Consider the following 72,089-nt stretch of genomic DNA (forward strand, 5'->3'; position numbering starts at 1 on the left):
GCCATCCGGGAGGGGGTTGTGTGGAAGCCATCTGGGAGAGGGTTGTGTGAGGAAGCCATTAGTGAGAGGGTTGTGTGTGGAAGCCATTCGGGAGGGGGTTGTGTGAGGGAAGCCATCCGGGAGAGGGTTGTGTGTGGAAGCCATCCGGGAGAGTGTTGTGTGAGGGAAGCCATCCGGGAGAGGGTTGTGTGAGGGAAGCCATCCGGGAGAGGGTTGTGTGTGGAAGCCACCCGGGAGGGGGTTGTGTGAGGAAGCCATCCGGGAGAGTGTTGTGTGTGTAAGCCACCCGGGAGGGGGTTGTGTGAGGGAAGCCATTAGTGAGAGGGTTGTGTGGAAGCCATTAGTGAGAGGGTTGTGTGAGGAAGCCATCCGGGAGGGGGTTGTGTGGAAGCCATCTGGGAGAGGGTTGTGTGAGGAAGCCATTAGTGAGAGGGTTGTGTGTGGAAGCCATTCGGGAGGGGGTTGTGTGAGTGAAGCCATCCGAGAGAGGGTTGTGTGTGGAAGCCATCCGAGAGAGGGTTGTGTGAGGAAGCCATTCGGGAGGGGGTTGTGTGAGGGAAGCCATCCGGGAGAGGGTTGTGTGAGGGAAGCCATCCGGGAGAGGGTTGTGTGAGGGAAGCCATCCGAGAGAGGGTTGTGTGAGGGAAGCCATCCGGGAGAGGGTTGTGTGAGGGAAGCCATCCGGGAGAGGGTTGTGTGAGGGAAGCCATCCGGGAGAGGGTTGTGTGAGGGAAGCCATCCGGGAGAGGGTTGTGTGAGGGAAGCCATCCGGGAGAGGGTTGTGTGAGGGAAGCCATCCGGGAGAGGGTTGTGTATGGAAGCCATCCGGGAGAGGGTTGTGTGAGGGAAGCCATCCGGGAGAGGGTTGTGTGAGGGAAGCCATCCGGGAGAGGGTTGTGTGAGGGAAGCCATCCGGGAGAGGGTTGTGTATGGAAGCCATCCGGGAGAGGGTTGTGTATGGAAGCCATTAGTGATTGTATTTATATAAGTTGTATAATTCTTCTTGGAATAAACTGCTTTGACATTGTTTTTCTGTTTTATTATTTTTATTTGAGAAACACAGGATCATTTTGTCACGTCAAACCCAGTTGATTAGCTTTTTAAATGGTTAACCTTTTCTCAATAGGGGGTGCTGTTGGCACTTTGTAATAATTTCGTTCCCAAATTAAACTGCCTCGTACTCAATTCTTGCTCGTACAATATGCATATTATTATTACTATTGGATAGAAAACACTCTCTAGTTTCTAAAACCGTTTGAATTATATCTGTGAGTAAAACAGAACTGGAGTTAGAGCAATTTTCCTATGAGGATGTGAGAATGCTGAATTCTGCTGGCTGTTCTGAGGTCGGTTTATTAATTTGCCTGTCTTCTATTGGTTGAGATGCACTGCATACGCCTTCCCCTGGATGTCAGCGAATAGTGAGAATTGAAATGGAGTTGCTGGGCAGATCTGAGAGCTTATAAATGGGCTGGCAACGTGGGGTTCCCCCGTTCTTCTCCTCGCCCTGACGCAAAAAGGACCTCTTGGTGTCGTTCTAGAAAGCTCCCGTTATAGCCCTTAGATATATCCGGCTCTGTTTTTATTCGATATAGGTGTTAAAGACATCATAATGTTGTTATTTTAAACCGAGTTATATCAGTTTATATCAGCATATTGCGATTTTTGGATATTTATTAGTACTGCGTTTTAGTGAGTTGGACACGTCTTTGCCACATGGCTAATGTTTACTGCTAATTCCAACGTTGAAGACGACAATCTACAACCGAGCAACGATTCTTTTGGAAAAAGGACAACTTGCCCAAGATTCTGATGGGAGCTCATCAAATAGTAAGAACTATATATGATGTTAATTCGTTGTTCTGTTGAAAAATGTTAAACTCATATTCCGCCATTAATCTCGGTGCGGTCTCGCTTTAACGCACGCTGTATGTCGTAGTAACGTTAATTTTAAAAATCTAACACAGCGATTGCATTAAGAACTAATGTATCTTTCATTTGCTGTCCAACCTGTATTTTTTAGTCAAGTTTAGGATTAGTTACTGATTAGATTAGGTGCCTCTCCCAAGATTTCTCCCGACATATTGTTGGCAGCTTGGCTACTTTTCTCATTGTATAACCACGATTTGTGCCGCTAAATATGCACATTTTCGAACAAACTCTATATGTATTGTGTAATATGATGTTATAGGACTGTCATCTGAAGAAGTTTGAGAAGGTTAGTGAAAAAATTAATATCTTTTGCTGGTTTATTCGTTATCGCTATTGTTGGCCTGAATCAATGCTGTTGTGTGGTTGGCTATTGTAGTAAGCTAATATAATGCTATATTGTGTTTTCGCTGTAAAACACTTAAAAAATCTGAAATATTGGCTGGATTCACAAGATCTTTGTCTTTCATTTGCTGTACGCTGTGTATTTTTCAGAAATGTTTTATGATGAGTATTTAGGTAATACACGATGGTCTCTGTAGTTATTCTAGTTGCTTTGGTGAGAGTTGTGATGGTGGCTGCAATGGTAAACTATGATTTATACCTGAAATATGCACATTTTTCTAACAAAACATATGCTATACAATAAATATGTTATCAGACTGTCATCTGATGAAGTTGTTTCTTGGTTGGTGGCTATTTATATCTTTATTTGGTCGAAATTGTGATAGTTACCTATGCAGGAAAAAAATGGTGGGAAAAAAAAGTTGTGTCTTTTGCTATCGTGGTTAGCTAATAGATTTACATATTGTGTCTTCCCTGTAAAACATTTTAAAAATCAGAAATGATGGCTGGATTCACAAGATGTGTATCTTTCATCTGGTGTCTTGGACTTGTGATTTAATGATATTTAGATGCTAGTATTTACTTGTGACGCTATGCTAGGCTATGCTAGTCAGCTTTTTTACTGATGGGGGTGCTCCCGGATCCGGGATTGTGATGAAGTAGAAGTTTTAAGTACACTTTAACATTGGGCACCATTTTAGAGTGTCTTTGGATAGATGTCAAAGATAGTCTCTGCAAACCTTCATATTATAAACACATAGAAAAAGACAGCTCATCTTCCTATCGGCTTACACCTGCATCGTCTTTCAACAGACACTCTCAAACCCCTGGACAAAGAGAGCCAGAGATCCTATAAACCCTAGTGTAAGATCCCTTCCCCTGTAGCCATTGACAAAAGACATGTTGGCAGCGGTAGTGAACATGAAGCCCTCCCAGGCATCCATTGCAGTGCACACTGTCAGTCAGACAGAGGGTGAGGGGCAACAGAAAGTATTTTTCAAGTCAAAATATGCTGCCCTGGGGGCACCTGTATAGATGGATGGGAAAATTAACCTATGTAACCCACTTAGTTAGCATGGGCTAGCTTTCGCTACCTTAAGTTAGCTTAGCATATAATGGCTAAACCAAGCTTAAGTTAGCATAGACTAACCTAGCCTCAGACAAACTCCTCCTCGCAGTGGGCCTCCCTCACCAACAATGAGTATTTGTCGGGTTCGCTGAGGGCCATGCAGTTGAGGGAGTGCTTTGATTGGAAGTTGGCGACGCGGTCAAATAAGCTCAACTTGGGGGAGGGGCGGCGCAGCTCGCTCATGCCGATGTGGACGCTGACATCTGATAGGCTTGCAGCATGTCTCTTCTGACTGCCCAGACGAGACTTCAGTAGCTCAGCGCTGGGCTTAGTGTAACTACAAACAGAGAGAGAGAGGAGAGTTAGTGAAACTACAAACAGAGAGAGGAGAGAGTTAGTGTAACTACAAACAGAGAGAGAGAGGAGAGTTAGTGTAGCTACAAACAGAGAGAGAGAGGAGAGTTAGTGAAACTACAAACAGAAAGAGAGAGGAGAGTTAGTGTAGCTACAAACAGAGAGAGGGAGGAGAGTTAGTGAAACTACAAACAGAAAGAGAGAGGAGAGTTAGTGTAGCTACAAACAGAGAGAGGAGAGAGTTAGTGTAGCTACAAACAGAGAGAGGAGAGTTAGTGAAACTACAAACCGAGAGAGAGAGGAGAGTTAGTGAAACTACAAACCGAGAGAGAGAGGAGAGTTAGTGAAACTACAAACAGAGAGAGAGAGGAGAGTTAGTTAAACTACAAACAGAGAGAGAGAGGAGAGTTAGTGAAACTACAAACAGAAAGAGAGGAGAGTTAGTGAAACTACAAACAGAGAGAGGGAGGAGAGTTAGTGTAGCTACAAACAGAGAGAGAGAGGAGAGTTAGTGTAACTACAAACAGAGAGAGGTTAGTTAGTGTAACTACAAACAGAGAGAGGAGAGTTAGTGTAACTACAAACAGAGAGAGAGAGGAGAGTTAGTGTAACTACAAACAGAAAGAGAGAGGAGAGTTAGTGTAGCTACAAACAGAGAGAGGAGAGTTAGTGAAACTACAAACCGAGAGAGAGAGGAGAGTTAGTGAAACTACAAACCGAGAGAGAGAGGAGAGTTAGTGAAACTACAAACCGAGAGAGAGAGGAGAGTTAGTGAAACTACAAACCGAGAGAGAGAGGAGAGTTAGTGAAACTACAAACAGAGAGAGAGAGGAGAGTTAGTGAAACTACAAACAGAGAGAGAGAGGAGAGTTAGTGAAACTACAAACCGAGAGAGAGAGGAGAGTTAGTGTAGCTACAAACAGAGAGAGGGAGGAGAGTTAGTGTAGCTACAAACAGAGAGAGAGAGGAGAGTTAGTGTAGCTACAAACAGAGAGAGAGAGGAGAGTTAGTGTAGCTACAAACAGAGAGAGAGAGAGAGGAGAGTTAGTGAAACTACAAACAGAGAGAGCGAGAGGAGAGTTAGTGTAGCTACAAACAGAGAGAGAGAGAGAGGAGAGTTAGTGAAACTACAAACAGAGAGAGCGAGAGGAGAGTTAGTGAAACTACAAACAGAGAGAGAGGGAGAGTTAGTGAAACTACAAACAGAGAGAGAGGGAGAGTTAGTGAAACTACAAACAGAGAGAGAGAGGAGAGTTAGTGTAGCTACAAACAGAGAGAGAGAGGAGAGTTAGTGTAGCTACAAACAGAGAGAGAGAGGAGAGTTAGTGTAGCTACAAACAGAGAGAGAGAGGAGAGTTAGTGTAGCTACAAACAGAGAGAGAGAGGAGAGTTAGTGAAACTACAAACAGAGAGAGAGAGGAGAGTTAGTGTAGCTACAAACAGAGAGAGAGAGGAGAGTTAGTGTAACTACAAACAGAGAGAGAGAGGAGAGTTAGTGTAACTACAAACAGAGAGAGAGAGGAGAGTTAGTGTAACTACAAACAGAAAGAGAGAGGAGAGTTAGTGTAGCTACAAACAGAGAGAGGAGAGTTAGTGAAACTACAAACCGAGAGAGAGAGGAGAGTTAGTGAAACTACAAACCGAGAGAGAGAGGAGAGTTAGTGAAACTACAAACCGAGAGAGAGAGGAGAGTTAGTGAAACTACAAACAGAGAGAGAGAGGAGAGTTAGTGAAACTACAAACAGAGAGAGAGAGGAGAGTTAGTGAAACTACAAACAGAAAGAGAGAGGAGAGTTAGTGAAACTACAAACAGAGAGAGGGAGGAGAGTTAGTGTAGCTACAAACAGAGAGAGAGAGGAGAGTTAGTGTAGCTACAAACAGAGAGAGAGAGGAGAGTTAGTGTAGCTACAAACAGAGAGAGAGAGAGAGGAGAGTTAGTGAAACTACAAACAGAGAGAGCGAGAGGAGAGTTAGTGAAACTACAAACAGAGAGAGAGGGAGAGTTAGTGAAACTACAAACAGAGAGAGAGGGAGAGTTAGTGAAACTACAAACAGAGAGAGAGAGGAGAGTTAGTGTAGCTACAAACAGAGAGAGAGAGGAGAGTTAGTGTAGCTACAAACAGAGAGAGAGAGGAGAGTTAGTGTAGCTACAAACAGAGAGAGAGAGGAGAGTTAGTGTAGCTACAAACAGAGAGAGAGAGGAGAGTTAGTGAAACTACAAACAGAGAGAGAGAGGAGAGTTAGTGTAGCTACAAACAGAGAGAGAGAGGAGAGTTAGTGTAACTACAAACAGAGAGAGAGAGGAGAGTTAGTGTAACTACAAACAGAGAGAGAGAGGAGAGTTAGTGTAACTACAAACAGAGAGAGAGAGGAGAGTTAGTGTAACTACAAACAGAGAGAGAGAGGAGAGTTAGTGTAACTACAAACAGAGAGAGAGAGGAGAGTTAGTGTAACTACAAACAGAGAGAGAGAGGAGAGTTAGTGTAACTACAAACAGAGAGAGAGAGGAGAGTTAGTGTAACTACAAACAGAGAGAGGAGAGTTAGTGTAACTACAAACAGAGAGAGGAGAGTTAGTGTAACTACAAACAGCGAGAGAGAGGAGAGTTAGTGTAACTACAAACAGAGAGAGAGAGGAGAGTTAGTGTAACTACAAACAGAGAGAGGAGAGTTAGTGTAACTACAAACAGAGAGAGAGAGGAGAGTTAGTGTAACTACAAACAGAGAGAGAGGAGAGTTAGTGTAACTACAAACAGAGAGAGGAGAGTTAGTGTAACTACAAACAGAGAGAGGAGAGTTAGATACAAACAGAGAGAGAGGAGAGTTAGTGTAACTACAAACAGAGACAGGAGAGTTGGTGTAACTACAAACAGAGAGAGGAGAGTTAGATACACACAGAAACAGAAACCATAACACACTAAGACACTACAAGTTGTAGTTCAGTTCTGGATTTAGAGTAACTGCAAGAAGAGGGTGGTTAGGAGAGCCACTCCCCCCACCACCACACACACTACTCAAATACCACAGCTTGATGGGAAACTGGCACCTGGTCTGGTAACTCACCATCTGAGTAGTAGAGAGGACAGCACCACCGAGACAGAGGACAGGGCCATGGCAGCAGAACCCATCCATGGCTGGAGAACCAGACCAACAGGCATGAACACCCCTGCAGCGATAGGGATCCCCACCAGGTTATAGACCAGAGCAAACACAAAGTTGATCCTGATTCTCTTGACGGTCTTCTTGGAAAGGTCAATACTCCCCACCACATCCAGCAGGTCATTCTGTGGACAGTGGAGAGAGAGGTAGAGAGAGTGATGGGGGTAGAGAGACAGTGGGAAAGAGAGAGAGATGGGGAGGGAGAGAAAGAAAGAGAAAGAGCGAGAAAGAGAGAGATGGGGGAGATGAAAAAAAACTTTGTATATGATAGAGTGAGCTTTACCATTACTATAACATCTTGCAATTGATAAAAACTAATTTTGGAGGCAGACAGAGGACAGGGAGGCAGACAAAGGACAGGAAGGCAGACAGACATATTAACATGTAGAGATTAACAGACATAAACTTCACAGATCTTCATTGTAAAGGGTTTAAACACTGTTTCCCATGCTTGTTCAATGAACCATAAACAATTAATGAACATGCACCTGTGGAACGGTCGTTAAGACACTAACAGCTTACAGACGGTAGGCAATTAAGGTCACAGTTATGAAAACTTAGGACACTAGAGGCCTTTCTACGGACTGTGAAAAACACCAAAAGAAAGATGCCCAGGGTCCCTGCTCATCTGCGTGAACGTGCCTTAGGCATGCTGCAAGGAGAATGAGGACTGCAGATGTGGCCAGGGCAATACATTGCAATGTCGGTACTGTGAGACGCCTAAGACAGCCCTACAGGGAGACAGGACGGACAGCTGATCGTCCTCGCAGTGGCAGACCATGTGTAACAACACCTGCACAGGATCGGTACATCCGAACATCACACCTGCAGGACAGGTACAGGATGGCAACAACAACTGCCTGAGTTACACCAGGAATGCATAATCCCTCCATCAGTGCTCAGACTGTCCGCAATAGGCTGCGAGAGGCTGGACTGAGGGCTTGTCGGCCTGTTGTAAGGCAGGTCCTCACCAGACATCACCGGCAACAACGTCGCCTATGGGCACAAACCCACCATCGCTGGACCAGACAGGACTGGCAAAAAGTGTTCTTCTCTGACGAGTCACGGTTTAGTCTCACCAGGGGTGCTGGTCGGATTTGCGTTTATCGTTGAAGGAATGAGCGTTACACCGAGGCCTGTACTCTGGAGCGGGATCGATTTGGAGGTGGAGGGTCCGTCATGGTCTGGGGCGGTGTGTCACAGCATCATCGGACTGAGCTTGTTGTCATTGCAGGCAATCTCAACGCTGTGCGTTGCAGGGAAGACATCCTCCTCCCTCATGTGGTATCCTTCCTGTAGGCTCATCCTGACACGACCCTCCAGCATGACAATGCCACCAGCCATACTGCTCATTCTGTGCATGATTTCCTGCAAGACAGGAATGTCAGTGTCCTGCCATGGCCAGCAAAGAGCCCGGATCTCAATCCCAATGAGCACGTCTGGGACGTGTTGGATCGGAGGGTGAAGGCTAGGGCCATTCCCCCCAGAAATGTCCAGGAACTTGCAGGTGCCTTGGTGGAAGAGTGGGGTAACATCTCAAAGCAATAACTGGCAAATCTGGTGCAGTCCTTGAGGAGGAGATGCACTGCAGTACTTAATGCAGCTGGTGGCCACACCAGATACTGACTGTTACTTTTGATTTTGACCCTCCCTTTGTTCAGGGACACATTATTCAATTTCTGTTAGTTACATGTCTGTGGAACTTGTTCAGTTTATGTCTCAATTGTTGAATCTTGTTATGTTCATACAAATATTTACACATGTTAAGTTAAGTTTGCTGAAAATAAACGCAGTTGACAGTGAGAGGACGTTTCTTTTTTTGCTGAGTTTATTAACACGTAGAGATGAAACAGACATGTTAACACGTAGAGATGAAACAGACATGTTAACACGTAGAGATGAAACAGACATGTTAACACGTAGAGATGAAACAGACATGTTAACACGTAGAGATGAAACAGACATGTTAACACGTAGAGATGAAACAGACATGTTAACACGTAGAGATGAAACAGACATGTTGACACGTAGAGATGAAACAGACATGTTGACATGTAGAGATGAAACAGACATGTTAACACGTAGAGATGAAACAGACATGTTAACACGTAGAGATGAATCAGACATGTTAACATGTAGAGATGTAGAGATGAAACAGACATGTTAACACGTAGAGATGAATCAGACATGTTGACATGTAGAGATGAAGAGATGAAACAGACATGTTAACACGTAGAGATGAAACAGACATGTTAACATGTAGAGATGAAACAGACATGTTAACATGTAGAGATGAATCAGACATGTTGACATGTAGAGATGTAGAGATGAAACAGACATGTTAACATGTAGAGACTATCAGACAGACATACCACGGTTTCCGTTAGGAAAATAAAACTTTTTTATTCACCGGACATTTGAGAAATGTACCTGACCCTGATTAGGGCGTCCACCCACGGTGCTCAGAATAATTAACCTGATTTGGGCGTCCACCCACGGCGCTCAGAATAATTAACCTGATTTGGGCGTCCACCCACGGTGCTCAGAATAATTAACCTGATTAGGGCGTCCACCCACAGTGCTCAGAATAATTAACCTGATTTGGGCGTCCACCCACGGTGTTCAGAATAATTAACCTGATTTGGGCGTCCACCCACGGTGCTCAGAATAATTAACCTGATTAGGGCGTCCACCCACGGTGCTCAGAATGACAGAAATCACATTTACATTATGGTAATTCATTTTAACAGAACAATTTGGAGGATTGTATTTGAGGATGCAACAGGACGCGTTCCTTCTTACTGAATTCCAACAGGATGCGTTCCTTCTTACTGAATTCCAACAGGATGCGTTCCTTCTTACTGAATTCCAACAGGATGCGTTCCCTCTTACTGAATTCCAACAGGATGCGTCCCTTCTTACTGAATTCCAACAGGATGCGTCCCTTCTTACTGAATTCCAACAGGATGCGTTCCTTCTTACTGAATTCCAACAGGATGCGTTCCTTCTTACTGAATTCCAACAGGATGCGTTCCTTCTTACTGAATTCCAACAGGATGCGTTCCTTCTTACTGAATTCCAACAGGATGCGTTCCTTCTTACTGAATTCCAACAGGATGCGTTCCTTCTTACTGAATTCCAACAGGATGCGTTCCTTCTTACTGAATTCCAACAGGATGCGTTCCCTCTTACTGAATTCCAACAGGATGCGTTCCTTCTTACTGAATTCCAACAGGATGCGTTCCCTCTTACTGAATTCTAACAGGATGCGTTCCTTCTTACTGAATTCCAACAGGATGCGTTCCCTCTTACTGAATTCCAACAGGATGCGTTCCTTCTTACTGAATTCCAACAGGATGCGTTCCCTCTTACTGAATTCCAACAGGATGCGTTCCCTCTTACTGAATTCCAACAGGATGCGTTCCCTCTTACTGAATTCCAACAGGATGCGTTCCTTCTTACTGAATTCCAACAGGATGCGTTCCTTCTTACTGAATTCCAACAGGATGCGTTCCCTCTTACTGAATTCCAACAGGATGCGTTCCTTCTTACTGAATTCCAACAGGATGCGTTCCTTCTTACTGAATTCCAACAGGATGCGTTCCTTCTTACCGAATTCCAACAGGACGCGTTCCTTCTTACCGAATTCCAACAGGACGCGTTCCTTCTTACCGAATTCCAACAGGACGCGTTCCTTCTTACCGAATTCCAACAGGACGCGTTCCTTCTTACCGAATTCCAACAGGACGCGTTCCTTCTTACCGAATTCCAACAGGACGCGTTCCTTCTTACCGAATTCCAACAGGACGCGTTCCTTCTTACCGAATTCCAACAGGATGCGTTCCTTCTTACCGAATTCCAACAGGATGCGTTCCCTCTTACTGAATTCCAACAGGATGCGTTCCCTCTTACTGAATTCCAACAGGATGCGTTCCTTCTTACCGAATTCCAACAGGACGCGTTCCTTCTTACCGAATTCCAACAGGACGCGTTCCTTCTTACCGAATTCCAACAGGACGCGTTCCTTCTTACCGAATTCCAACAGGACGCGTTCCTTCTTACCGAATTCCAACAGGACGCGTTCCTTCTTACCGAATTCCAACAGGACGCGTTCCTTCTTACCGAATTCCAACAGGATGCGTTCCTTCTTACTGAATTCCAACAGGATGCGTTCCCTCTTACTGAATTCCAACAGGATGCGTTCCCTCTTACTGAATTCCAACAGGATGCGTTCCTTCTTACTGAATTCCAACAGGATGCGTTCCTTCTTACTGAATTCCAACAGGATGCGTTCCTTCTTACTGAATTCCAACAGGATGCGTTCCCTCTTACTGAATTCCAACAGGATGCGTTCCTTCTTACTGAATTCCAACAGGATGCGTTCCTTCTTACTGAATTCCAACAGGATGCGTTCCTTCTTACTGAATTCTAACAGGATGCGTTCCTTCTTACTGAATTCCAACAGGATGCTTTCCTTCTTACTGAATTCCAACAGGATGCGTTCCTTCTTACTGAATTCCAACAGGACGCGTTCCTTCTTACTGAATTCCAACAGGACGCGTTCCTTCTTACTGAATTCCAACAGGACGCGTTCCTTCTTACTGAATTCCAACAGGACGCGTTCCTTCTTACTGAATTCCAACAGGATGCGTTCCTTCTTACTGAATTCCAACAGGATGCGTTCCTTCTTACTCAATTCCAACAGGATGCGTTCCTTCTTACTGAATTCCAACAGGATGCGTTCCTTCTTACTGAATTCCAACAGGATGCGTTCCTTCTTACCGAATTCCAACAGGACGCGTTCCTTCTTACTGAATTCCAACAGGATGCGTTCCTTCTTACTGAATTCCAACAGGACGCGTTCCTTCTTACTGAATTCCAACAGGATGCGTTCCTTCTTACTGAATTCCAACAGGATGCGTTCCTTCTTACTGAATTCCAACAGGATGCGTTCCTTCTTACTGAATTCCAACAGGATGCGTTCCTTCTTACTGAATTCCAACAGGATGCGTTCCTTCTTACCGAATTCCAACAGGATGCGTTCCCTCTTACTGAATTCTAACAGGATGCGTTCCTTCTTACTGAATTCTAACAGGATGCGTTCCCTCTTACTGAATTCCAACAGGATGCGTTCCTTCTTACTGAATTCCAACAGGACGCGTTCCTTCTTACTGAATTCCAACAGGATGCGTTCCTTCTTACTGAATTCCAACAGGATGCGTTCCCTCTTACTGAATTCCAACAGGATGCGTCCCTTCTTACTGAATTCCAACAGGATGCGTTCCCTCTTACTGAATTCCAACAGGATGCGTCCCTTCTTACTGAATTCCAACAGGATGCGTCCCTTCTTACTGAATTCCAACAGGATGCGTTCCTTCTTACTGAATTCCAACAGGATGCGTTCCCTCTTACTGAATTCCAACAGGATGCGTCCCTTCTTCCTGAATTCCAACAGGATGCGTTCCTTCTTACTGAATTCCAACAGGATGCGTTCCTTCTTACCGAATTCCAACAGGATGCGTTCCTTCTTACTGATTTCCACAGGATGTGTTCCTTCTTACTGAATTCCGATGTGCACTTTAAAGATGTTAGAACAACTGTCAGCCAACAAGACGAGTAACAAACAGCTAAATCACCAGCCTGTCAATCTACTATCCCCCATAGTAGAAACGTTGACCTATTTTTGTTGTTCAGCATGTTGTTCTGTCCTAGAAATAAATAGCCTATTCAAAACAGACTGGGACAGTTGTGGGACGATAGATCCCACATTCATACAACCAGTTTGAGTTTGAGTTTATTTTATTTTTACAGGGACAGTGCACATTAATCAACGTTTCAGTAAAAGTGCCGGTTTTAGCCAGCCGGCTAATTTTCAACCGCAGTCCCTGGGCAGGTTATTAAAAACAATTACAATATGGACAATAGCAACATAGAACAAGACATAGCATACAGACATAGCAACATAGGACAAGCAAGACGTAGCATACAGACAGAGCAACATAGAACAAAAAGCAGCAAGACAAAATTCATAAAAGCAACAAAGTGTTTCCACACCTCACAAGTTAGACAACAGACATGGAAAGCGGCAACACACAGCTAGGGACCATGTTCACAAATCTGATTGACCTTAAGCCATGTCTTCAAGCATTTTGTGAAAGTGTGATATGTGGTGCAGTTATGTGTGTCTGATGGCAGTGTATTCCAGACATGGGAAGCTCTCACAGAAAAAGCGGATTTACTAAAGGTGCTTTTCCTTAGGGGAACTACACAGTCACCTCTCATGGCAGACCTTGTGGATCTGCTGCCATATGTTTGGGTTTTCTGTTTAACAAAAATACTGAGTGGAGGGGGAGCCAAGCCATTTAGGATCTTGAATACAAGACATGCATCAGTGTATTGCACAAGATTTTCCCAACTCAGGAGCTCATGCTTTCTGAGGATGTGACAGTGATGATGGCTATTGGGCTTCCTATCAAGCACTTTGAGAGCCTGTTTGTAGACAGACTGAATAGGTCTTACTGTTGTACAGCAAGCTTGGGCCCAACTAGTCAAGCAGTATGTTAAGTGGGGGAGTATCATAGATTTGAAGTACAGTTTTGCTACCTCTGTAGTCAAACAATTTCGAATATATCGGAAATTAGCTAGGTTGAATTTGGTTATTTGAATTACCTTTTTCACGTGCTTTTTAAAAGAGAGGTTGGAATCAAGTATGATGCCAAGGTACTTAAAATCAGATACCACCTGGAGCTTCTCCCCTGACACATAGACATCTGGCTCAGTAGCATCTGTTGCCCTCTTTGTGAAGAACATGCAAACAGTTTTTTTCACATTGAGATGCAAACACGAGTCACTGAGCCACTTTGTAACCTGGACCATTACAGTAGTGAGTTCTTGTGCAGCTTGTTGTTTGCTCTTTGCATGCACATATATCACTGTATCATCTGCATACATTTGAACTTCAGACCCAGTACAGACAGAAGGCAGATCATTAATGTACAGGCTGAACAGGAGGGGCCCCAGTATTGACCCTTGGGGCACGCCCACATCATAGCTAAGAGTGGGCGACAGCTCATTGCTCACTCTGACACACTGAGTTCTGCCTTCAAGGTATGATTTCATCCATCTCAAGGCATCAGGGGAAAAGTTAAACTTGGACAATTTTGTGATGAGAATCTCATGGTTAACAGTATCAAAAGCCTTCCTTAGGTCCAGAAACACAGCCCCAACAACGCCCCCTTTGTCCATCTTGGACTTCACATTTTCCAGAAGAAAGCAGTTGGCCGTTTCTGTGGAGTGTTTCGCTCTGAAGCCAAACTGCATGGAATGTAATGTGAAGGGGCTGTTGTTGAGGTGGGCAATCAGTTGTTCTGCTACACACTTTTCAACAACCTTTGACACCACAGGTAATATACTAATGGGCCTGTAGTTACTCACGTCAGCAGGGTCGCCTGATTTAAAGATGGCTGTTATTATGGCCGACTTCCATACCCTTGGAAACACCCCGAGACCAATAGATGTGTTGGTGACCTTAGTAATGGGGCCAATGAGTGACTCTTTGTAGTTTTTAAGAAAGGTAGAGTCCATCCCAAACACATCTTTGGCTTTAGAGTTCTTTAGTGAGCTAATCACCTTGTCCACCTTTGACTCAGAAACCTCCCTTATGATGAAGACAGGTTGAGCATCATTTACTAGCACTGAGCCCAAGAAACCAGTGGAGGGGTTCTGTGTCAGTACCCTGACAGAGTCAATAAAGTAGGAATTGAAGGCTATTGCTATTTCAACTGCATCCTGTGTTAGATTGTTATTCACCATGATTTCTAGTCTTTTTGCAGTGTTACTATGGTCTTTCCCTGTTAACTTTTTTAGATTCTCCCAGATCAGTTTAGAATTTCCCTTTGCTTCACCAATTATGTTAATAAAAAAGTTTGCCTTGGCCTGTCTGATTTCTTTCATCACCTTATTTCTCAACATGGTAAACCTACGTCTGTCATGCTCTAATTTGGATCTTAGGGCTATTTTTAGATAATAATCTCGTTCTTTCATCAATTTCCAGATTTCTCCATTTAGCCAAGGAAGAGTGCTCTTTTGGCCAGGTTTGGATTTGATTTTCTTTAGGAAACCATTTAATGTAGTCTGGATTGTGGATAGAAAAACTTGACTATCAGCTTCCACGTCTGCATAGGACAAGAGATCATTCCAGTTAATTCCCTTAATTGCATTTTCAAAATAGCTTAATTCACTCTTAGGTATTCTTAGTTGATCAGGCTTTCTAACAGTAGAGAGGTTAAACCTGCTCTTAGACAGCTTTCTGGCTATAAGTGTCAGATTATGATCAGATAGCCCAGTAACCATATTGAATGATTTAGTCACTCTCTCTGGTTTATTACTGAACACCAAATCAATCTGTGTTTTAGAGCAACAAGTCACCCTGGTTGGCCCTTTAACTAGCTGTGTAAGGTCAAAGGTATTAATGATCCGTTTGAGGGTTTTCCTACAACACTTGTCTTCATAATTAATGTTAAAATCTCCCATTAAGATGACCTCTTTCCCAAAATCACATTCCCTAAGCATGTTTTTAAACTGATCAAAAAACACACTTTTGGTGGAAGGTGGCCTATACATTCCAATGAGGGTAAAAGACATTTGGGGAGACAGTGTAATGTTCAGGCCAATACATTCTAGTTCATTATCACATGACCACTCAATTTGTTTACATCGGATATGTTCTTTAATGTAAATCATCACACCCCCTCCTCTTCCTTCAGTCCTGTCTCTCCTGAAAACATTGTAGCCAGGCACAATCAAAGCAGCAGATGGAGAGTTTTTATGGAGCCATGTCTCCGAGAGGCAGAGAAAGTCAAGGTTGGAGTCTGTGAGTAGATGTTGAATTTGATCACTTTTTGGAATGACACTACGAATGTTCAAGTGCCCCCCTAGTAGTCCCTTGGGCTTAGCTCGTGGGTCCCAGATGACTCGAGAGTGATTGACACATTGAAAAAAGTTAAATTTTCTGTGTTTTCTGACGGCTGGGTTTAGGCCGTTTTGTTTCGTTTTGATTAGGGGCAGTTCGGTAGCGCAATTAACAATCCCTCCCGCCTGCACTGGATGCGGGGAACTAATTAAAACAGCTTGCGTACCAGAAGCAGAGTCAGGGATCGCATATAGCGACTTTGGTATGTTTGAAGAGTCAAAATCTATCCTGGAGCCGGGTGAGTCGAGAGAAACCATAGGACCATAGCACTCACCCACTTCCACAGCGGCGACGATCAGTGGACGAGGCCATCCACCGCTTTCCACTCCGGTGCGTATCGCTGGCTCGGTGATGTTGGGCCCAGGATTGAGTTGCACATCCCCGGAGAGCAGGAGGGTAGTGAACAGGTAGTTTAACAGTTTCCGATAAATGTTGGACTTGTGTTTGTTGCGCCTAAGCGGTTCAGTAGAATAAGGAGCGAGGTAGACTTGGCCATTATTCAGAACATTATGGTATGCTGTGTACTGTCCGCTCCCGTGGAACGGTGAACCAATGTGTTTGGTGTTAATATTCTCCGGTAGTAGACTGATTGTGTCATCCCAGCAAGGACGCACTGAGATTATCAGTAGAGCAGCTACATAACTGACAATCATGGCAGAGTACTGGAGATAAAACACATAATTGCGCTTTAACTCTTTGCATGAGTTACTTAGCTGGGGTCGGCGTACACCTGATGGTTTAGATAAAATTACAGCATTCGAATGCGAAGCGGCACCTGCCGCACCACCCTGTCTTCCGTCCGCCATTTTGTCCGCCAGGTTGTTCTAGTAGGCCTAGACTACATAAATAAAACGTTTAAAAGCAACGAGTCTGATGCAACAGATCAGAACGTTTGTTATTAAAATGTTCATCAACTATTATTTCTTCACATTATAAGCACAGCAATGCACACAAGGCAGTAGGCTACACGCAAATGTGCATTCTATAATGCAGTTAGCAGGACAACACTGTTGTCAAACAGGCCCTCTACATGTGAATGTGCATTCTATAATGCAGTTAGCAGGTAAACACTGTTGTCAAAAAGGCCCTCTACATGTGAATGTGCATTCTATAATGCAGTTAGCAGGAAACCACTGTTGTCAAACAGGCCCTCTACATGTGAATGTGCATTCTATAATGCAGTTAGCAGGACAACACTGTTGTCAAACAGGCCCTCTACATGTGAATGTGCATTCTATAATGCAGTTAGCAGGAAACCACTGTTGTCAAAAAGGCCCTCTACATGTGAATGTGCATTCTATAATGCAGTTAGCAGGAAACCACTGTTGTCAAAAAGGCCCTCTACATGTGAATGTGCATTCTATAATGCAGTTAGCAGGAAACCACTGTTGTCAAACAGGCCCTCTACATGTGAATGTGCATTCTATAATGCAGTTAGCAGGACAACACTGTTGTCAAACAGGCCCTCTACATGTGAATGTGCATTCTATAATGCAGTTAGCAGGAAACCACTGTTGTCAAACAGGCCCTCTACATGTGAATGTGCATTCTATAATGCAGTTAGCAGGTAAACACTGTTGTCAAACAGGCCCTCTACATGTGAATGTGCATTCTATAATGCAGTTAGCAGGACAACACTGTTGTCAAACAGGCCCTCTACATGTGAATGTGCATTCTATAATGCAGTTAGCAGGTAAACACTGTTGTCAAAAAGGCCCTCTACATGTGAATGTGCATTCTATAATGCAGTTAGCAGGACAACACTGTTGTCAAACAGGCCCTCTACATGTGAATGTGCATTCTATAATGCAGTTAGCAGGTAAACACTGTTGTCAAAAAGGCCCTCTACATGTGAATGTGCATTCTATAATGCAGTTAGCAGGACAACACTGTTGTCAAACAGGCCCTCTACATGTGAATGTGCATTCTATAATGCAGTTAGCAGGAAACCACTGTTGTCAAAAAGGCCCTCTACATGTGAATGTGCATTCTATAATGCAGTTAGCAGGACAACACTGTTGTCAAACAGGCCCTCTACATGTGAATGTGCATTCTATAATGCAGTTAGCAGGAAACCACTGTTGTCAAACAGGCCCTCTACATGTGAATGTGCATTCTATAATGCAGTTAGCAGGTAAACACTGTTGTCAAACAGGCCCTCTACATGTGAATGTGCATTCTATAATGCAGTTAGCAGGACAACACTGTTGTCAAAAAGGCCCTCTACATGTGAATGTGCATTCTATAATGCAGTTAGCAGGAAACCACTGTTGTCAAAAAGGCCCTCTACATGTGAATGTGCATTCTATAATGCAGTTAGCAGGTAAACACTGTTGTCAAACAGGCCCTCTACATGTGAATGTGCATTCTATAATGCAGTTAGCAGGACAACACTGTTGTCAAACAGGCCCTCTACATGTGAATGTGCATTCTATAATGCAGTTAGCAGGACAACACTGTTGTCAAAAAGGCCCTCTACATGTGAATGTGCATTCTATAATGCAGTTAGCAGGACAACACTGTTGTCAAACAGGCCCTCTACATGCGAATGTGCATTCTATAATGCAGTTAGCAGGACAACACTGTTGTCAAAAAGGCCCTCTACATGTGAATGTGCATTCTATAATGCAGTTAGCAGGAAACCACTGTTGTCAAAAAGGCCCTCTACATGTGAATGTGCATTCTATAATGCAGTTAGCAGGACAACACTGTTGTCAAAAAGGCCCTCTACATGTGAATGTGCATTCTATAATGCAGTTAGCAGGTAAACACTGTTGTCAAAAAGGCCCTCTACATGTGAATGTGCATTCTATAATGCAGTTAGCAGGACAACACTGTTGTCAAACAGGCCCTCTACATGTGAATGTGCATTCTATAATGCAGTTAGCAGGAAACCACTGTTGTCAAACAGGCCCTCTACATGTGAATGTGCATTCTATAATGCAGTTAGCAGGTAAACACTGTTGTCAAACAGGCCCTCTACATGTGAATGTGCATTCTATAATGCAGTTAGCAGGTAAACACTGTTGTCAAAAAGGCCCTCTACATGTGAATGTGCATTCTATAATGCAGTTAGCAGGTGAACACTGTTGTCAAACAGGCCCTCTACATGTGAATGTGCATTCTATAATGCAGTTAGCAGGACAACACTGTTGTCAAAAAGGCCCTCTACATGTGAATGTGCATTCTATAATGCAGTTAGCAGGAAACCACTGTTGTCAAAAAGGCCCTCTACATGTGAATGTGCATTCTATAATGCAGTTAGCAGGACAACACTGTTGTCAAAAAGGCCCTCTACATGTGCTCCTCTGCTCTCATCCTTCTAGACCTATCGGCTGCCTTTGATACTGTGAACCATCAGATCCTCCTCTCCACCCTCTCCGAGTTGGGCATCTCCGGCGCGGCCCACGCTTGGATTGCGTCCTACCTGACAGGTCGCTCCTACCAGGTGGCGTGGCGAGAATCTGTCTCCGCACCACGTGCTCTCACCACTGGTGTCCCCCAGGGCTCTGTTCTAGGCCCTCTCCTATTCTCGCTATACACCAAGTCACTTGGCTCTGTCATACCCTCACATGGTCTCTCCTATCATTGCTATGCAGACGACACACAATTAATCTTCTCCTTTCCCCCTTCTGATAACCAGGTGGCGAATCGCATCTCTGCATGTCTGGCAGACATATCAGTGTGGATGACGGATCACCACCTCAAGCTGAACCTCGGCAAGACGGAGCTGCTCTTCCTCCCGGGGAAGGACTGCCCGTTCCATGATCTCGCCATCACGGTTGACAACTCCATTGTGTCCTCCTCCCAGAGTGCTAAGAACCTTGGCGTGATCCTGGACAACACCCTGTCGTTCTCAACTAACATCAAGGCGGTGACCCGTTCCTGTAGGTTCATGCTCTACAACATTCGCAGAGTACGACCCTGACTCACACAGGAAGCGGCGCAGGTCCTAATCCAGGCACTTGTCATCTCCCGTCTGGATTACTGCAACTTGCTGTTGGCTGGGCTCCCTGCCTGTGCCATTAAACCCCTACAACTCATCCAGAACGCCGCAGCCCGTCTGGTGTTCAACCTTCCTAAGTTCTCTCACGTCACCCCGCTCCTCCGCTCTCTCCACTGGCTTCCAGTTGAAGCTCGCATCCGCTACAAGACCATGGTGCTTGCCTACGGAGCTGTGAGGGGAACGGCACCTCCGTACCTTCAGGCTCTGATCAGGCCCTACACCCAAACAAGGGCACTGCGTTCATCCACCTCTGGCCTGCTCGCCTCCCTACCTCTGAGGAAGTACAGTTCCCGCTCAGCCCAGTCAAAACTGTTCGCTGCTCTGGCACCCCAATGGTGGAACAAACTCCCTCACGACGCCAGGTCAGCGGAGTCAATCACCACCTTCCGGAGACACCTGAAACCCCACCTCTTTAAGGAATACCTAGGATAGGATAAAGTAATCCTTCTAACCCCCCCCCCCCCCCCTTAAAAGATTTAGATGCACTATTGTAAAGTGGTTGTTCCACTGGATATCATAAGGTGAATGCACCAATTTGTAAGTCGCTCTGGATAAGAGCGTCTGCTAAATGACTTAAATGTAAATGTAAATGTGAATGTGCATTCTATAATGCAGATAGCAGGAAAACTCTGTTGTCAAAAATGCCCTCTACATGTGAATGTGCATTCTATAATGCAGTTAGCAGGTAAACACTGTTGTCAAACAGGCCCTCTACATGTGAGCGGTTTCATGTGACTGAGAAACTTAGAAAGAAGGGAGATCTAAGGATGCAACAACTAGCCTGGGTTGCTAATATGACTAGGATTGTCAACAACTAGCCTGGGTTGCTAATATGACTAGGATTGTCAACAACTAGCCTGGGTTGCTAATATGACTAGGATTGTCAACAACTAGCCTGGGTTGCTAATATGACTAGGATTGTCAACAACTAGCCTGGGTTGCTAATATGACTAGGATTGTCAACAACTAGCCTGGGTTGCTAATATGACTAGGATTGTCAACAACTAGCCTGGGTTGCTAATATGACTAGGATTGTCAACAACTAGCCTGGGTTGCTAATATGACTAGGATTGTCAACAACTAGCCTGGGTTGCTAATATGACTGGGATTGTCAACAACTAGCCTGGGTTGCTAATATGACTAGGATTGTCAACAACTAGCCTGGGTTGCTAATATGACTAGGATTGTCAACAACTAGCCTGGGTTGCTAATATGACTAGGATTGTCAACAACTAGCCTGGGTTGCTAATATGACTAGGATTGTCAACAACTAGCCTGGGTTGCTAATATGACTGGGATTGTCAACAACTAGCCTGGGTTGCTAATATGACTGGGATTGTCAACAACTAGCCTGGGTTGCTAATATGACTAGGATTGTCAACAACTAGCCTGGGTTGCTAATATGACTAGGATTGTCAACAACTAGCCTGGGTTGCTAATATGACTGGGATTGTCAACAACTAGCCTGGGTTGCTAATATGACTGGGATTGTGCCTTTGGCTACTGGACAATGAAAGAAAGTTGATTTGAAAACCAATAGAACATGAGAGAAAAATGCTACTGGCTTCAATGGCATATGGAAGTCTTTATAAAATAATTTCCTCCATGATATATATGGTAGGATTTTGGCTAGGCTACTTTGAAGCAAGGTAAGACATACCGGATAATATGAAGTAAAATGTTCAGGTTTCAAACAATTAAGTATATGTTTTCAAAATGTATACTGCTGTCTGCCTACCATTGTCTATACACTTTAAATGGCAAGCGAGCTTCAATTTGAAAACAAAGGAGAGCTCAGATGATAGATCATAGATTAATTTTAGACTACACAAGCTTACAAACAATTACAATGGCACAATAATCACAAGAATGGCTTCAGATCAAAGTCTACGTTGAGACCGAAGGGAACAAGGGTCTTTAAAGCGAGCTTCAATTACCAGTTGAGAAATAAACAGGTTTTAACACACATTTGCATTTCCAATTGTTGTGCACTTATAAAAAGCATGTTTCACTCCAGCAGCAACGAACGGGCTGTTAGAGAAGCTGCAGCAGCAGCTCTCGCTCTGTCTGACAGATTTCCGCTCATCATGCTGTGATGAATATGATACACAACGACTAACGAAGCTCCAATTTAATTCCACTAAATTATGCAAATGAACCTATAGACCAATAAGCATGCCCGGTCAAATGTATTTCCATCAACTGGTATTTCCATCAATGAATAGGCTAAAAAGCATCATTTTGCAATGGGATTTTTTTTCTTTCGTCCCGGGCAATTAATATTTTATTCATCAGCTATTCATTTTTCATTTCATTTTTTTGGCCAAAAAACAGCTATTACCAGATAACGGAAACCCTGAGACAGACAGACATATTAACATGTAGAGATTATCAGACAGACATATTAACATTTAACCAGACAGGTAAACATCCATCCATACACCCAGTCTTGCCCTCTTCTCCTCACCCTGATCAGCACCACGTCAGCTGCCTCTATGGCCACGTCAGAGCCCGTTCCTATGGCGATGCCAACATCTGCCATGGCCAGAGCGGGTGAGTCGTTGACCCCGTCACCCACCATGGCCACCCTCTTCCCTGCCTGCTGCAGCTGCTCTACCATGGCCACCTTGTGGGACGGCAGCAACTCTGCAAACACCTTCTTGATTCCCACCTGGAGGAGAGATAGAGACAGCTAAATGACAGTTCACAAGCCACAATAAAACCACATTTACACCTTCTTGATTCCCACCTGGAGGAGAGATAGAGACAGCTAAATGACAGTTCACAAGCCACAATAAAACCACATTTACACCTTCCTGATTCCCACCTGGAGGAGACAGACAGCTAAATGACAGTTCACAAGCCACAATAAAACTACCTTTACACCTTCCTGATTCCCACCTGGAGGAGAGATAGAGACAGCTAAATGACAGTTCACAAGCCACAATCAAACCACATTTACACCTTCCTGATTCCCACCTGGAAGAGACATAGAGACAGCTAAATGACAGTTCACAACCTACAATCAAACCACATTTACACCTTCCTGATTCCCACCTGGAGGAGACAGAGAGACAGCTAAATGACAGTTCACAAGCCACAATAAAACCACATTTACACCTTCCTGATTCCCACCTGGAAGAGACAGACAGCTAAATGACAGTTCACAAGCCACAATAAAACTACCGTTACACCTTCCTGATTCCCACCTGGAGGAGACAGACAGCTAAATGACAGTTCACAAGCCACAATCAAACCACATTTACACCTTCCTGATTCCCACCTGGAGGAGACATAGAGACAGCTAAATGACAGTTCACAAGCCACAATCAAACCACATTTACACCTTCCTGATTCCCACCTGGAGGAGACATAGAGACAGCTAAATGACAGTTCACAAGCCACAATAAAACCACATTTGGGTTCTTTAGCAGATGCTCTTATCCAGAGTGACTTACAAAACAACATTCCTTTTCATCTTTAAAGAATGTCCTGGTTTATATACATACATTCATAAAAATCCCAAGCCAATCCAGTCCTATCCCCTACCTGATCAGCGATGGCCCGTGCTGTCTTGCTGTTGTCTCCAGTCATCAGAATCACCTCCAGACCCATGGCCTGCAGGGCGTGAACCGCTAAACCTGCCTCTGGCTTCACTGTGTCTGCTATGGCTATCATGGCACATAGCAGACCTACGCAGAGAGAGAGGGAGAGAGAGACAGGGAGGGGAGGGAGAGAGAGACAGGGAGGGGAGGGAGGTAGAGAGAAACAGGGAGAGAGAGAGAAAGAGAGAGACAGGAAGAGAGAGGCAGAGAGAGAGGCAGAGAGAGAGGCAGAGAGAGAGGCAGAGAGAGAGAGAGGCAGAGCGAGAGAGACAGGAAGAGCGAGAGACAGGAAGAGCGAGAGAGAGACAGGAAGAGCGAGAGAGAGACAGGAAGAGCGAGAGACAGGAAGAGCGAGAGACAGGAAGAGCGAGAGACAGGAAGAGCGAGAGACAGGAAGAGCGAGAGACAGGAAGAGCGAGAGACAGGAAGAGCGAGAGCGAGAGAGAGAGAGAGACAGGAAGAGCGAGAGAGAGAGAGACAGGAAGAGCGAGAGAGAGACAGGAAGAGCGAGAGAGAGAGAGAGGGAGAGAGAGAGAGGGAGAGGTAGGTGAGAGAGAGAGGGAGGGGGAGGTAGGTGAGAGAGAGAGGGAGGGACCGAGAGAGAGAGGGTGGTTATAGACAGATAGACAATGGTTATAGACAGAGGGGGATTATAGATTCAGCAACACAATGGATTAAATCGTTGGAAACTCCTAAGGATATGTTCCAATATCCATACCAGAACTTAAAATGAAGCAATACACTACCATTCAAAAGTTTGGGGTCACTTAGAAATGTCCTTATTATTGAAAGAAAAGCTAATTTTTTGTCAATTAAAATAACATCAAATTGATCATAAATACAGTGTAGACATTGTTAATGTTGTAAATGACTATTGTAGCTGGAAACGGCTGATTTTATATGGAATATCTACATAGGCGTAGATATCTAACTAGAATAGAAAGAGGAGTGGGAGGCCCCGGTGCACAACTGAGCAAGAGGACAAGTACTTTAGAGTGTCTAGTTTGAGAAACAGATGCCTCACAAGTCCTTAAATGGCAACTTCATTAAATAGTACCCGCAAAACATCAGTCTCAGCGTCAACAGTGAAGAGGCGACTCCGGGATGCTGGCCTTCTAGGCAGAGTTGCAAAGAAAAAGCCATATCTCAGACTGGCCAATAAAAAGAAAAGATTAAGATGGGCAAAAGAACACAGACACTGGACAGAGCAACTCTGCCTAGAAGGCCAGCTTCCCGGAGTCGCTTTTTCACTGTTGACGTTGAGACTGGTGTTTTGCGGGTACTATTTAAAGAAGCTGCCAGTTGAGGACTTGTGAGGCTCCAGATACTCAACTAGTCTAAAGAAGGCCAGTTTTATTGCTTCTTTAATCAGGACAACCATTTTCAGCTGTGCTTAGCCTTCTAAAATGATAAACAGGGATTAGCTAACACAATGTGCCATTGGAACACAGGAGTGATGGTTTCTGATAATGGGCCTCTGCACGCCTATGTAGATATTCCATAAAAAAATCTGCTGTTTCCAGCTACAATAGTCAATAACAACATTAACAATGTCTACACTGTATTTCTGATCAATTTGATGTTATTTTAAATGGACAAAAAAATGTGCTTTTTTTTCAAAAACAAGGACATTTCTAAGTGACCCCAAACTTTGAATGGTAGTGTATATTGGGCGTGTATTCTAAGTGTTATGCTAGTGTTGATTATATACTGGGTGTTATGCTAGTGTTGATAATATACTGGGCGTGTATTCTAGTGTTGATAATATACTGGGCGTGTATTCTAGTGTTGATAATATACTGGGCGTGTATTCTAGTGTTGATAATATACTGGGCGTGTATTCTAGTGTTGATAATATACTGGGCGTGTATTCTAGTGTTGATAATATACTGGGCGTGTATTCTAAGTGTTATGCTAGTGTTGATAATATACTGGGCGTGTATTCTAGTGTTGATAATATACTGGGCGTGTATTCTAGTGTTGATAATATACTGGGCGTGTATTTTAGTGTTGATAATATACTGGGCGTGTATTCTAGTGTTGATAATATACTGGGCGTGTATTCTAGTGTTGATAATATACTGGGCGTGTATTCTAGTGTTGATAATATATTGGGCGTGTATTCTAGTGTTGATAATATATTGGGCGTGTATTCTAGTGTTGATAATATATTGGGCGTGTATTCTAGTGTTGATAATATATTGGGCGTGTATTCTAGTGTTGATAATATACTGGGCGTGTATTCTAGTGTTGATAATATACTGGGCGTGTATTCTAGTGTTGATAATATACTGGGCGTGTATTCTAGTGTTATGCTAGTGTTGATAATATACTGGGCGTGTATTCTAAGTGTTATTCTAGTGTTGATAATATACTGGGCGTGTATTCTAAGTGTTATGCTAGTGTTGATAATATACTGGGCGTGTATTCTAGTGTTGATAATATATTGGGCGTGTATTCTAGTGTTGATAATATACTGGGCGTGTATTCTAGTGTTGATAATATATTGGGCGTGTATTCTAGTGTTGATAATATACTGGGCGTGTATTCTAAGTGTTATGCTAGTGTTGATAATATACTGGGCGTATATTCTAAGTGTTGTTCTAGTGTTGATAATATATTGGGCGTGTATTCTAGTGTTGATAATATACTGGGCGTGTATTCTAAGTGTTATGCTAGTGTTGATAATATACTGGGCATGTATTCTAGTGTTGATAATATACTGGGCGTGTATTCTAGTATTGATAATATTAGAAGTCTACTAGACGGTACTCAAAGCTATTATAATTTTTCTAATACCCATCCAAACTTTGTAGATGTATTAGTGCCTAGGGGTCAAGGACAATAGAAAATAGGGAGCCACTGTCGTACTTAATGTGCGTCCTACACACACACACACAACTCACTGTCGACAGCCACCAGTACAGCAGTGCGTCCCCTGCGTTCATGTTCAGTCATGGTCTCGTCTATATCAGGTCTGATCTCTAGTCCGTTCCTCCTCATCCACTCCCTGTTCCCTATCAACACCGCGTAGGACGCTGTCTGCACCAGGGCTATAGAGGAACACACAGAGAGGTTACTGGTTCCCTATCAACACCACGTAGGATGCTGTCTGCACCAGGGCTATAGAGGAACACACAGAGAGGTTACTGGTTCTCTATCAACACTACGTAGGATGCTGTCTGCACCAGGGCTATAGAGGAACACTCAGAGAGGTTACTGGTTCCCTATCAACACCACGTAGGATGCTGTCTGCACCAGGGCTATAGAGGAACACACAGAGAGGTTACTGGTTCCCTATCAACACCACGTAGGATGCTGTCTGCACCAGGGCTATAGAGGAACACACAGAGAGGTTACTGGTTCCCTATCAACACTACGTAGGATGCTGTCTGCACCAGGGCTATAGAGGAACACACAGAGAGGTTACTGGTTCCCTATCAACACCACGTAGGATGCTGTCTGCACCAGGGCTATAGAGGAACACACAGAGAGGTTACTGGTTCCCTATCAACACTACGTAGGATGCTGTCTGCACCAGGGCTATAGAGGAACACACAGAGAGGTTACTGGTTCTCTATCAACACCACGTAGGATGCTGTCTGCACCAGGGCTATAGAGGAACACACAGAGAGGTTACTGGTTCCCTATCAACACCACGTAGGATGCTGTCTGCACCAGGGCTATAGAGGAACACACAGAGAGGTTACTGGTTCTCTATCAACACCACGTAGGATGCTGTCTGCACCAGGGCTATAGAGGAACACACAGAGAGGTTACTGGTTCTCTATCAACACCACGTAGGATGCTGTCTGCACCAGGGCTATAGAGGAACACACAGAGAGGTTACTGGTTCTCTATCAACACCACGTAGGATGCTGTCTGCACCAGGGCTATAGAGGAACACACAGAGAGGTTACTGGTTCCCTATCAACACCACGTAGGATGCTGTCTGCACCAGGGCTATAGAAGAACAGAAAGGGGAATAGGGGTTAGACTAGAATGTAGGCAGAATGTATAGTATGCATTTCATCAATGCAGTAGAAACACAGGGGAATCTTAAGGCCTTATGTTGAATAATAACTGACAATAAGGGGTAACTCAGGGTTGTGTACTTATTCCACTTAGACTACATATCCCAGTACGTACGGAGAGGCGGCGCGTCCATGATGAGGGGGTGTGATCCTGGCCTGGTTCTGTAGTCACTGATCTGGACCAGAATACTGTTTCCCTGGTTGTTGTCTTCACCGTCCTCCTGATGTTGTCTCAGCAGGGTCTCTGTGTTACTGACCTGGCATCGTATACCACAGCCTGGTACAGACTGGAACTCAGCACACACACCAAGGGACTCTGTACCCAGCTCCTAATACAGAGACACAGAGACAGATTAGTACACTTTATCTGGACCCACAATGACCGATAGGACCCAAATATTTTGGAGGTCTTCCAGACACTTGGAATGATCAACTCACGACAACTCACAACCAGTCTCCTACCTGTCAGGTGTTGGACTGAGGTTCAGGTGGACTCACCTGTTTGGAGTACTTGGTGATGGAATCAGACTCACCTGTTTGCAGTACTTGGTGATGGAATCAGACTCACCTGTTTGCAGTACTTGGTGATGGAATCAGACTCACCTGTTTGCAGTACTTGGTGATGGAATCAGACTGATCAGTTTGCAGTACTTGGTGACGGAATCAGACTCACCTGTTTGCAGTACTTGGTGATGGAATCAGACTCACCTGTTTGGAGTACTTGGTGATGGAATCAGACTCACCTGTTTGGAGTACTTGGTGATGGAATCAGACTCACCTGTTTGCAGTACTTGGTGATGGAATCAGACTCACCTGTTTACAGTACTTGGTGATGGCATCAGACTCACCTATTTACAGTACTTGGTGATGGAATCAGACTCACCTGTTTGCAGTACTTGGTGATGGAACCAGACCCACCTGTTTACAGTACTTGGTGATGGAATCAGACTCACCTGTTTACAGTACTTGGTGATGGCATCAGACCCACCTGTTTGCAGTACTTGGTGATGGAATCAGACTCACCTGTTTACAGTACTTGGTGATGGCATCAGACCCACCTGTTTGCAGTACTTGGTGATGGAATCAGACTCACCTGTTTACAGTACTTGGTGATGGAATCAGACTCACCTGTTTACAGTACTTGGTGATGGCATCAGACCCACCTGTTTGCAGTACTTGGTGATGGAATCAGACTCACCTGTTTACAGTACTTGGTGATGGAACCAGACCCACCTGTTTACAGTACTTGGTGATGGCATCAGACCCACCTGTTTACAGTACTTGGTAACAGAATCAGACCCACCTGTTTACAGTACTTGGTGATGGAATCAGACTCACCTGTTTACAGTACTTGGTGATGGAACCAGACCCACCTGTTTACAGTACTTGGTGATGGCATCAGACCCACCTGTTTACAGTACTTGGTAACAGAATCAGACCCACCTGTTTACAGTACTTGGTGATGGCAGCTCCCAGCGGGTGTTCACTGTTGTTCTCTGCGGTCCCTACGATGGCCAGCAGACGGGAGCGAGGCATCCTGTTCCCCTCCACTACAATCTTCACCTGGATGACTTTAGGAGCTCCGTAGGTGATGGTACCCGTCTTATCAAACACCACTGTCTGGATCTGGAAAATACACCGTTTTTTTGTAACAAGGTAGGAATAAGGGAAGTATTTACAACCATACACTCAGATGATTTACAACCATACACTCAGTTAATCAGATTCTGATTACAAACATGAGGCACAACTATCAAACCTAACTAATGATTTTTACTATCAATATGATATTATTAGTGATCGACTATGGTCTGATTGGTAGTATCTTCCCCCCTCACCTTGCGTGCCATCTCTAGTGGTTCCCCACCCTTGATGAGGATACCGTTCTGAGCGCCCACCCCCGTGCCCACCATCACAGCTGTCGGGGTTGCCAGGCCCAGAGAACAGGGGCAGGCGATACACAGCACTGTGATGGAGACCTGGAAGGCAAACCTGATCACAGCTTCTGCCTTTGAGATGCTCTTATCATTGCCCTGTAGAGGGAGACAGAGAGACAGTGAAACAGTCTCGGTTACATTTCAATAGTCTAATGTTGATTTCCTCTCCTTGCTTCCTTCCTTTGATCAGCCTCAACTGTTTAAACAGGAAGACAGCTGACAGCAGATTCCCCTCTAGGCCTTTCCCATACTGCGCTCACGAAGAGGAGACAGGATTTAAATTAACATGATGTAAATACCTGATTTAAGTGGAATGATTTAGCGAAATACACCCTCTGTAAAGACTTATAGATATCTGTATAGTAAAGGTTTTACACAGATATCTGTATAGTAAAGGTTTTACACAGATATCAGTATAGAAAAGGTTTTACATAGATATCTGTATAGTAAAGGTTTTACACAGATATCAGTATAGTACATGTTACTCACAGGGAAGTGTTTCTCCACCAGTGGAAAGTCAACAAAGCCAATGAGGATCCAGGCGAACAGAGTGAGGAGAGAGACCCCAACGATGAACGGGACAAAGTAACCACTGATCTTATCTGCAAACTGCTGTATGGGAGCCTGCAGCGGAGAGGTCAGAGGTCGAATGTTAAAGCACAGGTCAGAGGTCACAGAGGTAAAGCTCTTCCAGCTCAGAACCAGTTAAAATTGTATTCTGAGGAGAATCCTCTATCATGTGTTGCCCAGGATCAGTTCTGTAAACAGCACATATTGACAAACACCTACATATCTTATCCAACGAAAACTCCAGGAAACAGAAGATAATTTACACAAATGAGCATATTACCACCACCACCCTCACCTTAGATGTCTGAGCCTCCTCCAGTAGTTTAACTATCTGAGACAGGCTTGTGTCCAGGCCTACGTGTGTAGCACTGACGAGCAGAGAGCCGTTCTGGTTGATAGAGCCAGCTATCACTGAGCTGCCTGGCTTCTTAGTCACTGGCATGGCCTCACCTGAGACAAAACACGTCAGAGACGAGACATTAGCCACGAACACAAAACACGTCAGAGACGAGACATTAGCCAGGAACACAAAACACGTCAGAGACGAGACATTAGCCAGGAACACAAAACACGTCAGAGATGAGACATTAGCCAGGAACACAAAACACGTCAGAGACGAGACATTAGCCAGGAACACAAAACACGTAAGAGACGAGACATTAGCCAGAAACACAAAACACGTAAGAGACGAGACATTAGCCAGAAACACAAAACACGTCAGAGACGAGACATTAGCCACGAACACAAAACACGTCAGAGACGAGACATTAGCCAGGAACACAAAACACGTCAGAGATGAGACATTAGCCAGGAACACAAAACACGTCAGAGACGAGACATTAGCCAGCAACACAAAACACGTCAGAGACGAGACATTAGCCACGAACACAAAACACGTCAGAGATGAGACATTAGCCACGAACACAAAACACGTCAGAGACGAGACATTAGCCAGGAACACAAAACACGTCAGAGACGAGACATTAGCCAGGAACACAAAACACGTCAGAGACGAGACATTAGCCAGGAACACAAAACACGTCAGAGACGAGACATTAGCCAGGAACACAAAACACGTCAGAGATGAGACATTAGCCAGGAATACAAAACACGTCAGAGATGAGACATTAGCCAGGAACACAAAACACGTCAGAGACGAGACATTAGCCAGGAACACAAAACACGTCAGAGACGAGACATTAGCCAGGAACACAAAACACGTCAGAGACGAGACATTAGCCAGGAACACAAAACACGTCAGAGACGAGACATTAGCCACGAACACAAAACACGTCAGAGACGAGACATTAGCCACGAACACAAAACACGTCAGAGACGAGACATTAGCCAGAAACACAAAACACAGAGACGAGACATTAGCCAGAAACACAAAACACGTCAGAGACGAGACATTAGCCAGAAACACAAAACACGTCAGATGAGACATTAGCCAGGAACACAAAACACGTCAGAGACGAGACATTAGCCAGAAACACAAAACACGTCAGAGACGAGACATTAGCCAGAAACACAAAACGCGTCAGAGACGAGACATTAGCCAGGAACACAAAACACGTCAGAGACGAGACATTAGCCAGAAACACAAAACACGTCAGAGACGAGACATTAGCCAGGAACACAAAACACGTCAGAGACGAGACATTAGCCAGAAACACAAAACACGTCAGAGACGAGACATTAGCCAGAAACACAAAACACGTCAGACGAGACATTAGCCAGAAACACAAAACACGTCAGAGACGAGACATTAGCCAGAAACACAAAACGCGTCAGAGACGAGACATTAGCCAGGAACACAAAACACGTCAGAGACGAGACATTAGCCAGAAACACAAAACACGTCAGAGACGAGACATTAGCCAGGAACACAAAACACGTCAGAGATGAGACATTAGCCAGAAACACAAAACACGTCAGAGACGAGACATTAGCCAGGAACACAAAACACGTCAGAGATGAGACATTAGCCAGAAACACAAAACACGTCAGAGACGAGACATTAGCCAGAAACACAAAACACGTCAGAGACGAGACATTAGCCAGGAACACAAAACACGTCAGAGACGAGACATTAGCCAGGAACACGAAACACGTCAGAGATGAGACATTAGCCAGGAACACAAAACACGTCAGAGACGAGACATTAGCCAGGAACACAAAACACGTCAGAGACGAGACATTAGCCACGAACACAACATAAATAATACAGTTTCACAGAGAAATAGTAACCGTGCATGAAGAAACAGTCATTTCAAAGTATTGTTAAGGAAATGAGGAAAGGAAGCTTCAGAAGCATCTTCTCCAGTATCGTCAGTTGATCCTCCACTGTAACCCACCTGTGATGAGAGACTCATCAGCCATGCTGTGTCCCTCGATGACCCTCCCATCTACGGGGAACTTCCCTCCAGGCACCACCCTGACCACGTCTCCTCTCTGGACCAGCTCAACATCTAGCTGCTCCTCACTGACATGGACAGAGAGATCCGCATGTAGTCGGATTTATAATACACTGGTTATATGCCATATCCAAGTCTCAAAGGGTTTGCTGTTCAATGTCAGCCTGGGGTGCGTTCTGATTAAACAAAAACACTTGAAATAGTAACAAATATCTACAACTTGCCTTATCCAATTCCTAATCTCAGGGCCAGAAACTGTCTTGTTTAAGAGCAGAAACACCCAGGCTATTCAATTCCAGGTCTAGAAACAGGAGATCTTCAGTGAAGTACCTGAGTACAGACATGTCCGTGTTGAGAGTGACCACTGTGGCCTCGCTGGCCTGGAGGGACATCAGCTTGGACAGAGCTTCTGACGTCTTACTCTGGAGGAGAGAGACAGAGCAGGCTGCAATAGCTATATTAAAGAAAACTTTAGCTATGACACAGACGGATAACTTAGCATTAAAGAGACGTACTCTAGCTACAGAACTAACACCATGCTTTATAGCTACAACTGTATGTTACTATAAAGACGTAGAAGCATATCTTCTAGAAGATATATAGGTCCAATACAACTGTATGTTACTATAAAGACGTAGAAGCATATCTTCTAGAAGATATATAGGTCCAATACAACTGTATGTTACTATAAAGACGTAGAAGCAAATCTTCTAGAAGATATATAGGTCCAGTACAACTGTTATGTTACTATAAAGACATAGAAGCATATCTTCTAGAAGATATATAGGTCCAATACAACTGTATGTTACTATAAAGACATAGAAGCAAATCTTCTAGAAGATATAGAGATCCAATACAACTGTATGTTACTATAAAGACGTAGAAGCATATCTTCTAGAAGATATAGAGGTCCAGTACCTTGGCGATCTGCTCCAGCCAGCGCCCGAGTGAGATGAAGACAAAGAGCAGGGGGGGCGTGTCAAAGAAGGTGATGGGGTTGACCTTTGCCCCCTCTATCATGGCGACCATGAGGATGACCACGGAGTAGGTGAAGGCTACGGAGGTGGCCAGCATGATGAGCACGTCCATGTTGGTTGTTTTGTGTTTCAGGGCCTTGTAGGCATGGGTGTAGAAGTAGCGCCCGCCATAAAACTAATGAGAGGAATGTTAGAGCAGGAAAAATATTAATTTCAGGTTTGATTTGAAAATGGCTTCCACACATGGGTCACAAATGGTGATAATTATCTAAGTAAGTATTGTGTTACTTGAAAGATGGGTGTTGTTTTAAAAATCAGGCTTATTTAGTCTGATGTGACCTATTCTATTCAACAGAATCTTGTTGTTCTACATAATATATTTCTATCTGAATGTTCTATAACCTTGCACTCTTTTGAATACGGCCCTAGTGACTGCTTTCTCCCTCCCTCTCGCTCAGTCGATATGTCTCTCCCTCCCTCCCTGTTAATCGATATGTCTCTCCCTCTCTCTTTGAATACGGCCCTAGTGACTGCTTTCTCCCTCCCTCCCTCTCTCCCTCCCTCTCACTCAGTCGATATGTCTCTCCCTCTCTCTTTGAATACGGCCCTAGTGACTGCTTCTCCCTCCCTCTCGCTCAGTCGATATGTCTCTCCCTCCCTCCCTGTTAATCGATATGTCTCTCCCTCTCTCTTTGAATACGGCCCTAGTGACTGCTTTCTCCCTCCCTCCCTCTCTCCCTCCCTCTCACTCAGTCGATATGTCTCTCCCTCTCTCTTTGAATACGGCCCTAGTGACTGCTTTCTCCCTCAGTCGATATGTCTCTCCCTCCCTCCCTGTTAGTCGATATGTCTCTCCCTCTCTCTTTGAATACGGCCCTAGTGACTGCTTTCTCTCTCCCTCTCCATATGTCCCTCCCCCCGTCTATATGTCTCTCCCTCCCTGTCAGTCGATATGTCTCCCTCTCTCCCTCCCTCTCACTCAGTCGATATGTCTCTCCCTCCCTGTCAGTCGATATGTCTCTCCCTCCCTCCCTCTCACTCAGTCGATATGTCTCTCCCTCCCTGTCAGTCGATATGTCTCTCCCTCCCTCCCTCTCTCTGTCGATATGTCTCTCCCTCCCTGTCAGTCGATATGTCTCTCCCTCCCTCCCTCTCTCTCAGTCGATATGTCTCTCTCTCCCTGTCTATATGTCTCTCCCTCCCTGTCAGTCGATGTGTCTCTCTCTCCCTCCCTCTCTCCCCCCCTCTCACTCAGTCGATATGTCTCTCCCTCCCTGTCAGTCGATATGTCTCTCCCTCCCTCCCTGTCTCTCAGTTGATATGTCTCTCTCTCCCTGTCTATATGTCTCTCCCTCCCTGTCAGTCGATATGTCTCTCTCTCCCTCCCTCTCTCCCCCCCTCTCACTCAGTCGATATGTCTCTCCCTCCCTCCCTGTCAGTCGATATGTCTCTCCCTCCCTCTCTCTGTCGATATGTCTCTCCCTCCCTCCCTCTCTCTCAGTTGATATGTCTCTCTCTCCGTCTATATGTCTCTCCCTCCCTGTCAGTCGATATGTCTCTCTCTCCCTCCCTCTCTCCCCCCCTCTCACTCAGTCGATATGTCTCTCCCTCCCTCCCTGTCAGTCGATATGTCTCTCTCTACCTCCCTCTCTCTCAGTCGATATGTCTCTCCCTCCCTGTCAGTCGATATGTCTCTCCCTCCCTCCGTCGATATGTCTCTCCCTCCCTGTCAGTCGATATGTCTCTCTCTCCCTCCCTGTCAGTCGATATGTCTCTCTCTCCCTCCCTCCCTGTCAGTCGATATGTCTCTCTCTCCCTCCCTCCCTGTCAGTCGATATGTCTCTCCCTCCCTCCCTCCCTGTCAGTCGATATGTCTCTCCCTTCCTCCCTCCCTGTCAGTCGATATGTCTCTCCCTTCCTCCCTCCCTGTCAGTCGATATGTCTCTCCCTCCCTCCCTCCCACTCAGTCGATATGTCTCTCCCTCCCTGTCAGTCGATATCTCTCTCTCTCCCTCCCTCTCTTTTAACTAGGGAAAATGTGTCACTTCTCTTGCAACAGAGTCAGGGTATATGCAGCAGTTTGGGCCGCCTGGCTCGTTGCGAACTAATTTGCCAGAATTTTACGTAATTATGACTTAACATTGAAGGTTGTGCAATGTAACAGGAATATTTAGACTTATGGATGCCACCCGTTAGATAAAATACGGAACGGTTCAGTATTTCACTGAAAGAATAAACGTTTTGTTTTCGAGATGATAGTTTCCGGATTCGACCATATTAATGACCTAAGGCTCGTATTTCTGTGTGTTATTATGTTATAATTAAGTCTATGATTTGATAGAGCAATCTGACTGAGCGATGGTAGGCACCAGCAGGCTCGTAAGCATTCATTCAAACAGCACTTTCGTGTGTTTTGCCAGCAGCTCTTCGCAATGCTTCAAGCATTAGGCTGGTGTTACTGATGTGAAATGGCTAGCTAGTTAGCGGGGTGCGCGCTAATAGCATTTCAAACGTCACTCGCTCTGAGACTTGGAGTAGTTGTTCCCCTTGCTCTGCATGGGTAACGCTGCTTCGAGGGTGGCTGTTGTCAATGTGTTCCTGGTTCGAGCCCAGGTAGGAGCGAGGAGGGACGGAAGCTATACTGTTACACTGGCAATACTAAAGTGCCTATAAGAACATCCAATAGTCAAAGGTATATGAAATACACATCGTATAGAGAGAAATAGTCCTATAATTCCTATAATAACTAGAACCTAAAACTTCTTACTTGGGAATATTGAAGACTCATGTTAAAAGGAACCACCAGCTTTCATATGTTCTCATGTTCTGAGCAAGGAACTTAAACGTTAGCTTTCTTACATGGCACATATTGCACTTTTACTTTCTTCTCCAACACTTTGTTTTTGCATTATTTAAACCAAATTGAACATGTTTCATTATTTATTTGAGGCTAAATTGATTTTATTGATGTATTATATTAAGTTAAAATAAGTGTTCATTCAGTATTGTTGTAATTGTCATTATTACAAATACTTTATTTTTATTAAATCGGCCGATTAATCGGTATCGGCTTTTTTTGGACCCCCAATAATCGGTATCGGCGTTGAAAAATCATAAACGGTCGACCTCTAGTAAGAATGCTGTTCATTGACTCTAGCTCAGCATTCAACACCATAGTACCCTCCAAGCTCATCATCAAGCTGGAGGCCCTGGGTCTCAACCCCGCTCTGTGCAACTGGGTCCTGGACTTTCTGACGGGCCGCCCCCAGGTGGTGGAGGCAGGAAACAACATCTCCATTCAGCTGATCCTCAACACTGGGGTGTGTACTCAGCCCTCTCTTGTACTCCCTGTTCATCCATGACTGCGTGGCCATGCACGCCTCCAACTGAATCATCAAGTTTGCAGACAACACAACAGTAGTGGGCCTGATTACCAACAATGGCGAGACAGCCTACAGGGAGGAGGTGACGGCACTCGGAGTATGGTGTCAGGAAAATAACCTCTCACTCAACGTCAACAAAACAAAGGAGATGATCATGGACTTCAGGAAACAGCAGAGGGAGCACCCCCCTATCCACATCGAAGGGACAGCAGTGGAGAAGGTGGAAGGTTAAGTTCCTGGTCGTACACATCACGGACAAACTGAAATGGTCCACACATACAGACAGTGTGGTGAAGAAAGCGCAACAGTGCCTCTTCAACCTCAGAGGAGGCTGAAGACATTTGGCTTGTTACCCAAAACCTTGACACACTTTTACAGATGCACAATCGAGAGCATCCTGTCGGGCTGTATCACCGCCTGGTACGGCAACTGCACCGCCCTCAACCGCAAGGCTCTCCAGAGGGTAGTGAGGTCTGCACAACGCATCACCGGGGGCAAACTACCTGCCCTCCAGGACACCTACACCACCCGATGTCACAGGAAGGCCATAAAGATCATCAAGGACAACAACCACCCGAGCCACTGCCTGTTCACCCCGCTATCATCCAGAAGGCGAGGTCAGTACAGGTGCATCAAAGCAGGGACTGAGAGACTGAAAAACAGCTTCTATCTCAAGGCCGTCAGACTGTTAAACAGCCATCACTAACATTGAGTGGCTGCTGCCAACATACTGACTCAAATCTCTAGCCACTTTAATAATTAAAAATTGGATGTAATAAATGTATCACTTGTCACTTTAAACAATGCCACTTTAATAATGTTTACATATCTTACGTTACTCATCACGTGTATATACTATATTTTATACCATGTCTTGTCTATGCCGCTCGGCCATCGCTCATCCATATACTTACTGTTGAAGTCGGAAGTTTACATAAACTAGTTTTAATGACTCCAACCTAAGTGTTTCAACAATTCCACACATTTCTTGTGAACAAACCATAGTTTTGGCACGTCAGTTAGGACATCTACTTTGTGCATGACACAAGTCATTTTTCCAACAATTGTTTACAGACAGATTATTTCACTGTATCACAAATCCAGTGGGTCAGAAGTTTACATACACTAAGTTGACTGTGCCTTTAAACAGCTTGGAAAAATACAGAAAATGATGTCATGGCTTTAGAAGCTTCTGATAGGCTAATTGACATAATTTGAGTCAATTGTAGTCAAGTCAACTGCACGTGGAGACACAACAGTGGTAGGCCTGATCACCGACAAGACAGCCTATAGGGAGGTGGTCAGAGACCAGGCCGGGTGGTGCCAGAATAACAACCTGTCCCTCAACGTATCCAAGACTAAGGACATGATTGTGGACTACAGGAAAAGGAGGACCGAGCACGCCCCCATTCTCATTGACGGGGCTGTAGGGGAGCAGGCTGAGAGCTTCAAGTTCCTTGGTGTCCACATCACCAACAAACTAGAATGGTCCAAACACACCAAGACAGTCGTGAAGAGGGCATGATTTGGCATGGGTCCTGAGATCCTCAAAAGGTTCTACAGCCGCAACATCGAGAGCATCCTGACTGGTTACATCACTGCCTGGTACGGCAATTGCTCGGCCTCTGACCGCAAGGCACTACAGAGGGTAGTGCGTACGGCCCAGGACATCACTGGGGCTAAGCTGCCTGCCATCCAGGACCTCTATACCAGGCGGTGTCAGAGGAAGGCCCTAAAAATTATCAAGGACCCCAGCCACCCCAGTCATAGACTGTTCTCTCTACTACCGCATGGCAAGCAGTACCGGAGTGCCAAGTCTAGGACAAAAAGGCTTCTCAACAGTTTTTACCCCCAAGCCATAAGACTCCTGATTGGTTACCCGGACTATTTGCATTGTGTGTTCATCATATATGCATAGTCACTTTAACCATATCTACATGTACATACTACCTCAATCAGCCTGACTAACTGGTGTCTGTATGTAGCCTCGCTACTTTTATAGCCTCGCTACTGTATATAGCCTAGCTACTGTTATTTTTCACTGTCTTTTATACTGTTGTTTTTAATTCTTTACTTACCCATTGTTCACCTAATACCTTTGTTGCACTATTGGTTAGAGCCTGTAAGTAAGCATTTCACTGTAAGGTCTACACCTGTTGTATTCGGCGCACGTGACAAATAAACTTTGATTTGATTAGATTTTTGGAGAAATGTCCTCTGGTCTGATGAAACAAAAATAGAACTGTTTGGCCATAATGACCATCGTAATGTTTGAAGGAAAACGGGGGAGGCTTGCAAGCCGAAGAACACCATCCCAACCGTGAAGCACGGGGGTGGCAGCATCATGTTGTGGGGGTGCTTTGCTGCAGGAGGGACTGGTGCACTTCACAAAATAGATGGCATCATGATGGAAAATGATGTGGATATATTGAAGCAACATCTCAAGACATCAGTCAGGAAGTTAAAGCTTGGTCGCAAATGGGTCTTCCAAATGGACAATGAAACCAAGCATACTTCTAAAGTTGTGGCAAAATGGCTTAAGGACAACAATGTCAAGGTATTGGAGTGGCCATCACAAAGCCCTGACCTCAATCCTATAGAACATTTGTGGGCAGAACTGAAGAAGTGTGTGCGAGCAAGGAGGCCTACAAACCTGACTCAGTTACACCAGCTCTGTCAGGAGGAATGGGCCAAAATTCACCCAACTTATTGTGGGAAGCTTGTGGAAGGCTATACGACACGTTTGACCCAAGTTAAAAAATTTAACGGCAACGCTACCAAATACTAATTGAGTGTATGTTACCTTCTGACCCACTGGGAATGTGATGAAATAGTCCGATTAATTGGTATCGGCTTTTTTTGGTCCTCCAATTATCGGTTATCGGCCGACCTCTAGTTGGAACGTTGCTGCAGGGACTTGCCTCCATTCAGCTACAAGAGCATTAGTGAGGTCAGGCACTGATGTTGGGCGATTAGGCCTGGCTCGCAGTCGGCATTCCAATTCATCCCAAAAGTGTTCGACGGGGTTGAGGTCAGGGCTCCTTGCAGGCCAGTCAAGTGTTTCCACAATGATCTCGACAAACCATTTCTGTATGGACCTCGCTTTGTGCTCAGGGTCATTGTCATGCTGAAACAGGAAGGGCCTTCCCCAAACTGTTGCCATAAATTTGGAAGCACAGAAACATCTAGAATGTAATTGTATGCTGTAGCGTTAAGATTTCCCTTCACTGGATCTAAGGGGTCTAGCTCAAACCACGAAAAACAGCCACAGACAATTATATCTCCTCCACCAAACTTTACTGTCGACACTATGCATTGGGGCAGGTAGCGTTCTCCTGGCATCAGCCAAACCCAGATTCATTCGTCGGACTGCCAGATGGTGAAGCGTGATTCATCACTCCAAAGAACACGTTTCCACTGCTCCAGAGTCCAATAGCGGCGAGCTTTACACCACTGCAGCCGACGTTGGCATTGCACATGGTGATCTTAAGCTTGTGTGCGGCTGCTCGGCCATGGAAACCCATTTCATGAAGCTCCCAACGAACAGTTCTTGTGCTGACGTTGCTTCCAGAGGCAGTTTGGAACTCGGTAGTGAGTGTTGTAACCGAGGACAGACGATTTTTACGTGCTACAGCACTTGTTGGTCCCGTTCTGTGAGATTCTGTGGCCTACCACTTCGCGGCTGAGCCATTGTTGCCCCTAGATGTTTCCACTTCACAATAACAGCACTTACAGTTGACCGGGGCAGCTCTAACAGGGCATACATTTGACGAACTGACTTGTTGGAAAGGTGGCATCCTATGACGGTGCCACATTGAAAGTCACTGAGCTCTTCAGTAAGGCCATTCTACTGCCAATGTTTGTCTATGGAGATTGCATGGCTGTGTGCTCGATTTTATACACCTGTCAGCAATGGGTGTGGATGAAATCGCCGAATCCACTAATTTGAAGGGGTGTCCACTTACTTTTGTATATACAGTATAGTGTTTCTCTCCCTCTACATCGCCTTCCCTCTGTCTATTTCTCTCTCCCTCTCTGTCTTTCTCTCCTACCTGTACAGGGACACAGAAGATGAATGAGATCAGGTTCATGATGGAGAGGCCTGGGAGCCACTGTCTTTCCAGGAACATGGTGGAGTGGTAGTGTTCCCGGTCCTGTGCGGTGGCGTTGTGCTGGTGAGACGTGCTGATCTGGTGGTCTACTATGATCATGTAGATCATCATCCCCATGACTGGGACGCAGAAGATCAGGCTGACCAGGAACGACTTCCTCCATCTGGGAGAAGAGAGAGAGAGGAGGTGGTACGGACATGGAGGCAGACGAGTAACAGAAGAACAGACTGACCAGGAACGACTTCCTCCATCTGGGAGGAGAGAGAGAGAGGAGGTGGTACGGACATGGAGACAGACGAGTAACAGAAGATCAGACTGACCAGGAACGACTTCCTCCATCTGGGAGGAGAGAGAGAGAGAGGAGGTGGTACGGACATGGAGACAGACGAGTAACAGAAGATCAGGCTGACCAGGAACGACTTCCTCCATCTAGGAGGAGAGAGAGAGAGGAGGTGGTACGGACATGGAGGCAGACGAGTAACAGAAGAACAGGCTGACCAGGAACGACTTCCTCCATCTGGGAGGAGAGAGAGAGAGGAGGTGGTACGGACATGGAGACAGACGAGTAACAGAAGATCAGGCTGACCAGGAACGACTTCCTCCATCTGGGAGAAGAGAGAGAGAGGAGGTGGTACGGACATGGAGACAGACGAGTAACAGAAGATCAGGCTGACCAGGAACGACTTCCTCCATCTGGGAGGAGAGAGAGAGAGGAGGTGGTACGGACATGGAGGCAGACGAGTAACAGAAGATCAGGCTGACCAGGAACGACTTCCTCCATCTGGGAGGAGAGAGAGAGAGGAGGTGGTACGGACATGGAGACAGACGAGTAACAGAAGAACAGACTGACCAGGAACGACTTCCTCCATCTGGGAGAAGAGAGAGAGAGGAGGTGGTACGGACGAGTAACAGAAGATCAGGCTGACCAGGAACGACTTCCTCCATCTAGGAGGAGAGAGAGAGAGGAGGTGGTACGGACATGGAGGCAGACGAGTAACAGAAGAACAGACTGACCAGGAACGACTTCCTCCATCTAGGAGAAGAGAGAGAGAGAGGAGGTGGTACGGACATGGAGACAGACGAGTAACAGAAGAACAGACTGACCAGGAACGACTTCCTCCATCTGGGAGGAGAGAGAGAGAGAGGAGGTGGTACGGACATGGAGACAGACGAGTAACAGAAGAACAGACTGACCAGGAACGACTTCCTCCATCTAGGAGAAGAGAGAGAGAGAGGAGGTGGTACGGACATGGAGACAGACGAGTAACAGAAGAACAGGCTGACCAGGAACGACTTCCTCCATCTAGGAGGAGAGAGAGAGAGGAGGTGGTACGGACATGGAGGCAGACGAGTAACAGAAGATCAGGCTGACCAGGAACGACTTCCTCCATCTAGGAGAAGAGAGAGAGAGAGAGAGGAGGTGGTACGGACATGGAGGCAGACGAGTAACAGAAGAACAGACTGACCAGGAACGACTTCCTCCATCTGGGAGGAGAGAGAGAGAGGAGGTGGTACGGACATGGAGACAGACGAGTAACAGAAGAACAGACTGACCAGGAACGACTTCCTCCATCTGGGAGGAGAGAGAGAGAGGAGGTGGTACGGACATGGAGACAGACGAGTAACAGAAGATCAGGCTGACCAGGAACGACTTCCTCCATCTAGGAGGAGAGAGAGAGAGGAGGTGGTACGAACATGGAGGCAGACGAGTAACAGAAGATCAGGCTGACCAGGAACGACTTCCTCCATCTGGGAGGAGAGAGAGAGAGGAGGTGGTACGGACATGGAGACAGACGAGTAACAGAAGAACAGACTGACCAGGAACGACTTCCTCCATCTGGGAGAAGAGAGAGAGAGGAGGTGGTACGGACATGGAGACAGACGAGTAACAGAAGATCAGGCTGACCAGGAACGACTTCCTCCATCTGGGAGGAGAGAGAGAGAGGAGGTGGTACGGACATGGAGGCAGACGAGTAACAGAAGATCAGGCTGACCAGGAACGACTTCCTCCATCTGGGAGGAGAGAGAGAGAGGAGGTGGTACGGACATGGAGACAGACGAGTAACAGAAGAACAGACTGACCAGGAACGACTTCCTCCATCTGGGAGAAGAGAGAGAGAGGAGGTGGTACGGACATGGAGGCAGACGAGTAACAGAAGATCAGGCTGACCAGGAACGACTTCCTCCATCTGGGAGGAGAGAGAGAGAGGAGGTGGTACGGACATGGAGACAGACGAGTAACAGAAGAACAGACTGACCAGGAACGACTTCCTCCATCTGGGAGGAGAGAGAGAGAGGAGGTGGTACGGACATGGAGACAGACGAGTAACAGAAGATCAGGCTGACCAGGAACGACTTCCTCCATCTGGGAGAAGAGAGAGAGAGGAGGTGGTACGGACATGGAGACAGACGAGTAACAGAAGATCAGGCTGACCAGGAACGACTTCCTCCATCTGGGAGAAGAGAGAGAGAGGAGGTGGTACGGACATGGAGGCAGACGAGTAACAGAAGAACAGGCTGACCAGGAACGACTTCCTCCATCTGGGAGAAGAGAGAGAGAGGAGGTGGTACGGACATGGAGACAGACGAGTAACAGAAGAACAGGCTGACCAGGAACGACTTCCTCCATCTGGGAGAAGAGAGAGGTAGGGAAATGGAAACAGACAGACAGAGACAGACAGTAAGTCAGACACAGACAGAGATAAAGAGTCATCTCGGTTAACCCAGAACTAAAGTATTGTGTAATTGGTCAGATGCTCCATTAAGTTCTGGGTCCATATGTGTTAAGAGAAGAGGAGAAGAGATGAAGAGATGAAGAGGAGAAGAGACGAAGAAAAAAGAGAAGAGATGAAGAAGAAGAGATGTCTAAATAACCAGTGAGTAAAATCCCAAACAGCCCATTATCCCACACCTCCCATTCCCTTCCATTACTGTGTGATCTCTCTGCTGTGGTCCAGGTGACTGCCTGTGCGATCCCTCTTCACCAGAGATGCCTCGAAACCCAGGTTCTGATAAACAGACAAAATGAATGAACAAATCTGACTGGGCAAACTGATATCCCATTGTCATTTAAAGCAACAACCTGGGGCAGAGGAGAGGATGTTGGATGAACAAACGAATGGGCAAACGAATGGACAAACAAATAAATGAATGATTGAAAAACAAAATGAAGTACCTCTATGAGTTTGATGACGTCTCTCGGTCCCGTCACCTCCGGGTCGTACTTGATGTGGGCTTTGTTGGTTGCCAGGGCAACAGAGGCGTGGACGATACCGTTCTCTTTCATCAGGCTGGACTCTATTTTGTGAACGCAGGAGGCACACGTCATTCCCCTGACCTGGAGAGAGGCGGAGAGGAGAATGTACTGTTAACACACAGTTTAGAGGAAAACACAGCCCTGCACCTTACTGCCCTATATACATGGAATCACTGGCCACTTTAATAATGTTTACATACTGCTTTACCCATTTCATATGTATATACCGTATTCTATTCTACAGTATTTTAGTCAATGCTACTCTGACATTGCTCATACTAATATTTATATATTTCTTAATTCCATTATTTTACTTTTAGGTTTGTGTGTATTGTTGTGAATTATTAGATACTACTGCACTGTTGGAGCCAAGAAAAACAAGCATTTCGCTAAACATGTGTAAACAGGGCTAAAGAGTGGCGCAGCGGTCTGAGGCACTGCATCTCAGTGCTACAGGCGTCACTACAGACCCTGATTCGATTCCAGGCTGTATCAGGCTGTATCACAACCGGCAGTGATTGCGAGTCCCATTGGGTGGCGCACAATTGGCCCAGCCTCGTCCGGGTTTGGCCATCATTGCAAATAAGAACTTGTTCTTAACTGACTTGCCTAGTTAAATAAAATAAAAAATAAATAAAAGGTGTGCGACCAATACAATTAGATTTGACGAGGACCAGTTAGGATGGTGTAGACATAAAGAGATCTTTGATTATGGAATAGTTAACAGAAGCAGTGCTTATGCCAGTGGAAATATCACCAGCCTTATAAACATCATGATTGTGAGATTCATCCAGAACACCATACAGAAGATGACACCATTATGGTGTGTTGATTAGAATCAGAACACCAAACAGAAGACCTCACCATTATGGTGTGTTGATTAGAATCAGAACACCAAACAGAAGACCTCACCATTATGGTGTGTTGATTAGAATCAGAACACCAAACAGAAGACCTCACCATTATGGTGTGTTGATTAGAATCAGAACACCATACAGAAGATGACACCATTATGGTGTGTTGATTAGAATCAGAACACCATACAGAAGACCTCACCATTATGGTGTGTTGATTAGAATCAGAACACCAAACAGAAGATGACACCATTATGGTGTGTTGATTAGAATCAGAACACCAAACAGAAGATGACACCATTATGGTGTGTTGATTAGAATCAGAACACCAAACAGAAGACCTAACCATTATGGTGTGTTGATTAGAATCAGAACACCATACAGAAGACCACACCATTATGGTGTGTTGATTAGAATCAGAACACCATACAGAAGATGACACCATTATGGTGTGTTGATTAGAATAAGAACACCAAACAGAAGACCTCACCATTATGGTGTGTTGATTAGAATCAGAACACCATACAGAAGATGACACCATTATGGTGTGTTGATTAGAATAAGAACACCAAACAGAAGACCTCACCATTATGGTGTGTTGATTAGAATCAGAACACCATACAGAAGACCTCACCATTATGGTGTGTTGATGAGAATCAGAACACTCACCACAAGTTCCAGGCTTCCATCAGAACCCTCATAGTTCTCCATGACAGAAGCAGTGAAGCCCAACTCTCTGACATACTCTGCTATCTTCAGAGGGTCCATCACCTCAGGGTTATAACGGACCTCAGCCTTACTAGCCATCAGGGCCACCAGCACAGAGTAGATACCTGCACAGAACAACGCAGGACAATGTTAGACAAATGGAACATTTTATTCACCTTCCTACCAAACTGATACATGAGTTTGATGCTCAGTGGAGACAACAGTTAATATATATATACACGTGATAAATGCCTTTAAAAAATACCAGGGGTTTCATGACCAGGTAAAAGTACAAAGTCTTCATAACATCCTAAATACGTTCCACATTCCTCCTACAGTATGTTACTTAAAAACAGCCATCGTAAATCTTAAAGTGACACAGTTTACAACTGTTTATGACACATTTGTCCCAGAAAGACAGATAGCTACTGTAAAGAACGAGTGTCCCTAATACAACTACACCATAGTTCCCATCAGTAGTTAATACCAAGTTGTGTTTATTACCAAATAAAACGGACTGAAACAGAGAGTAAAATATTTGCAAAAAACATCATGCCCTAATGAACATAACCCTGATTCCCACATCTCCTCTCACCGTGTTTATTCCTCAGGTTCCTCTCGATGTTGGCCACACAGGACGCACAGGTCATTCCACCAATCTGGATGAAGCATTTAGCGAGGGTGTCCGGGAGCTCCTTAACACGCTGTGCTGCGTTCAGCTCAGGGGACAGGGAGCAGGACGAGGGGGGACTGATAACTGGGACGGTCAACAGGGAGTTGGTTTCTAAAAGGACAACATAGCAACAATGAGTTTCATAACCATTTCAATTTCGCATTCTGCTTTCTATGGTTGTTCTCCAGCTACTGTTCTGGAAAGTTTCCATGAGTTACAGAGATATTACAAACAGAGACAGATTCATTTGTTTCGCTTCACAGCTAGAGATATTATTACAAACAGAGACAGATTCATTTGTTCCCTTCACAGCTAGAGATATTATTAGGGGTCGTGTTGCTAAACTCCGGAAACTTCACTGAAGACAGAAATTCCTGTTGTAGGATTCCTAGAATCAGGAGGGAATCCTCCAACCAGGATCTCTGAAAAACCTGGGAACATATGGAATGTTTACTGAAATTTGAAACCCTAGTTAAGGAGGATAAAAGAATATAATCCGCCCATCAACTCACCAGGCAGGAAGGCATCAAATCCCATGTCCTCTATGGCCTCCCTGAGCTCTTCTGGTTGGGTGAGGAGAGGGTCGTACTCAAACACCCCTCTGTGATTGGCCAGAGACACCTTGGCTGACCGCACCCCCTTCCTCTGAGACAGCATCCCCTCGATGGACTGAACACAGGACCCACAGGTCATCCCCTCTATATGGATTAGGGCCGTGGACGTCAGAGGCTGGCTGTAGCAGGGCTGGGTGGAGGAGAGGCCGGCCTGGGACGACGGTGGTGGTGTGGTGGATGTAGGGCTTACACCTCCAGAGGTAGCGCTCCAGGGTTGGGTTTTAAACGTCCCTGGTGGCAGGGCCTCGATGGCTTGCTGTAGCCCAGACACAGTCACCCTCCCTGGGTCGTAGTGGATGGAGGCGCTCTCTCTCTCCAACAATACCTCTATGGAGGTCACCCCAGCCAGCTTGGAGATGTTATCCTGGATGTTTACCACACAGGAGCGGCAGTGCATGCCCGTCACCCTGAGGGTAGTCTGGGCCGAGTCTGTGGACTCCTCAGAATCCTTGGTGGAAGTATCCACCGGTGCTGTGGGTAACGAGGCAGCGCTTAGCAACCGCTCCATCTCGCTGACGGACAGCTGCAGGGGGCAGGACTTGGACTTGGGCTTGACCTTGAAGCCGGCCTTGGCGATCTGGGTGATGATGTCGTCGATGGTGATGAGGTATGGCAGGTAGAGAACCGTGGCCTCCTGGGAGTCTAGAACCACTTGGTGGAGAAGACACAGGGGAAACATTTCTAATCTCCAACAATCCTAGTATCACAGAGTGGTGAGGACAGACTAACAGGAGATTCTGAGTTTGTTTCAAGATTATTTCTGACTACAGGTTAATGTTAAGTGAGAATGCTAGACTACTACAACCTCCCATAATCATTCATTGCTATAGAATGCCAAGTCAGTTACAGGTCCAGTGGATTAAAAAAAACATGTTTTTCTTGTGATTTATACAGTCTGAAGTTTACATACACCTTAGCCAAATACATTTAAAAACTCAGTTTCACAATTACTGACATTTAATCCTAGTAAAAATTCCCTGTGTTAGGTCAGTTAGGATCACCACTTTATTTTAAGAATGTGAAATGTCAGAATAATAGTAGAGAGTGATTAATTTCAGCTTTTATTTCTTTCATCACATTCCCAGTGGGTCAGAAGTTTACATACACTCAATTAGTATTTGGAAGCATTGCCTTTAAATTGTTAACTTGGGTCAAACGTTTCGGGTAGCCTTCCACAAGCTTCCCACAATAAGTTGGGTGAATTTTGGCCCATTCCTCCTGACAGAGCTGATGTAACTGAGTCAGGTTTGTAGGCCTCCTTGCTCGCACACACTTTTTCAGTTCTGCCCACAAATATTCTATTGGGATAGAGGTCAGGGCATTGAGATGGCCACTCCAATACCTTGACTTTGTTGTCCTTAAGCCATTTTGCCACAACTTTGGAAGTATGCTTAGGGTCATTGTCCATTTGGAAGACCCATTTGCAACCAAGCTTTAACTTCCTGACTGATGTCTTGAGATGTTGCTTCAATATATATCCACATAATTTTTCTTCCTCACAATGCCATCTATTTTGTGAAGTGCACCAGTCCCTCCTGCAGCAAAGCACCCCCACAACATGGTGCAGCCACCCCCGTGCTGCACGATTGGGATGGTGTTCTTCAGCTTGCAAGCCTCCCCCTTTTTCCTCCAAACATAACGATGGTCATTATGGCCAAACAGTTCTATTTTTGTTTCATCAGACCAGAGGACATTTCTCCAAAAAGTACAACCTTTGTCCCCATGTGCAGTTGCAAACCGTAAGTATAGTATAGTATAGGACTTGTTTTACTGTGGATATACATACTTTTGTACCCGTTCCCTCCAGAATCTTCCCATACTGCCTTTGCTGTTGTTCTGGGATTGATTTGCCCTTTTCGCACCAAAGTACGTTCATCTCTAGGAGACAGAGGTGAGCCCGGCTCTGCACAATCAAATCAATTGCGGTCGTACTCCCTTTAGTAAATATTGATAACCATTGACACGTCCTCTGCCTTGTGTTCGGAGTTTGGCTGTAATTATGTTGCAGCTTCAGCAACACGGACAGTGCCATAAACACTGTTGATGTTCAGTGGTGGTCGCTGCAGCAGGGAGGAGAGAAACAATGGGTGCCAGTCACACAGTCACTGGTGCCAGTCACACAGTCACTTTTATTTTTTTTACACAGCAAGTCTGAGCCCGGCTCTGCACAATCAAATCAATTGCGATCGTACTCCCTCTAGTCATTTGTGTCTTAATTATTTAATCAAACAGTGCCCTTAAAGCACCAGACTAACTCAGTGCATATAGTTGATTTGATTAAAACACATGGGATGTGTCTACACATAGAACAATATGCGTTTGAACATTACGACCAATCGACTGGTCGAAAGAGCAGACAACTTTTTTTTTTTCAGGAGCCACCCCCTACTGCCTTGGTTTCAGGCGCTCACCCTCCCTACTGCCCTGGTTTCAGGCTCTATCCCATACTGCCCGTCAGGCTCTATCCCCCTACTGCCCGTCAGGCTCTATCCCCCTACTGCCCGTCAGGCTCTATCCCCCTACTGCCCGTCAGGCTCTATCCCCCTACTGCCCGTCAGGCTCTATCCCCCTACTGCCCGTCAGGCTCCATCCACCTACTGCCCGTCAGGCTCCATCCCCCTAATGCCCGTCAGGCTCCATCCACCTACTGCCTTGGTGGCCATGAGTAAGGCACTTTGCCACCTAACTGCTTCAAGGGCAAGGCTGACCCTGTTCTGCTCCAAGCCTGTTCTGTGTTTGGTATGTCCTTGGGTTGTGTACGGTGCCAACTTTTTCCATTTAAAAATGGAGGCCACTGTGTTTTTGGGGGCCTTCAATGCTGCAAAAATGTTTTGGTACCCTTCTCGAGATCTGTGCCTCTACATAATCCTGTCTCTACGGACAATTCATTCAACCTCATGGCTTGGTTTTGGCTTTGACATGCACTGTCAACTGTGGGACCTTATATAAACAAAATGTTTAATCTATTTTGAATTCAGGCTGTAACAACAAAATGTGGGATAAGTCAAGGGGTATGAATACTTTCTGAAGGCGCTGTAAATACTAGCGTTGCTAAAAGCAGCTACAAGCAATGTTCCCTCTAATGTTTTTCATCACTGAGCAAATTTCAGCACTGCTGAGCACAAACCTGAACTAGGTGAAAATGATGTGCAACTTCTGGCACGAGTTTACTGTGAACACTGAGGCTGTACCTGCTTAAATTTCTGGGAAGGGGGTTCTGCTAGCGGAACACCTGGCCTACAGCCAGTGAAATTGCAGGGCGCCAAATTCAAACAGAAATCTCATAATTAAAACTCCTCAAAACATACAAGTATTATACACCATTTAAAAAAAGATAAACTTCTTGTTAATCCAACCACAGTGTCCGATTTCAAAAAGGCTTTACGGCGAAAGCACACCATGCGATTATGTTAGGACAGCGCCTAGCCACAAAACCATACATACATTTTCCAGCCAAGGAGAGGTGTCACAAGTCAGAAATAGCGTTACAATTAATCACTAACCTTTGATGATCTTCATCTGGTGGTACTCCCATGACTCCATGTTACACAATAAATGTTTGTTTTGTTCAATAAAGTTAATCTTTATGTCCAAAAACCTCATTTGAAATTGGCGTGTTATGTTCAGAAATGCATTGTCTCAAACAAACATCCGGTGAAATTGCAGAGCCACATAAATTACAGAAATACTCATCATAAATATTGATGAAAGATACAAGTGTTATACATAGGATTAAAGATAAACCTCTTGTTAATCCAGGCGCTGTGTTCGATTTCAAAAAGGCTTTATGGCGAAAGCACACCATGCGATTATGTTAGGTCAGCGCCTAGCCACAGAAAACCATACAGCCATTTTCCAGCCAAGGAGAGGTGTCACAAAAGTCAGAAATAGCGTTAAAATTAATCACTTACCTTTGATGATCTTCATCTGATGGCACTCCCAGGTCTCCATGTTAGACAATAAATGTTCGTTTTGTTCGATAAAGTTCATCTTTATATCCAAATACCTCCTTTTTGTTTGCACGTTTAGTCCAGTAATCCAAATACACAAAGCGCGGGCACCACATCCAGACGAAAAGTCAAAAAAGTTCCATTAAAGTTCGTAGAAACATGTCAAACGATGTTCCTAATCAATCCTTAGGGTGTTTTTATCATAAATATTCAATAATGTTTCAACCGGACAATACTGTTTTCATTAGAAAGGAAAGGGAACGAACGTTGCACGCACGGCCACAAACAACTCATGGCTTTCAGCTGAGCCACTTGCTTTGAGTGCTCTTATTCTCTCCCCTTTCACAATAGAAGCCTGAAACAACTTCTAAAGACTGTTGACATCTACTTGAAGCCTTGGGAAGTGCAATCTGACCCCACAGACACTGGATATTCGATAGGCATTCACTTAAAACTACAAACCTCAGAATTCCCACTTCCTGGTTGGATTTTTCTCAGGTTTTCACCTGCCATATGAGTTCTGTTATACTCACAGACATTATTGTAACAGATTTGGAAACTTGAGTGTTTTCTATCCAAATCTACTAGTTATATGCATATTCTAGCTTCTGGGCCTGAGTAACAGGTTGTTTACTCTGGGCACGCTTCTCATCCAAACTTCCCAACGCTGCCCCCTATCCCAAAGAGGTTTTAAGTTAGTTTTAACAGTGGTCAAGTAGTCTACTGCTCCCCCTTGGGTTGTGCCGTGGTGGAGATCTTTGTGGGCTATACTCGGCCTTGTCTCAGGATGGTAAGTTGGGTGATTGAAGATATCCCTCTAGTGGTGTGGGGGCTGTGCTTTGGCAAAGTAAGTGGGGTTAAATCCTGCCTGCTTGGCCCTGTCCAGGGGTATCTTGGCCCTGTCGTCGGACAGGGCCACAGTGTCTCCCGACCCCTCCTGTCTCAGTATTATTTGTTAGCGCGTTTGGTAAACAATTCCAAAGTCACGAAGCGCGTTCCCTAAAAGCTGACGAAATGTCCAAAAGTTCAGTAACAGTCAGTAGAAATATGTCAAACGATGTATTGAATCAATCTTTATAATGTTGTTAACATAAATCTTGAATAACGTTCCAACCGGAGAATTACATTGACTTCAGATGAGCGATGGAACAGAGCTCCGTCTTATGTGAAGGTGCATGGTGAAAGCATGGTCAGGTCATGGCAGACTTAACTAATTCCTCTCTCATTCGCCCCCCTTCACAGTAGAGGCATCAGACAAAGTTCTACAGACTGTTGACATCTAGTGGAAGCCGTAGGAAGTGAAAACTCATTCATATCTTGCTGTGATTTCAATGGGATCTTGGTTGAAAATCGACCAGCCTAATAATTTCCACTTCCGTTTTGGATTTTTTCTCAGGTTTTTGCCCGCCACATGAGTTCTGTTATACTCACAGACATAATTCAAACAGTTTTAGAAACTTCAGAGTGCTTTCTATCCAATACTAATAATAATATGCATATATTAGCAACTATGACTGAGGAGCAGGCCGTTTACTCTCGGCACCGCTGTGCACCTTTCATCCAAGCTACTCAATACTGCCCCTGCAGCCACACCCCTTTAAGACATAAAAAAAACTCCTTCACTGACTTGTTTTTCAAAGATGTCTAGAAATGCACAAATTTTGTAGGAAGCAATCACTCCCCCCATTGTTGACTACACATGATCTATAACTGGGCTAATAACTCGAAAGATATGAACACATGTACACACTCTGGCTTTGATCTCAAAACAAGTGCATCTACTGACGACCGCTCATGCTGTAAACACAGTCCAGTTCAAAGTGAATGGCACAGATCCATATATAGCAATGGTCTATTTACATATAGGCCTACCGCAGCTCTGATTGGTTATGGTGCACTGGTCTGTTTACAGTACAGGCCTGGGTCGTGCCTGTCAATGCAATAGAATCCTACTCCGATGCATTCTGCCTACAACAAAATCTCTTGCATAGTTAGTTTTGCATACTAAGTCTTGCATAGTTTGGTTTCTTTCGGTATGTTACATTGAAAGTGGCTAATAATACGTTGATTCAATCACAATTTCCACAGTAAAGGGAAACGTTGATAGTGTTAACTAAAGGGTGCAACTGAGTGAAATTCAATCCCGTGCTTCTCTGAGCATGCTGATATTTCTTCTGTGCGGCAGTCCCGGGGGAGCGGCACGCCCGTATGCAGCTTAGAGGGAACACTGGCTACAAGGAACATACCTAGTTAGCTATCTCTTGTTATAATTCATATAATGACATAAAGGATGTTTATATAGTGAATGGAATCCTAGCCGTACCCCCAAGCCATAATAGATGATCATGACTGACACTGACAAGACAGGTGGGTCACTGTGTGCACAATTTGGACACCTCTATGGCTCTCAGGACTAGCTACATCGACCTCAGACAAGTTACATCATAGGACTCTTCTAGGTTAGCTAGCCATGGCATGAAAGTCCTTTGATTAGCTTTGCGTAACGTAGCTTAATAGTATTTTTGGGATTGGCATTTCTAACGTTAAAGATGCAATATGCAGAAATCGCTCTGCCATTTCCTGGTTACTAAAATAAGCTGCAATATGCTGAAATCGCTCTGCCACAACCTCTCCCTCAATGTGAGCAAGACAAAGGAGCTGATCGTGGACTACAGGAAAAGGTGGGCCGAACAGGCCCTCATTAACATCGACGGGGCTGTAGTGGAGCAGGTCGAGAGTTTCAAGTTCCTTGGTGTCCACATCACCAAGACAGTTGTGAAGAGGGCACGACAAAACCTATTCCCCCTCAGGAGACCAAAAAGATTTGGCATGGGTCCCCAGATCCTCAAAACATTCAAAATCTGCACCATCGAGAGCATCCTGACCGGTTGCATCACCGCCTGGTATAGCAACTGCTGGGCATCTGATCGTAGAGGGTAATATGGCCCAGTACATCACTGGGGCCAAGCTTCCTGCCATCCAGGACCTATATAATAGGCGTGTCAGAGGAAAGCGCATAAAATTGTCAGAGACACCAGTCACCCAAGCACTATTTACATTGACCCCCCCCCCTCCTCCTCCTCAATTTGTTTTGTACACTGCTGCTACTCACTGTTAATTATCTATGCCTAGTCACTTCACCCCGACTTACAGGTGGGTAATTCTGCAACTACAAGAACTTCTATGTCCTCAGGCTCAATTTTGGGGATTTTAGAAAAAAATATCCATCACAGTCATTTCCATCACAAACTTAACTGTGCTGGAAATGACAGAACGTGGTAGAAATGACAGAATGTGGTAGAAATGACAAACATCCATTATGTTATTACTTTTTATTTAGGCTTATTTAATCATGTTTTAAATTACTTTTATCTAGAAAATGCTCCAAGGTGTGCACAATTGGAAAACTTAAGTAGTATTTATTTGTTTTTAGAAGACGCCACATAAAACAGCACAGAGGTCACAGACATATAGAAACAAAATAAAAAAATGATCCTATACGATACCAGGAACATCTGTGTCACGACTTCGACCGAGGCAGGCTCTCCTTCCCGTTCGGGTGGCGCTCGGCGGTCGTCGTCACCGGCCTATTAGCTGCCACTGATCCTTTTCTCCCCCTCCCTATGTGTTTATTGGGTGCACCTGTTTTGTATTAGGGTGTAATTAGTTGGGCTTATTAGTCAGCCGGCCCGCACGTTTCTTTGTGCCGGATTGTTGGTTAGTAAGAGTGGTGTTTGATTCGTTCTTCGTGTTATCTGGACTGTGTTCGTTTCCCCCGTGTCTGGGGTTGTTTGAGAGGTACACCCAGTGTGTTAAGTAGGGTGGCCTGGTTTCTCCGTGTTCATTAAAGAACAGTTGTTATTGCACCTGCTGTTTCCCTGCGCTTGACTACGCACTCCGACACCCAGGCCTTACAGAATCCCGCACCACCAAATGGAGTCAGCAGGAGCAGCGGCCAACCCTCTCCCATCGATGGAGGAACGGGTGCTCCATCATACCACTGTTCTCCACCTTATTGGATCAGCGATGGATTCGATGATGGAGCGAATGGACCGATGGGAGAGGAGTGGTCTCCTCTCTCCACCTTCGGCTCCTCCAGCTCAGGACTCTCCATTCCTCGGCTCCAGCGCTCTCCGTCTGACACTCCCGAGGGTTTATGATGGATCGGCGGCGGGGTGCCAGGGGTTCCTACTCCAACTGGAACTGTACCTTGCCGCTGTAAGACCCACTCCCTCGGGAGCGGAGAGGGTGAGTGTCCTCGTCTCCTGCCTCACGGGTCGTGCTCTGGAGTGGGCCAACGCAGTCTGGAATGGCCCAGACTCGGCGAAGGAGCATTACCCAGAGTTCACCCGCCGTTTTCGGGCCGTATTTGACCATCCTCCAGAGGGCCGAGCGGCGGGAGAACGACTGTTCCACCTTAGGCAGGAGAAGAGGAGCGCCCAGGATTACGCGCTGGAGTTCCGGACCCTGGCTGCAGGATCTGGGTGGAACGACAGGGCCCTTATTGATCACTACCGGTGTAGTCTCCGGGAGGACGTCCGCAGGGAGCTAGCATGTCGGGACACCGCTCTTTCTCTGGATGAGCTGATTGACATGTCCATCCGTCTGGACAATCTGCTGGCTGCCCGCGGGCGTTCTGAGAGGGTCCTGTACGTTCCACCACCCAGCCCCTCCGCTCCTATTCCGATGGAGTTGGGAGGGGCTGGGCCGAGGGATACCGGAGGAGGAGGCTCTCCCTGTACCAGCTGTGGTCGGAGAGGACACACGGCCGATCGGTGCTGGGGGGGTCCGTCTGGGAGTCGAGATGGCAGGCGGAACGCTTCTCGATCACCCCAGGTGAGTCAGCACCAAACTCACCCAGAACCCCCTGTTAGTCACATGTTTGTCTTGATTTTTTTCCTTAAATTTTTTCCCTCTTCCCAGCATAGGGCGCTAGTCGATTCAGGCGCAGCTGGGAACTTTATGGATCGCGGACTCGCTCTTAGGTTAAGGGTTCCGCTTGTGCCGATAGATTCTCCCTTTCCCGTGCACTCCCTAGATAGCTGGCCATTAGGGTCAGGGGTGGTCAGGGAGACCACGGTCCCCCTGGACATGGTGACGCAGGGGAATCATAAGGAGCGTATCAGCTTTTATATTATTGATTCGCCTGCGTTTCCAGTGGTGCTAGGTATTCCCTGGCTGGCCCGGCACAATCCTAAGATTTCGTGGAGACAGGGGGTTCTCCAGGGGTGGTCAAAGGAGTGTTCTGGAAGGTGTTTGGGAGTTTCCATTGGTGCCACGTCGGTGGAAAGTCCAGACCAGGGTTCCACGGTGTGCATTCCCCCCGAGTATGCTGATTTGGCAATCGCTTTCAGTAAAAAGAAAGCGACTAAATTACCACCTCATCGACCGGGAAGGGATTGTGCGATAGATCTCCAGGTAGACGCTCCGCTTCCCAAGAGTCACGTGTACCCATTGTCCCAAGAGGAGACGGTGGCTATGGAGACATATGTTACTGAGTCTCTGGGACAGGGGTACATTCGGTCCTCCATCTCACCCGCCTCCTCGAGTTTCTTTTTTGTGAAGAAAAAGGAGGGAGGTTTGCGTCCATGTATTGATTATAGAGGTCTAAATGCCATCACCGTAGGGTTTAGTTACCCACTACCTCTCATTGCTACGGCAATGGAATCATTTCATGGAGCGCAGTTCTTCACAAAATTGGATCTCAGGAGCGCGTATAGTCTGGTGCGTATTCGGAAAGGAGACGAGTGGAAAACCGCATTTAGTACCACATCGGGCCATTATGAGTACTGCGTCATGCCGTATGGGTTAAAGAATGCTCCAGCCGTTTTCCAATCCTTTGTAGACGATATTCTCAGGGACCTGCACGGGCAGGGAGTGGTTGTTTATATCGATGACATTCTGATCTACTCAGCCACTCACGCCGCGCATGTGTCTCTGGTGCGCAAGGTGCTTGGTAGACTGCTGGAGCATGACCTATATGTCAAGGCTGAGAAGTGTGTGTTCTCCAAACGAGCCGTCTCCTTTCTGGGTTATCGCATTTCCACCTCGGGCGTGGTGGTAGGGAGTGACCGCATTAAGGCCGTGCGTAATTGGCCGACTCCGACCACGGTAAAAGAGGTGCAGCGGTTTTTGGGTTTTGCCAACTACTACCGGAGGTTTATCCGGGGTTTTGGCCAGGTAGCAGCTCCCATTACCTCACTGCTGAAGGGGGGTCCGGTGCGGCTGCAGTGGTCAGCAAAAGCGGACGGAGCTTTCAACAGGTTGAAGGCGCTGTTCACGGATGCGCCCGTGTTCGCGCATCCGGATCCCTCTCTAGCATTCATAGTGGAGGTGGACGCGTCCGAGGCTGGGGTAGGTGCCGTGCTATCACAGCGCTCTGGTACGCCACCAAAACTCCACCCCTGTGCTTTCTTCTCGAAGAAGCTCAGTTCAGCGGAGCGTAACTATGATGTGGGGGACCGGGAGTTGTTAGCAGTGGTCAGTGCCCTGAAGGTGTGGAGACACTGGCTTGAGGGGGCTAAGCACCCTTTTCTCATCTGGACCGACCACCAGAATCTGGAGTATATTCGGGCAGCTAGGAGACTGAACCCACGTCAAGCAAGGTGGGCCATGTTCTTTACCCGATTTCAGTTTACGTTAACATATAGACCGGGCTCTCAGAACGTAAAGGCGGATGCACTGTCCCGTTTTTACGACTCGGACGATCGGCCCACCGAACCCACTCCCATCCTTCCCGCCTCTAGGCTGATAGCACCAGTGGTGTGGGAAGTGGACTCGGACATCGAGCGGGCGTTACGGGCGGAACCCGCTCCTCCTCAGTGTCCGGTGGGGCGGAAGTACGTGCCGCTTGGTGTTCGGGACAAATTGATTCGGTGGGCTCACGTTCTACCCTCCTCGGGTCACCCTGGGGTGAAGAGGACGGTGGGGAGTCTTCGGGGGAGGTATTGGTGGCCTACCTTGGCGAGAGACGTTAGGGTTTATGTTTCCTCCTGTTCGGTATGCGCCCAGAGTAAGGCTCCTAGGCACCTTCCTAGAGGGAAGTTACAACCCCTCCCCGTTCCACAACGGCCTTGGTCGCACCTGTCCGTAGATTTTCTGACCGATCTTCCCCCGTCTCAGGGGAACACTACGGTACTGGTGATTGTGGATCGGTTCTCGAAGTCCTGTCGTCGTCTCCCGTTGCCCGGTATTCCTACAGCCCTACAGACTGCGGATGCATTATTCACCCACGTCTTCCGGCACTACAGGGTGCCGGAGGACATCGTTTCTGATCGGGGCCCCCAATTCACGTCCCGAGTATGGAGGGCGTTCATGGAGCGTTTGGGGGTCTCAGTCAGCCTGACCTCCGGGTATCACCCTGAGAGTAATGGGCAGGTGGAGAGAGTGAACCAGGAGGTGGGTAGGTTTCTGCGGTCGTATTGCCAGGACCGGCCAGGGGAGTGGGCGAGATACATTCCCTGGGCCGAAATGGCCCAGAACTCACTACGCCACTCCTCTACTAACGTGTCCCCCTTTCAGTGTGTATTGGGGTACCAGCCGGTCCTGGCACCATGGCATCCGAGCCAGACCGAGGCTCCTGCGGTGGAGGAATGGGTGCAGCGTTCCAAGGAGACATGGAGGGCCGTCCAGGAATCTCTCCAAAAAGCCAGTGGACGGCAGAAGAGGAGCGCTGACCGCCACCGCAGTGAGGCCCCCGTGTTTGTACCGGGGGACAGGGTCTGGCTCTCGACCCGAAACCTGCCCCTCCGCTTGCCCTGCCGGAAGCTGGGTCCGCAGTGTGTAGGGCCCTTCAAAGTCCTGAGGAGAATAAACGAGGTGTGTTATCGATTACAACTCCCTTCCTATTATCGTATTAACCCCTCGTTTCATGTGTCTCTCCTCAGGCCGGTGGTAGCTGGTCCCCTGCAGGACGGTGAGGTGCCGGAGGTCCCTCCTCCCCCTCTTGACATCGAGGGGTCCCCGGCGTACACGATACGGGCCATTCTGGACTCGAGACGCCGGGTGAGGGGCCTGCAGTACCTCGTGGACTGGGAGGGGTACGGTCCGGAGGAGAGGTGCTGGGTACCGGTGGGGGACATTTTGGATCCGTCTATGCTGAGGGATTTCCATCGCCTCCATCCGGATCGCCCTGCACCTCGTCCTCCGGGTCGACCTCGAGGCCGGTGTCGGCGCGCTGCGGGAGCCGCGCGTCAGAGGGGGGGTACTGTCACGACTTCGACCGAGGCAGGCTCTCCTTCCCGTTCGGGTGGCGCTCGGCGGTCGTCGTCATCGGCCTATTAGCTGCCACTGATCCTTTTCTCCCCCTCCCTATGTGTTTATTGGGTGCACCTGTTTTGTATTAGGGTGTAATTAGTTGGGCTTATTAGTCAGCCGGCCCGCACATTTCTTTGTGCGGGATTGTTGGTTAGTAAGAGTGGTGTTTGTTTCGTTCTTCGTGTTATCTGGACTGTGTTCGTTTCCCCCGTGTCTGGGGTTGTTTGAGAGGTACACCCAGTGTGTTAAGTAGGGTGGCCTGGTTTCTCCGTGTTCATTAAAGAACAGTTGTTATTGCACCTGCTGTTTCCCTGCGCTTGACTACGCACTCCGACACCCAGGCCTTACAATCTGCAAAAAGACAGGGAGAGATACTGGAAGAAAAAAGAAAATGGAGAAGTGATATCTATCTCTGAGCTTACAAAGCGAGAACAAAGAAGCAAGAGATGGCAATGGAAATGTAACCAACGGAATAGAAGACAGACTTTAAAGAGAACAGTTACAATGGAGACCTACCTATCAGGCAACACATCACCTCAGTCACCAGATGACTTGCAGCCAGAACATGAGGCCTTCATACCTGCCCCTAACTTACCTGCCCTGATGCACACCCTGAAACCCCTTCCTCATCTACTGCAGCAGGAATGACAAGTCTAATACTTGCTGGAAGGAAAACGGTTGGAAGAGGTCGCTCAAAAACATAGAGATCTTTGCATGACAAATGCCAAACCTGGTAAAGCTTAACGGAAAACTGAGAAATACAAAAAAAGGAATGATCAACTGATGAAGAAAATAGACAGACAAGATTCCCCAAAGACAAAACAGAAAATGAAAGGAACTCTGAAGAACTTGAAAAGGATTTTATTGTTTCAAAATACCGTTTCACTTTGCTCACTGAGCTCTTCTATGCAGATGACCCCTCTGCAATCTGGGCTTCTCTCTCAAAAACACTGGCCTACTTCCTTGAGCTCTGCCCACTTTTGGAATCTTACTTTTTCTTAAATTAATTACATGTTCCACAATGGTTGTTGTTCAAAATGTTGGCAATAAAATATTCTTTTCATACATTTATTTTTTATTTTTACATAGATGTCATTTCCACCACACCCATATTTTTAGGTAGATTATTATATTATGTATAATTTACATTGATTGATTTGTTTTAGATAGGGAAATAATATGGTTGTTATCATAATCTGACAAAAAGGTTGGGTGGAAATATCTTATTTTTTTTAATGATAAATAAATATTTTCAGCTGTCACAAAGGCAAGGTTATACAGTCAAGCGTTGTGTTGGATTTTTTAGGAAAACCTTAAAAAGCACTTCAAATAATATTCAATGCAAGTTAATGTACAGATGTATAAAAAATGTGTTATAAAATAATTGTATGATATTTCATTTTCAACTAAAATGGATGTTTAATGATGTGATGGAAATGACATTCGTCTATGGCTGTTTGAGAAAAATGACGAAAATATATCAATTCCTGAATAGTACGATCGCAGCCATTATCAGATATTATTTATAGACAAATCAAACACGATTATAATACTGGTAAAATGGTGTTTCAATACATTTTAATTTCTGAAAGCTTGCCGGGCCAAAGTGCCCGAAGTTGCAGAATCACCCAGGTACAAATGACCTAAACCTGTAAGGTACCGGTAAATAGCCTCGTTATTGTTATTGTGTTACTTTTTACTTTAGTTAATTTGGTAAATATTTTCTTAACTCTTCTTGAACTGCGCTGTGGGTTATGGGCTTGTAAGTAAGCATTTCACCTTAAGATCTACACTTGTTGTATTCGGCGCATGTGACAAATAAAGTATGTTTGATTTGATTTTTGATTTGATTTCCTGGTTACTAAAATAATAGTTTCTGTGACAAAACAAGCACTGTGAAATATATTTTCAATAACCAAAATTGTTGTATTTTCAGCTGTTTGAAGCTGGTGTACAAAACCGAAAGCAAAAGACGCAAAACCTAACTTTAAAGACGGGCAGTAAAGAAATAGCGCACATAGAACAGATCTACAACTTCTTAGAATTGCTTTAAATTCAAATTACATTTCTATAAGTTACATTTCTACTCACATTGGCTTAATAGAAAACTATGACACCACAGCAAATGCTCAATAATTTATTTTCGTATGAGGTGCAATATGTATTTTAATCATAGCTATATTATATTAGCATAGCTAGCCCAATAATGGACTAAAGGAGCCTACGTTACTCGGGGAGGCAGGGTAGCCTAGTGGTTAGAGCGTTGGACTAGTAACCGAAAGGTGGTTAAATAAAAATACTCGGACCATAGCTAACAACTTTAGTTATTGAAATATATATTTCACATTGCTTGTTTGTTACATGTTCATTTTAAAGATGCATTGGCTCTGGAAGCCAAAACAGCCAATACTCCATTTAAACGTGAATGGATTCTCAATTGCGGTACTGCTCTAGAAATATAGCTAAATCCCTCTACTTTAAAATCACATCAAAAAGAATTTCACAAATGCAAAATACACCGTGTACACTGTTTTAACACAGTTGCAGCCGATTTGATTTTTCCTCGGGGCTAAACTCCCCCATAAAGAAGACGCCTTCATCCAATGACTCCTATGTGTAATGTAATTGCACTAAATGTCATGATCAAGGGCTAGCTAGCTTTTAATTCTTTGGATCTGCTTTCCAATCAAGCACCAACAAACTGCTGTTAGCTACTAAACCTAGATAGCTATAAGTAGGTAAAACAAACGTTATTTTCAAGACAAAACATTTTCAGATATTTACCTGTTTAACTAGAAGACAACCATGTAGCTAACTTGTTGACGTTGCAAAACCGATATTCGGAGTTGTTAAGGGTGGAGAAAGTTGGCTTTCCTGGCTTGTTTCCTTGCTAGCAAGTTAGTGGTCTCCTTATAGCCGCAACAAGTGCTGTACTACAGCTTGTATCTAAATACAAGAACATTGACATGCCTTGTTTAGGGTGTCGATGTATGGTTTTTCATGGTGACGTCACACGGTTCAAATTGCGAGGGACCTGCGCTAGAGAGAGGAGGATGAGCTGCCCGCTGCATGTGATGAACTTGAGGGGTACATCTCAGTGGTGGAAAATGTACCTAATCGTCATACTTGAGTAAAAGTAAAGAAACCTTAATATAAATAACTTAAGTAAAAGTGAAAGTCACCCAGTAAAATCATACTTGAGTAAAAGTCTAAAAGTATTTGGTTTTAAATATACTTAAGTATCAAAAGTAAATGTAATGCTAAAATATACTTGAGTCTCAAAAGTAAAAGTATAAATCATTTCAAATTCCTTATATTAAGCTAATTGTTTTCTAAATGTAGCCAGGGGCACACTCCAACACTCAGACATCATTTACAAACAAAGCATTTGTGTTTAGTGTGTTCGCCAGATCAGAGGCAGGAGGGATGACTAGGGATTTTCTTTTTAATTGTGTGAATTAGACCATTTTCCTGTATGGAGTAAAAAGTACATTATTTTCTTTAGGAATGTAGTGGAGTAAAAGTCAAAGTTGTCTAATATATAAATAGTAAAGTAAAGTACAGATACCCACAACAGCTACTTAAGTAGTACTTTTAAGTATTTTTTACTTAAATACTTTACACCACTGGTGCCTCTATTCTAAACTGGTTTCATCCATTGGTTTCCTATCCTTGTCTCCTTCGCTTCATTTGCACTGATCTGTGAATACCTTTAGCATAGGTCATATTTTGTAGCCTACGTTGTTCACAGCTGTACAAAAGTAAATTACATTGTGGCGATTAGGTTTAGACATGTTTTTTTTTCTATTCCATTCTATTCTTTTCCAAGTTAGGCATGACTTACCATGCACTGAATGGAGCTGTATGCATGCTACACAGTACTGCTTAAGTACAGACTTTCTAATCAACATTACCTTGGTTTGGTATAGAACAAACACCACACAAAACATGGAGTCAGAAGTCAGAACCAAATAGGTAAATCCTTGACTCATCAACATGACACATGGATAAATGCACAGTAGGAAGGGACGTGCCAACTAGCTAACCAGCCACAAAAAATAATAACCATGGCTTACCCGGTAATTCCAGTACCAGAACCTATGGACATGAAGGGCGATACATACCACAACTGGACATTTCTGTCAATGGGAAAACTATGAGATAGCTACCGGTCTGGACAAAAAGGAAGCAAAAGTCCGCATAGCAACTCTGCTAACCGTGATGGGAAAGGAATGTCATCTCTTACATCTTCATATCAAATCAAATCAAATGTTATCGGTCACATACACATGGTTAGCAGATGTTAATGCGAGTGTAGTGAAATGCTTGCGCTTCGAGGTCCGACAGTGCAGTAATATATAACAAGTAATCTAACAATTCCACAACAACTACCTAATACACACAAATCTAAAGGGATGAAATAAGAATATGTACATATAAATATGTGGATAAGCGATGACCGAGCGGCATAGGCAAGATGCAATAAATGGTATAAAATACAGTATATATATGTAAACATTATTAAAGTAGCACTATTAAAGTGACTGGTGTTCCATTTATTAAGTGGCCAATAATTTCGAGTCTGTATGTAGGCAGAAGCCTCTCTGTGTTAGGGATGGCTGTTCAACAGTCTGATGGCCTTGAGATAGAAGCTGTTTTTCAGTCTCTCGGTCCCAGCTTTGATGCACTTGTACTGACCTTGCCTTCTGGATGATAGAGGGGTGAACAGGCAGTGGCTCGGGTGGTTGTTGTCCTTGATGATCTTTTTGGTCTTCCTGTGACATGTCCTGGAGGGCAGGTAATTTGCCCCCGGTGATGCATTGTGCATAATGCACCACCCTCTGGAGAGCCTTGCGGTTGTGGGCGGTGCAGTTGCAGTTGCCCTACCAGGCGGTGATACAGCCCCGACAGGATGCTCTCAATTGTGCATTTGTAAAAGTTTGTGAGGGTTTTAGATGCCAAGCCATATTCCTTCAGCCTCCTGAGGTTGAAAAGGTGCTGTTGCGACTTCTTCACCACACTGTCTGTGTGGGTGGACCATTTCAGTTTGTCTGTGATGTGTAAGCAGAGGAACTTAAAACTTTCCACCTTCTCCACTTCTGTCCCTTCGATGTGGATCGGGGAGGGGGGTGCTCCCTCTGCTGTTTCCTGAAGTCCATGATCATCTCCTTTGTTTTGTTGACATTGAGTGAGGGGTTGTTTTCCTGACACCACACTCTGAGGGCCCTCACCTCCTCCCTGTAGGCTGTCTCGTCATTGTTGGTAATCAAGCCCACTACTGTTGTGTCGTCTGCAAACTTGATGATTGAGTTGGAGGCGTGCATGGCCACGCAGTCATGCGTGAACAGGAAGTACAGGAGGGGGCTGAGAATGCACCCTTGTGGGGCCCCAGTGTTGAGGATCAGCGAAGTGGAGATGTTGTTTCCTACCTTCACCACCTGGAGGCGGCTTATCAGAAAGTCCAGGACCTAGTTGCACAAGGCGAGGTTTCGACCCAAGGCCTCAAGCTTAATGATGAGCTCGGAGGGTACTATGGTGTTGAATGCTGAGCTGTAGTCAATGAACAGCATTCTTACATAGGTATTACTCTTGTCCAGATGGGATAGGGCAGTGTGCAGTGTGATGGCGATTGCATCGTCTGTGGACTTATTGGGGCAGTATGCATATTGAAGTGGGTCTAAGGTGGCAGGTAAGGTGGAGGTGATATTATCCTTGACTAGTCTCTCAAAGCACTTCATGATGACAGAAGTGAGTGCTACTGGGCGATAGTCATTTAGTTCAGTTATCTTTGCCTTCTTGGGTACAGGAACAATGGTGGCCATCTTGAAGCACATGGGGACAGCAGACTGGGATAGGGAGCGATTGAATATGTCTGACAATATACACCAGCCAGCTGGTCTGCGCATGCTCTGAGGACAAGGCTATGGATGCCGTCTGGGCCGGCAGCCTTGCGAGGGTTAATGCGTTTAAATGTCTTATTTACGTCGGCCACAGAGTAGGAGAGGGGGGCCCAGTAGTACATGGTAGCGGGCCATGTCGGTGGCACTGTATTATCCTCAAAGCGGGCAAAGAAGGTGTTTAGTTTGTCTGGAAGCAAGACGTCAGTGTTCGTGACGTGGCTGATTTTCTTTTTGTAGTCCGTAATTTCTGTCTCGTGTCTGAGCCGTTGAATCGCGACTCCACTTTGTCCCTTTATCGACATTTTGCTTGTTTGATTGCCTTGCGGAGAGAATAACTACACTGTTTATATTCGGCCATATTCCCAGTCATCTTTCCATGGTTGAATGTGATTGTTTCCGCTTTTAGTTTTGCTCGAATGTCGCCATCTATCCACAGTTTCTGGTTAGGGTAGGTTGTAATAGTCACAGTGGGTACAACATCTCCAATGCACTTATAAACTCAGTCACCGAATCAGCATATAAATCAATATTATTCTCTGAGGCTGCCCGGAACATTTCCCAGTTCGCTTGATCAAAAAAATCTTGAAGCGTGGATTCCGATTGGTCAGACCAGCGTTGAATAGTTCTTGTCATGGGAAAATCCTGTTTGAGTTTCTGCCTAGAGAACGGTAGGAGCAAAATGGAGTCGTCGTCGGATTTGCCGAAGGGAGGGCGGGGGATGGATCACTTGTATGCATCACGGAAGTTAGAGTAGCAGTGATCCAGTGTATTGCCTGCACGAGTGCTACAATCAATATGCTGATAGAATTTAGGTATCCTTGTTCTCAAATTTGCTTTGTTAAAATCTCCATCTACAATAAATGCAGCCTCAGGATGTATGGTTTCTAGTTTGCATAGAGTCCAGTGAAGTTCCTTGAGTGCCGATGTGGAATCGGCTTGAGGTGGGATATACACGGCAGTTACAATCACCGACGAGAATTCTCTTGGGAGATAATATGGTCGCATTTGACTTGAGTTCAAATCAAATCAAAGTATATTTGTCACGTGCGCCGAATATCAAAGGTGTAGACCTTACAGTGAAATGTTTACTTACAGGCTCTAACCAATAGTGCAAAAAAGGTGTTAGGTGAACAATGGGTAAGTAAAGAAATAAAACAACAGTAAAAAGACAGGCTATATACAGTAGCGAGGCTATAAAAGTAGCGAGGCTACATACAGACACCGGTTAGTCAGGCTGATTGAGGTAGTATGTACATGTAGATATGGTTAAAAAGTGACTATATATATATGATGAACAGAGAGTAGCAGTAGCATAAAAGAGGGGTTGGCGGGTGGTGGGTGGCGGGTGGCGGGACACAATGCAGATAGCCCGGTTAGCCAATGTGCGGGAGCACTGGTTGGCCCAATTGAGGTAGTATGTACATGAATGTATAGTTAAAGTGACTATGCATATATGACAAACAGAGAGTAGTAGCAGCGTAAAAAGAGGGGTTGGCGGGTAGTGGGTGGCGGGACACAATGCAGATAGCCCGGTTAGCCAATGTGCGGGAGCACTGGTTGGCCCAATTGAGGTAGTATGTACATGAATGTATAGTTAAAGTGACTATCCATATATGACAAACAGAGAGTAGCAGCAGTCCTACCACTGCTTGGGGGTAAAAACTGTTGAGAAGCCTTTTTGTCCGAGACTTGGCACTCCGGTAGCGCTTGCCATGCGGTAGCAGAGAGAACAGTCTATGACTGGGGTGGCTGGGGTCTTAGACAAGTTTTAGGGCCTTCCTCTGACACCGCCTGGTGTAGAGGTCTTGGATGGCATGCAGCTTAGCCCCAGTGATGTACTGGGCCGTACGCACTACCCTCTGTAGTGCCTTGCGGTCAGAGGCCGAGCAATTGCCATACCAGGCAGTGATGCAACCAGTCAGGATGCTCTCGATGTTGCAGCTGTAGAACCTTTTGAGGATCTCAGGACCCATGCCAAATCTTTTTAGTTTCCTGAGGGGGAATAGGCTTTGTCGTGCCCTCTTCACGACTGTCTTGGTGTGTTTGGACCATTCTAGTTTGTTGGTGATGTGTACACCGAGGAACTTGAAGCTCTCAACCTGCTCCACTACAGCCCCGTCGATGAGAATGGGGGTGTGCTCGGTCCTCCTTTTCTTACGGTCCACAATCATCTCCTTGGTCTTGGTTACATTGAGGGATAGGTTGTTTTTCTGGCACCACATGGCCAGGTCTCTGACCTCCTCCCTATAGGCTGTCTCGTTGTTGTCTGTGATCAGGCCTACCACTGTTGTGTCGTCTGCAAACTTGATGGTGTTGGAGTCATGCCTGGCCATGCAGTCGTGGTTGAACAGGGAGTACCCGAGGGGTCTGAGCACGCACCCCTGTGGAGCTCCAGTGTTGAGGATCAGCGTGGCAGATGTGTTGCTACCTACCCTCACCACCTGGGGGCGGCCCGTCAGGAAATCCAAGATCTAGTTGCAGAGGGAGGTGTTTAGTCCCAGGATCATTAGCTTAGTGATGAGCTTTGAGGGTACTATGGTGTTGAACGCTGAGCTGTAGTCAATGAATAGCATTCTCACATGTGTTCCTTTTGTTCAGGTGGGAAAGGGCAGTGTGGAGTGCAATAGAGATTGCATCATCTGTGGATCTGTTTGGGAGGTATGCAAATTGGAGTGGGTCTAGGGTTTCTGGGATAATGATGTTGATGTGAGCCATTACCAACCTTTCAAAGCACTTCATGGCTACGGACGTGAGTGCTACGGGTCTGTAGTCATTTAGGCAGGTTGCCTTTGTGTTCTTGGGCACAGGGACCATGGTGGTCTGCTTGAAACATGTTGGTATTACAGACTCAATCAGGGACATGTTGAAAGTGTCAGTGGAGCACACATCCTGGTAATCCGTCTGGCCCTGCAGCCTTGTGAATGTTGACCTGTTTAAAGGTCTTACTCACGTCGGCTACGGAGAGCGTGATCACACAGTCGTCAGGAACAGCTGATGCTCTCATGCATGCCTCAGTGTTGCTTGCCTCGAAGCGAGCATAGAAGTGATTTAGCTCATCTGGTAGGCTCTAGTCACTGGGCAGCTCACAGCTGTGCTTCCCTTTGTAGTCTGTAATAGTTTGCAAGCCCTGCCACATAAGACGAGCGTCGGAGCCGGTGTAGTATGATTTAATCTTAGCACTGTATTGACGCTTTGCCTATTTGATGGTTCGTCGCAGGGCATAGCAGGATTTCTTGTAAGCTTCCGGGTTAGAGTCCCGCACCTTGAAAGCGGCAGTTCTACCCTTTAGCTCAGTGCGAATGTTGCCTGTAATCCATGGCTTCTGGTTGGGGTATGTACGTACAGTCACTGTGGGGACGACGTCCTCGATGCACTTATTGATAAAGCCAGTGACTGATGTGGTGTACTCCTCAATGCCATTGGAAGAATCCCAGAACATGTTCCAGTCTGTGATAGCGCAACAGTCCTGTAGTTTAGCATCTGCTTCATCTGACCACTTTTTTATAGACCGAGTCACTGGTGCTTCCTGCTTTAATTTTTGTTTGTCAGCAGGAATCAGGAGGATAGAGTTGTGGTCGGATTTACCAAATGGAGGGCGAGGGAGAGCTTTGTACATATCTCTGTGTGTGGACTACAGGTGATCTAGAATTTTTTCCCCTCTGGTTGCACATTTAACATGTTGATAGAAATTTGGTAGAACTGATTTAAGTGTCCCTGCATTAAAGTCTTCGGCCACTAGGAGCGCCGCCTCTGGGTGAGTGGTTTCCTGTTAGCTTTTTTTCTTATACAGCTGACTGAGTCTTAGTGCCAGCATGTGTCTGTGGTGGTAAATAAACAGCCACGAAAAGTATAGCTGAAAACTCTCTAAGCAAGTAGTGTGGCCTGCAATTTATCACAATATACTCTACTTCAGGTGAGAAAAATCTAGAGACTTCCTTAGATTTCGTGCACCAGCTGTTGTTTACAAATATGCACAGACCGCCCCCCCCTCATCTTACCAGAGTGTGCTGTTCTATCTTGCCGGTGCAGTGTATATCCCGCTAGCTGAATATCCATTCAGTCATTCAGTCACAATTCCGTGAAACATAGGATATTACAGTTTTGATGTCCCATTGGTAGGATATTCATGATCGTACCTCATCTAATTTATTGTCCAACGATTGCACGTTGATGAGTAGTATTGACGGTAACGGCAGCTTTCCCAGTCGCCTTCTCCGGGTTCTGACCAGGCATCCAGATCTTTGTCCTCTGTACCTGCGTCACTTCCTCTTGCAAATAACGGGGATGTCGGTTGTGTGGGGTGTTTGGAGAATGTCTTGTGCATCGTCTGTTGTAGAAAAAAATCTTTGTCTAATCCGAGGTGAGTGATCGCTATCCTGATATACAGAAGCTCTTTTTCCCCCGTAAGATACGGTTGCAGAAACATTATGTACAAAATAAGTTACAAATAACGCAAAAAAACCCCACATAATAGCACAACTGGTTGGGCGCCCGTAAAACTGCTGCCATTTCTCCCTGCGCCATTTTATATTTTTACGATTACACCATGAGTCGTTAATCATGAGGCATACACCTCCGCCCTTCTTCTTCCCAGGGAGATGTTTATTTCTGTCGGTGCGATGCATGAAGAATCCCGGTGGCTGTACCGACTCCGACAACGTATCCCGAGAGAGCCATGTTTCCGTGAAACAGAAAATGTTACAATCTCTGATGTCTCTCTGGAAGGCAACCCTTGCCCTAATTTAGTCTACCTTGTTGTCTAGAGACTGGACATTGGCGAGTAATATACTCGGAAGCGGTGGGTGGTGTGCACACCTTTGATGTCTGACCAGGAGGCCGCTCTGTTTAACTCTTTTGCAGCGATGTTGTTTTGGGTCGGCCTCTGGGATTAGATCCAATGTCCTGGGTGGTGGTGCGAACAAAGGATCCTCTTCGGGAAAGTCGTATTCCTGGTCGTAATGTTGGTAAGTTGACATCGCTCCGATATCCAGTAGATCTTCCCAGCTGTATGTAACAACACTTAAGCTTTTCTGGTCTAACAATGTAAGAAATAATACATTATAAAAAACATTATAGTTTCCTAAGGACTAGAAGCGAGGTGACCATCTCTGTCGGCTCCATCTTGCCTGAAGCAGAGAGAACTGACTCAGGCGCTACAGAAACAGTTTGAGCCATCCAGGAACGTGATCTATGAGAGGTACGTGTTTAATATTTGTCAATGTGAAACAACAGAGCAGTACATTGCAAATCTGAGGAAGCTAGCAGACATGTGAATTTGGCGCATTACGAGAGGAACTAGTCCGTGACAGGCTTGTCATAGGCCCAAAAAATATAGCTGCGAGAGCGCGCATTCTCAGAGAACCTCACCTCACACTGAACAAAGCTATTGATGTGTCGTTCAAGTGAACAAGCACAAAGGCAAATCAGAAAAATTGATGGAGGTGGACCCGAAACTGTTCATTATACCTCCCGTGAGCGATGTTCAGAATCAAAACACAAAACATATTTTAGTAAACAGACAGAGTTTACAGGGGATAATAACAAACATAGAATGCCAAACGACTGACCCTGTCATTACTGTGGTTCAGTACTTGCCAAAGCCAAATGCCCAGCATACGGTGTCACCTGTAAAGCATGTGGCAAACCAAACCACTTTGCCAGAGTTTGTAAACCAGCACAACACAAACCTCAACTCAATCTAGTAGAGGAAGATAATGAGTCAAATGACCAAACAACAGAGGCAATGTGATACATCTCACAGGTTAAATATGTAGAAAGCAAGGGGGAAAAATGGTTCATTAACCTTAAGCTAGCTCCACTCAGTGATGAGCCATTGACATACGACCCCAGCCATACAATTACATGTCAATTAGACACAGGATCAACAGTGAATGTCATAAGCTACGGGGACCTACAGCAAGTCATGCAAGACGTCAATCCAGTTCTCCTACCCAGCGAAGCTCCACTCAAGCTATGTGACGACACACTGATAAAGACAACAGGAGAATGCAATCTCAAAACAGATCGTGATGGAAAAATGTTTCTTATCAAATTTCAGGTCATGGAGACATTCCAGCTTCCTCTGTTGTCAGCTGACACATATGAAAGACCCAGACTACTACATGTGAACCCCAGCCATGTGTTACATCACGTCAACATCCCAAAGCACCACATCCACTGAGGTCATCATGACAAGTGAGGAGATCATCTCCAAGTACAAGGATGTGTTGGATGGGCTTGGCTGCCTTTCTGGAAAGCCACACCTAGAAGTAGACAATGCAGCCAGGCCTGTGCAGCAGCTACCAAGACAGATACCTGAAGGGAAGGATCACAAAGGCCGTACATTCAATGGACAATGCAGACATTATCACGAAAGCCACAGAGCCTACACCCTGGATTAACAACATTGTTGTTGTTGATAAACCACGACTATACATGGACCCCAGTGCACTCAACAAAGCCTTACTGAGATCATACTTCCAGATGCTGTAAGGACCGACGCCAGAGATGAAAAGCTGGTACGGGAGTTGAACATTTAATAAGGAACAGACAGGTAACAGGACAGGAAAAGCTTCAGCACACGGGTAGACAAAGACAAACAACAATTAATGCTGAAGCAGCGCCCTCGAGCGCCAGGGGGGAAGAGCGGGAGCAGGCATGACAGTACCCCCCCCCCCCCCTCTAGGGTGGCACCTGGCGTCCCACCTTGGCGAGTGAGACGGCCGGCCGAGGCATGTGCACTGGACAATCCGGTGGGGGCTTGAAACCCCAACGAACCGGCAGAGGCGTGAGAGCCTGACGATCCGGCTGAGGAATGAAGGCTTGTTGATCCCGCTGAGGCGTGGGAGTCCGATGATCCAGCGGAGACGTAGCAGCCTGATGAGCTGGCTGGACGTAAAAACCTGACGATCCGGCTTAGGCACCCCCGGTTCCATCGGTGTCGGGCCCCGGACATGACGTTCCCACCAACCGAAATGTCAGCACTCCCAGATGCTTCGTATGATGGCTTCA

General features: G+C 45.6%; 1 protein-coding gene across 1 annotated transcript; it reads right to left on the minus strand.

Annotated features, from left to right (window-relative positions):
* Positions 1 to 3,430: 3,430 nt before the first annotated feature.
* On the minus strand, positions 3,431 to 50,515 carry LOC120062183 (copper-transporting ATPase 1-like). Its single transcript, XM_039011988.1, has 20 exons — positions 50,476 to 50,515; positions 46,871 to 47,623; positions 46,281 to 46,469; positions 45,647 to 45,810; positions 44,043 to 44,204; positions 43,799 to 43,875; positions 40,808 to 41,030; positions 33,314 to 33,547; positions 32,726 to 32,817; positions 32,336 to 32,463; positions 30,274 to 30,428; positions 29,898 to 30,032; positions 29,310 to 29,504; positions 28,915 to 29,097; positions 27,587 to 27,800; positions 26,344 to 26,490; positions 23,382 to 23,524; positions 22,300 to 22,503; positions 6,760 to 6,980; positions 3,431 to 3,680 (listed from the first exon to the last, which is right to left on the minus strand). The coding sequence occupies exons 1-20, from the start codon at positions 50,513 to 50,515 to the stop codon at positions 3,431 to 3,433; spliced, it is 3,909 nt and encodes a 1,302-aa protein (XP_038867916.1).
* Between the last annotated feature and the right edge of the window lie 21,574 nt (positions 50,516 to 72,089).

This window comes from Salvelinus namaycush, chromosome 17 (assembly GCF_016432855.1).
Source record: "Salvelinus namaycush isolate Seneca chromosome 17, SaNama_1.0, whole genome shotgun sequence".
NCBI classification, from domain to species: Eukaryota; Metazoa; Chordata; class Actinopteri; order Salmoniformes; family Salmonidae; genus Salvelinus; species Salvelinus namaycush.

Bases quoted from the DNA above. Each gene is read 5' to 3' on its own strand.
- LOC120062183 (XM_039011988.1), bottom strand. From the start codon at position 50,515: ATGGAGTCATGGGAGTACCACCAGATGAAGATCATCAAAG. The intron at 46,470-46,870 runs GTGAGTTGATGG...TTGTCCTTTTAG, and splicing joins ATTTGATGCCTTCCTGCCTG to AAACCAACTCCCTGTTGACC. The intron at 22,504-23,381 runs GTAGGGGATAGG...TCTCTCCTCCAG, and splicing joins CACGGGCCATCGCTGATCAG to GTGGGAATCAAGAAGGTGTT.